Genomic DNA, 72,089 nt, shown 5'->3' with positions numbered 1-72,089 from the left:
GTTTATTATAGGAAATAATAGGAATAAAAGAAGCAAAATTCGATTATTTCAGAAACCGGCTATTTTGAGCGGTTTTAACGGTCAGGTTAACCTGGCGTCAAAGTAAACCGATATAACCGAAAACAGATTGTTTCAGTGGTAACCGCCACCTCTAACCTGGAGGCAGGATGCATGAACGGTAGAAGCGGCCTAACAATTGGCCAGGCAGTATGGTGTATATGGATATAGTTCCCGTGTCGATAGACTTCTGAAACTCGGCTGTCATTATCTTGCGTTCATTCCAGACTTCATCTACATCTACGTGATTACTCTGCTATTCACAACAAAGTGCCTGGCAGAGGGTTCAAAGGACCTCCTTCATGCTGTCTCTCTACCGTTCCACTCTCGAACGGCACGCGGGAAAAACGAGCACTTAAATTTTTCTGTGCGAGCCCTGATTTCTCTTATTTTATCGTGATGATCATTTCTTTCTATGTAGGTGGGTGCAAATCAGAATGTTTTCGCAAACGGAGGAGAAAACTGGTGATTGAATATTCATGAGAAGATCCCGTCGCAACGAAAAACGCCTTTGTTTTAATGATTGCCACTCCAATTCACGTATCATGTCTGTGACACTATCTCCCCTATTTCACGATAATACAAAACGAGCTGCCTTCTTTGTACTTTTTCGATGTCATCCGTCAGTCCCACCTGATGCGGATCCCACACGGGACACCAATACTCCAGAATAGGTCGGACAAGCGTAGTGTAAGCAGTCTCTTTGCTAGACCCGTTGCACCTTCTAAGTTTTCTGCCAATGGATCGCAGTCTTTGGTTTGCTCTGCCCACAATATTATCTATCTGATCGTTCCAATTTAGGTTATTTGTAATTGTAATCCCCAAGTATTTACTTGAATTTACAGTCCTCAGATTTGTGTGACTTATCGCGTAATCGAAATTTAGCTGATTTCTTGTAGTACTCATGTGAATAACTTCACACTTTTCTTTATTCAGTATCAATTGCCACTTTTCGCACCATACAGATATTTTATCTAAATCATTTTGCAAGTCGTTCTGATCATCTGATGACTTTACAAGACGGTAAATGACAGCATCATCTGCAAACAATCTAAGACCGCTACTCAGATTGTCTCCTATGTCGTTAATATAGATCAGGAACAATAGAGGGCCTATAACACTTCCTTGGTGAACGCCGTATATTACTTGCGTTTTACTCGATGACTTTCCGTCTACTTCTACAAACTGTGACCTTTCTGACAGGAAATAATGAACTCAGTCGCACAACTGAGGCGATACTCCGTAGGCACGCAGTTTGGTTAGAAGACGTTTGTGAGGAACGGTGTCGAAAGCCTTCTGGAAACCTAAAAATATGGAATCAATTTGACATCCCCTGTAGAAAGCACTTATTACCTCATGAGTATAAAGAGCTAGTTGTGTTTCACAAGAACGATATTTTCTGAATCCGTGCTGACTATATGTCAATAAATAGTTTTCTTCGAGGTACTTCATAATGTTCGAATACAGTATATATTCTAAAACCCTACTGCAAATCGACGTTAGTGATATAGGACTGTAATTTAGCGGATTACTCCTACTTCCCTTTCTGGTTATTGGTGTGACTTGAGCAATTTTCCAGTCTTTAGGTACGGATCTTTCTGTGAGCGAGTGGTTGTATATAACTGCTAAATATGGAGCTATTTTATCAGCATACTCTGAGAGGAACCTGACTGGTATATAATCTGGACCGGAGGCCTTGCCTTTATTAAGTGATTTAAGCTGCTTTGTTTCACCGAGGATATCTACTTATATGTTTCTCATCTTGGCAGTTGTTCTTGATTGCAATTCAGGAATATTTACTTCGTCTTCTTTGGTGAAGAAGTTTCGGAAAACCGTGTTTAATAACTCTGCTTTAGTGGCACTGTCATCAGTGACTTCCCCGTTGTTATCGCGCAGTGAAGGTATTGATTGCGTCTTACCACTGGTGTGCTTTATGTATTACGTCAATTCCTTTTCGTACCAGACCAGATGAATGGAATATATTGTTCTTTGAAGGAATACTTAGCTATCACTAGGCACAGTAATTGTAAATGTGTTTTCGGGATATACTAGAAATACTAGTGTTCAGTATAACAGTGTTTTCCTTTTTCGTGATATGAGGTGGTTTGAGTTACACTATAATGAATTTTTTCTCAGATGAGTGCAGTATAAGCTTTTCCTTTCATTTAATGAAAGGTTTGGAAAGTCTTAGTCAATCACTTTTATACGGAAATGTTTCTTCTTTTCATTTTTCCTATGACCGAGTGCTTACGTTCCTGACTGCGACTGATACTGCGATGCTGAATAAGATGCCCATGAAATCATAAACTTCGTATCCTGCACATTACGTGTCAGTCTTTGTGGGCTTCTCTCCATAAGTTTTTTAAAGTATATCCATTGGTATTTCACCGTCTTTGTTCTTATAAAATAATGTACTCAAATAACTACTCTTATGTTCCACTTTCTTACATGAATTTGAAAACTTTTTCTTAAAGATATTTTAATGCAGAGTTGAAAGTAACCACTTACTGCGAATATTTACAGTGACACTTTTGTGCACTTTCACTCGCACAGCACATGAAATGAAAGCAAACACTTTTGTTCCATTTAATATATGGCACAGTTCTACACACAAAGAAACTGTGCAAATACTTCATTTTATTGTCGATTCCAGAAGTCATACGTTTATTTTAGCTAGGTAAAAGAGATTTCATTTTCTAAATTATTTGGCACTTTGTATTACTGCTTAACAAAGCTGTGCCATTAAATTCCGTTTTTTGTTTTGTTTTGAAAGTTACTAGGTGCTTTTAGGAAATGCATACGAATTTCAAATTTTTCCAAAACATAAAGATTCTTATCCTTGGTTTTTGTGCATAACTTTTTTTGTTTCTCATGTGTCATTTACTTTGTGCCTCAGGTGTACATATGGCTAGAAATTGCTGAGTCGCCAAAATAATTCAGACGAAAAATACATCCAAGTGATATGTGTATGAAGGGTTCTGCCTGTCTGGCCAGTGCATTATGTAGTACGGCATCTATGTACCTATTCAGTAATTGCCATATTCTTGTTCTCTTCTATTTTTGTTATTGGATTCCTCCATAAGTTTTCTTCTAACACTAGAAAAATTGTTTTATGTGTAACAATACTGAGGTTATTGGCCATGTATCACTACAGTATTGTCCGTAGGATACCACGGGCCCTTCACTCTAGTTATATTCAGATTACTACCAGCAGACTGCTCGCACGTGCTACTATACCACTGCTCTACTCGTCTACATCTGTTAAGCCACAAAGAGAGTGGCTAGATCTCAGAGGATAGATCCGCCAATCAACCTTTTTGTGATGTCTCCTGTCCCAGCCTACCATGCTGTCTCTGCTGTCGTTATGGAAGCTGTTTTAGAGTGCATCGGGCATTCGATACTCTCTCATTCGACACAAGATCACGTTCTGACTCAGATCACATATATTTATGCAGTATCTCAAGGAGTGAGCATGGGATCATTGTGGGCGGCCTTGTTCACAATACAGAGGAGTGAATTATTTGCCCCACAACAACTTTGAGTCCTGCAATTCAGATCTTTGTTTACTTTTTCGCTGGGCTCATTACGACGGTTGAATGCAAATGTCGGGGTACCTGTCAGTCCTCTACAATGCGAAGTCGTGATCCGTGTCTAATGATATATTCACAGATGGGAAATGCAACATTCATTTTGCTCCCTCTATGGATTGGACACCAGAGTCTACACGTAGTCATCACAAACATTTACAGTGTAGACATATGGGATGTATAAGAGAAGTATGGAGGCAACACTATTCATTAACTGATAACATCATTGAATTAACTTTCGCAACGCTCTTATGTTTAATCGTACACGTGACTCAGTACTAGTTTGAACTACCGCTACTGCACGTTGGTAGCGTCTAAAGTAAAGTTGTATTTGAAGAATGATATGTACAAGAGCCGGCAAAACTATCACTTTAAAATTATGTGTGAAGTTTAGCGAAGCTGAGAACTATTAAGAGTTCCAAAGGGGTTATGGAGAAAGGAGGTGAACATTACGTGTACAGGGCAGCAGAGTTCATGTGGTGCAATTCCGTTTTAGCAGGTAGACAAGAATCTGAAGCCGAAGCTCGTGTTGGAAGGCCTTCAACAACATAGTGGATGGCAATGTGTAAAGAATGAAGTGTCTTGTGAGGTCAGATAATCGACTGACACTGAAAATTATCAGTAATGTTTAAATTCAAACATTTTAACAGAGGATTTGGACTTGCAAAATGTGTGCAAAGAAAGTTCCAAAGAACCTCATGACTGATGAGGAGTATAATTGGAAGGATGTGTGTTCTGCAGCTCTGCTGCAAGCACTGCACAACGTTTCACAGGGTATGACAACCAACCAGCTGTCAACCAGAATAAATGGCCCCTGCAGACTATTGCCAAAAAAAAAGGGTGACCACTCAGTGGCAGAACATGCAGCAGAACACAAGATGCGAGATTTCAATGGCTGCTTCACAACCCATGCCTTCTGTATCCTCCGCATCACCATCAGCTTTTCTGAGCTGTGCAGATGGGAGCTATCCTTCACTCGCGTAACCTCCCTGGCCTAAACCTAAGGAACCTCACTGTCCTCCCAGCCCACATGCAATAGTGTGTGTGTGTACACCAGCCTTTTCCCATTACCCCCACCCAACCACCCAATATTTGTCAGCTAGTTGTGTGCTGCCGTCTCATGCCCTAGTCTGTGAAATCTCGTGCTCAGCCGTTTAACACCTGCCTGTCTACCTGCACCCCTGGCTAGCCCATGGATGGCTTCCCCCCAACCCCTTCCCTGCTTCCCACCTCTATCCATTACTCACCCCACCCCACCCTGCACAACCACCTCACCCGAGTACACTAATTGTGGGCCAAGAAAGAGCTGGCAGCCGAATGAGCACAATGTAGGCAGAAAGGTGTGTGGTGCGTGTGTGTGTGTGTGTGTGTGTGTGTGTGTGTGTGTGTGTGTTTGCATATTTCTCCTACAGCTTAACAAATAAATTTCATTCCGAAAGCTAGCAGAGCAATGCTCTGTAATTTGGTGTTTATGTATCTGTCGACGACGAAGCACTTCTGCCTTTTAGTGAGCCATTTCTTTATTCCTAAATAATTTGTTATTCTCAACCAGAACTTTCTGTGCATTATTGGTCTTCCACTCTTATTATTTCTTCTTGGTTCTTACACATATTATATATTACCTGTGTTTCCCTATTTTCCTAAGAATTTCGAAGATCTTGTACCATTTTACATCGTCAGACTCTTTTTTTCAAGTCGGCAGACGCTATGAACGTGTCTTGATTTTTCTTTATTCTTGCTTCCATAATCAACTGCAACGTCAGAATTGCCTCTCTGGTGCCTTTACCTTTCCTAAGGCCAAAATGGTCGTCATCTAACATATCTTCAGTTCTGTTTTGTATTCTTGTCATAACTTGGATGCATGAGCTGTTAAGCTGATTTTGCGATAATTCTCGCATTTGTCGGAATTGTGTGGATGATGTGTTTCGAAAATTGAGATGGTACATCGTTACACTCTTACATTATATACGCTGACGTGAATACTTGTTTTGTTGCCACTTTCCCCAATGATCTTAGAAATTCTGATGGAATGTTACCTATTTCTTCTTCATCATTTGATTTTAAGTCTTCCATAGCTCTTTGAAATTCTGATTCTAATACTGGATCCCCTATCTCTTCTATATCGACTCCTGTGTCTTTTTCTACCATGTCAACAGACAAGTCCTCTCCCTCATAGGGGCCTTCAATGTATTCCTCTGCAATTAACAGTGGAATTCCAATTGTACTCTTAATGTTACCGCCCTTGCTTTTAGTTTCAGTGAAAGTTATTATACGCTGAGTCAGTGCTTCCAACAATCACTTCGTTTTCGATTTCTTCACATTTTTCATGCAGCAATTTCACATTAGGTTCTTCTTTATTTCATCCCTAAGTGACTTGTATTTGTGTATTCCTGAAATTCCTTTAATATTTTTGTAATTCCTTCTTTCGCCGATCAACTGAAGCATTTCTTCTGTTGCCCATGGTTTCTTTGCAGTTACCTTCTTTGTACCGACGGTTTTCTTTCCAACTTCTGTGATGGTCCTTTTTAGAAATGTCCATTCATCTTCAGCTGAAATGCCTACTGAACTCTCCCTTATCCCAGCATCCATAGCATCAGACAATTTCAAGTGTGCCTCTTCATTTCTTAGAACTTCCATATCCCACTTCTTTGCTCAACGATTCTTCCTGACTAGACTCTTAAACTTCAGTCTACTATTCATCAGAACTAAATTATTATCTGAGTCTTATATCTGCTCCTGGGTACGCCTTACAGTCCAGTATTTGATTTCGGAATCTCTTCCTGACCATGATGTAATCTAACTGAAATCTTCCTGTATCTGACAGCCTTTTCAAACCATGAGGATGCAGAACGCAATGGAAACCACTGCACTAAAGACACATAATGTGCATCCACAGAACATGTGGCTTGTAATTGGTAAGTATCATGGTGATCTCTCCATTGGCAAAAGATTCTGAACCAGTCCCCCATTCGAATCTCCGGGAGGGAACTGCCAAGGCGGAGGTGGTCATGAGAAAAAGATTGAATAACCGACGAAAGGATAACATTCTTCGAGTTTGGGCATCGAATGTTAGGAGTTTGAGCGCGCTAGGGAAGGTAGAAAATCTGAAAAGGGAAATCCTAAGGCTCATTCTGGCTATAGTGGGTGTCAGCAAAGTGTAATGGAAAGTAGACAAGGATTTCTGGTCAGATGAGTACATGGTAATATCAACAGCGTCAGACAATGGTATAACGGGAGTAACATTCATTGTGAATAGGAAGGTAGGGCAGACAGAGTTACTGTGAACAGTTCACTGATAGAGTGGTTCTCATAAGAATGGACAGCAAAGCAATACCGACAACGACAATTCAGGGTTCATTACAACGCTGCATCCCGAAGACGCAGAGATAGATAAAGTATATGCGGATATTGAACGGGTAATTCGGTACGTAAAGGGACATGAAAATGTAAAAGTCATGGGGGATTGGAATGTGGTTATAAGGGAGGGAGTAGAAGAAAGAGTTACATGAGACTATGGCCTGCTCCTATGTCAACAATAAACTTTGTGAAATACATCAAATCCGTGAAATATGCCCAAAGCAGTCTTACTGCTACGGGAAATCTATTCAGAGTTACACAATGGTCCAAACTTGCAACGTAGGTCTTAAACAAGAAGGCAGCCAAAGCATATGTTGTAAGCATGTCGACTGAATACGACACTGGCTTGCATTGCCTATTTTTTACTTGTAACTTGTAAAAAACTTATGTCACTAGTAAGATGGTAATATATAATGTTAATGATTAGCTAACAAATGTTAATTATAGGCCGGCCAGAGTGGCCGAGCGGTTCTAGGCGCTACAGTCTGGAACCGCGCGACCGCTACGGTCGCAGGTTCGAATCCTGCCTCGGGAATGGATGTGTGTGATGTCCTTAGGTTAGTTAGGTTTAAGTAGTTCTGAGTTCTAGGGGACTGATGACCTCAGCAGTTAAGTCCCATAGTGCTCGGAACCATTTTTTTGTTAATTATAGTCCAAAGACTGTATACAGGAAAAGTAAAAAGCAAATTTCTGTAAGAAAACTACATTTACTTTTTCTGAACAGGAACAAATAATTTAGGAAGGAAGCAGAGACTTCCTCTTCTAATGTTTCACTTCTCTATTAGCATTCGATGTACTAAGAGGTATGTTATCGAGATATTACTGTTGGAATACTAATAATTTTCATTCATAAATATCGGTGTATGCAGTTATTCCAGTAAACATAAAACTCAAAACAGCATTTTCTACCAAGGAATAAAACTGTATAATAAATTACCAAAACAGATAAAAGGAATTGCAAAAATACACTTATTTAAAAAGGTAGCTAAAAAGTACCTGTTATGCAATACATTTTATACATTGAAGGATTACTCAGATAAAACAGAGTAGTGGTTTGGTAAAAAAAAGTTAAACAAATAAATAACAATGATGATTATAAAACACCACACATTCAACATAACACCTTCACACTATGTTCTTTCTTTTTTCCTTTTCTAGAAAAACGTAACCCCAAGCCATGCAGTGCACAATACTAACACCTCTCCGTCTTTCTGAGCTCAACATCTCTCATTATAGAGGGATTATGACTCAGTTTTTCAGGATAGCGAATGGGAAGTTGTGGTACAGAAAATGGCTCAGAGATCACCAGTGTGTGTGTATCTGTGTGTGTGTGTGTGTGTGTGTGTGTGTGTGTGTGTGTAGTGAGTGAGTGAGTGAAGTGTTATGAAACAGTGTATCTATAGTGTGTGCAGTGACTGGTAGTGAGATATGAGTGAACAGTGTGGCATTACATTATTGAATAAGTTATTTGTAAAAAGAGTATTGTATACCAGGAGTAAATCTTATGATTGTCTCTAACTAGAAATCTGTAATTGTATTTGTTAACGAATTAGCTTATTTTAAATTGGTCTAAACTTGTAATTACTTTGACATGTCCTATATCTTTGTAAAAAGAGATCTACGGATGAATAAAGCTACTACTACTAAACATTTTCATGTCAGCCTGTTGAATTTATTTGGGGAGACTTGCGTGCCTCAGCGATACAGTTAGCCGCATTGTAGGTGCAACCACAACGGAGGGGTATCTGTTGAGAGGCCAGACAAACGTGTGGTTCCTGAAGAGGGGCAGCAACCATTTCAGTAGTTGCAGGGGCAACAGTATGGATGATTGACTGATCCGGCCTTGTAAGACTAACCAAAACAGCCTTGCTGCGCTGGTACTGCGAGCGGTTGAAAGCAAGGGGAAACTACAGCCATAATTTTTCCCGAGGGCATGCAGCTTTACTGTATGGTTACCAAAAAGAGAGTCTTGAAAGGAGGATATAAGATAAACATCAACAAAAGCGAAACGAGGATAATGGAATGTAGTCTAATTAAGTCGGGTGATGCTGAGGGAATTAGATTAGGAAATGAGAGGCTTAAAGTAGTAAATTAGTTTTGCTATTTGGGGAGCAAAATAACTGATGATGGTCGAAGTAGAGAGTGTATAAAATGTAGACTGACAATGGCAAGGAAAGCATCTCTGAAGAAGAGAAATTTGTTAACATCGAGTATAAATTTAAGTGTCAGGAAGTCGTTTCTGAAAGTATTAGTATGGAGTGTAGCCATGTATGGAATTGAAACGTGAACGATCAATAGTTTAGACAGGAAGAGAATAGAAGCTTTCGAAATGTGGTGCTACAGAAGAATGCTGAATATCAGATGTATAGATCGCATAACTAATGAGGAGGTATTGAATAGAATTGGGGAGAAGAGGAGTTTGTGGCACGACTTGACAAAAAGAAGGGACCGGTTGGTAGGACATGTTCTGAGGCATCAAGGGATGACCAACTTAGTACTGGAGGGCAGCGTGGAGGGTAAAAATCGTAGTGGGAGACCAAGAAATGAATACACTAAGCAGATTCAGAAGGATGTGGGTTGCACTAGGTACTGGGAGATGAAGAAGCTTGCACAGGATAGAGTAGCATGGAGAGCTGCATCAAACCAGTCTCAGGACTCAAGACCACAACAACAACATGTTTGAGGCAGATGTATTAGGAAACTGTGCTTACATTGTCTGAAGGCAAAGCGACCCTGGTTCTGATATGGAAACGCCAGAAACACATTACCATGCGAAATACGGTATAGGAACCGCGTTGGCATTCCAAACAACTTCCAGTCGTCTCGGAATGGAAAAATACAGGTCCTGTATCGACAGCAGGGGAATCATAAACTATGATCCTGAAAAATAGGATGAAGAAATGAAAGAAGACTGAGCGATTGCTTCACAGTCCCCGTTTTCCTGTTAAGGACATTTGGTTATGGAATTCCAGGTCGCCCAGGAATTACCTCGCTTCGTGCTGTTCTGGTGCTGACAGGGTTCGCGAGCGCGATATTCAATTGTACAGTGACTTCTGCAGCTATCACACTCCTGTTTTTGTTCGTCACAACCCTCTGCAATTACCGTCCGTTACGATCACGCTACCCGCAGTTGTGGCTCCCTAGAGCATATCCCTGTGAAAATTAAGGTACGACACGTCGTGTCCTCGATACGTAGAATACAATACGTATTCCTTCGTGGAACAGGCTACTCCGGCGGGACAAATTAAGCTATAAAACATTTTCGCTACAGTCAGCGTGTGACTAATAGCGCTTTAATGAAAGGCGACTACGGGAAGGCGTTATCCGAAGATAATTACCGTGCAGGAAAGGAAACGTGTCTTGTCGCTCCGAAGGCGTTCAGTGGAGATCCTTGGACGCGTGGAGGAAGAGCCGGCGGCGAGAAAAAAGGCGACTAGAGCGGAGCGGTCAGCGCGCTAACACGGCGGCACCTGTAGCGTGCTGAGCTGCGAAGTGCTGCGCTGCTTCCGGAAGGCCTTGGCCCAGTGCTGCTGCCCGCCGGCCTCCGTCGCCAGGTAGCGCCGCCTTGGCCCGTCTGTCCCGCGCCGTGCCAGAGGACGCACCACAAAAGCTGCAGCCGCCGTTGCTTTACGTTATTCCCCAGAGAACTCCGGGCGATCATATCCTCCTACATAGACTGAGGAATTTTAACTACACTACTGGCCATTAAAATTGCTACGCCAAGAAGAAATGCAGATAATGGTCATCCGAAAAAATTACGTTTTGCCATTCGTGCACCCAGGTTCGTCGTTGAGTACACCGTCGGAGGCGCTCCTGTCTCTGATGCAGCGTCAAGGTTAACCGCAGCCATGGTCTCCGACCTGATAGTCCATGCTGCTGCAAACGTCCTCGAACTGTTCGTGCAGATGATTGTTGCATTACAAAACAATTTGGACAAATATATTATACTAGATCTGACAAGTGATTACATTTTCACGAAATTTGGGTGCATAGATCGTGAGAAATCAGTGCCCAGAACAACCACCTCTGGCCGTAATAAGCGGCCTTGATATGCCTGGGCATTGAGCCAAACAGAGCTTGGATGGCGCGTAGAGGTACAGCTGCCCATGCAGCTTCAACACGATACCACAGTTCATCAAGAGTAGTGACTGGCGTATTGTGACGAGCCAGTTGCTCGGCCACCATTGACCAGAAGTTTTCAGTTGGTGAGACATCTGTAGAATGTGCTGGCCAGGGCAGCAGTCGAACATTTTCTGTATCCAGAAAGGCCCGTACAGGACCTGCCACATGCGGTCGTGCATTATCCTGCTGAAATGTAGGGTTTCGCAGGGATCGAATGAAGGGTAGAGCCACGGGTCGGAACACATCTGAAATGTAACGTCCACTGTTCAAAGTGCCGTCAATGCGAACAAGAGGTGACCGAGGCGTGTAACCAATGGCACTCGATACCATCACGCCGGGTGATAAGCCGGTATGGCGATGACGAATACACGCTTCCAATGTGCGTTCACCGCGATGTCACCAAACACGGATGCGACCATCATGATGCTGTAAACAGAACCTGGATTCATCCGAAAAAATTACGTTTTGCCATTCGTGCACCCAGGTTCGTCGTTGAGTACACCGTCGGAGGCGCTCCTGTCTCTGATGCAGCGTCAAGGGTAACCGCAACCATGGTCTCCGAGCTGATAGTCCATGCTGCTGCAAACGTCGTCGAACTGTTCGTGCAGATGATTGTTGTATTACAAACGATCCCCATCTGTTGACTCAGGTATCGAGACGTGGCTGCACGATCTGTTACACGTTACAGCCATGCGGATGCCTGTCATCTCGACTGCTAGTGATACGAGGCCGTTGGGATCTAGCACGGCGTTCTGTATTAACCTCCTGAACCCACCGATTCCATATTGCGCCAACAGTCATTGGATCTCCACCAACGCGAGCAGCAATGTCGCGATACGATAAACCGCAATCGCGATAGGCTACAATCCGACCTTTATCAAAGTCGGAAACGTGATGGTACGCATTTCTCCTCCATACATGAGGCATCACAACAACGTTTCACCAGGCAACGCCGGTCAACTTCTGTTTGTGTATGGGAAGTCGGATGGAAACTTTCCTCATGTCAGCACGTTGTAGGTGTCGCCACGGGCACCAACTTTGTGTGAATGCTCTGAAAAGCTAATCATTTGCATATCACAGGATCTTCTTCCTGTCGATGAAATTTCGCGTCTGTAGCACGTCATCTTCGTGGTGTAGCAATTTTAGTGGCCAGTAGTCTAGTTCTAACGTGATGTTCTGAATGGTGCTATAGCCCCTGAGGTTATACTCACACATGAAGACAGACATCGAAAAAATCCAAAAGAAAACAAAAACGAATATTAATCAGGATATGACTCACACAAAGGGCAAATGAAGAAACTGAAAAAAACGAAAAATATATCAATATTTATCCGGATATGAAATACCGCAGACTGAAATACTGTGGGCATAAGCTGTCCAGTCACATTGATGCGACCATGTGTCTAACTCGAATTTGCAGTGCGTACCGCTTTGAGACGTAGGGGAAGGGGTTCAAAGAGGTTCTGGAAGGATCCGACAGAGATGTGAAGCCATGATGACTCCACTGCCGTGGCCGCCTTGGCTAGTTTTTTCGGTTGAGAATCCGTGGCGCGAATAGCCCTATGGAGGTAGTCCCACGTTCTCGATTTGGTTTGCATCTGGCGACATTTCTGGCCGAGGGGGTACGGTAAACTCATCCTGGTGCTCTCCGAACCACACACGTACACTGAGAGTTGTTACACATTGCGTTGTCGCGCTGGTAAACGCCATCGTGTGGAGAGAAAACAAACTGCGTGTAAGAGTGGGTACGCTCCCGAAGGGTACATGATTACTTGTGTTGATCATTTGTGTCTTCCAGAAGTACGAGCGCGCTCAGGAAATGCCACGAAAACATTCCCTAGACCATAACACTCCCTGTCCAGTCTGGACCCTTCCACCAACTGTTGCAGGGTTTTTGCTTTCAGTCCGATGGATTCATCTCAGAAGGGCACCTGTCCCCACTCAGTGGACGTCAAGTTGCGCTATCAGCGTACCAACTGAAGCCTTCATCGCCGATGAGCAGCACTCAGCATTGGTGCAGCTACATCTGTACCTATATCTTCATATATACTCATCAGGTCACCTTCCATTAGGAAACTGGGTACACTCATCGACTGTGATATGATTTATAAATTATATAGCGGAGCAATCAGTAGTCCTCTTTTTTTTTTTTTTTGCAAGTTTTATTTGGCAAATCCAGATGTCGGCTAGGCAGTAGCCGAAAACTGGATTTTTCAGATAAAAGCTGCACAAAAAAAGAAAGGACGACTGATTGCTGTGCTCTATAATTTATAAAACACATATTCCGCAGGCGACCGTACTGTGCGTGGTGGAGGGTACTGTGTACCACTACTACTCATTTCCTTCCCTGTACCACTCGCACATTGAGCGAGGGAAAAACGACTGTCTATACGCCTCCGCATGAGTCCTAATTTCTGATATCTTATCTTCGTGCACCTAACGCGCAAATATGTTGACAGCTGTAGAATCGCTCGGCAGTTAGCTTCAGATGCCGGTTCTCTAAATTTTCTCAGTAGTGTTTCTCGAAAGGAACGTCGCCTTCCCTCCAGGGGTTCCCATTTGAGTTCCCGAAGCACCTCTGAAACGAGAGTTGTTCGAACCTACCGGTGACAAATCTAGCAGCCCGCCTCTGAAATGCTTTGATGTCTTCCTTCAGTCCGACCTGATACGGATCCCAAACACTCGAGCAGTACTCAAGAATTGGTCGCACCAGCGTCCTGTATGCGATCTCCTTTACAGGTGAACCATTGTGTCGTAAAGTTCTCCCAATAAACCGAAGTCGACCAGTCGACCATTTGCCTTCCCTACCACAGTTCTCACATGCTCGTTCCACTTACATCGCTTTGCAGCGTTGCACCCAGATATTGAAATGACTTAACTATGTCAAGCAGAGCACTTGTAATACTGTAGCCGAACATTACAGGTTTGTTCTTCCTACTCATCTGCATTAACTTACATTTTTCTACATTTATGGCTGGCTGTCATTCATCACACCAACTGGAAATTTTGTCTAAGTCGTCTTGTATCTTTCTACAGTCACTCAGCTTCGACACCTTACTGTACACCACAGCCTCATTAGCAAACAGCCGCAGATTGCTGCCCATCCTATCCACCAAGTCATGTATGTATACAGAGAACAACAGTGGTCCTATCACACTTTCTTGGCGATAACCTTGTCTCTGATGAAAACTCACCATCGAGGACAACATACTGGGTTCTATTAGTTAAGAATTCTTCGAGGCACTGACACATCCGAGAACATATTCCATATGCTCATACCTTTTGTTAACAGTCTGGAATGGGGCAACGTGTCAGACGTCTTATGGAAATCGAGAAATATGTCGTCTGCCTGTTGTCCTTCATTATTTTTTAGCAGTATATCATGTGAGAAGGGCCAAGCTGAGTTTCGTACGAGCGATGCTTTCTAAAACCATGTTTTTTCGTCGACATAAGCTTCTCAGTCTCAAGAAAGTTTATTATGTTTGAACTGAGAATACGTTCAAGGATTCTGCAGCACACCGAAGTTAGGGAAATTGGTCTGTAATTTTGTGGTACGTTCTTCTACCTTTCTTATATACTGAAGGGCCTGCTCTTCTTTGCTGTCGCTTGGGAATTTGTGCTGGACTACAGATTCGCGATATATGATGCCACGACGGAAGAAAAAAGATAAGTCCATTTAAGTTGAAAATGAGTTTATGGCAAATTCTAATGTACAGCCACTGGAAGTACAAGGCAGTTAAAATGACTTTCAAATAACGTGGAGAGGTACCGAGATACAAAGGGTTTTACTTTCTGTCGTAACGGAAAGAACGTTCTAAGTCGGTCTTCCCACGGGAAGAATGGAGCAAGTCCCACGTTTGCTTCGACTGTTTTCAATACACCTGGTAGGTCAGTTTAGTTGCGGCTGCAAACATGATCGGTTAGTTTCTTACTCCGTTTTCTTTCTTTACAGTAATACTAATGTGGTCCTCTTATTGATCATCACAAGATGACGTGAGAAGCCGTTTGTTAATCAGTCAGCTGAAAAGAGAAGAAGTTATGACAGAATGGGTAACGTTTAAGGGAGTTAGGCAGTGAGTGTAAATGCTCATTTTTTGAGCGTTTTAAACAAATTAAACCTCACGAAGGGAACGGCTTATTAAGAACTTTAATTTGTTAGGTGAGTGAAATGACAACTTTCCTACTTAATCAGCTTAATTTATGTGAAATTAAATGCTCGTAGAAGGCTTATATATGACAATTGCAATGCCAGAGACTGCTCATCATGTTAAGTTGTAAGAATTAAACGAAATTATGCCATGAGTGAAATACCTCTTTGCCAAAAGCTTTTCATTGCTTTGCATCGAATTATCTTTTTACTGTTCCAACATCCATCAAATGAACAACAGGGATGCAATATTTTATGCTTACACTGATGATTTAGGGAATAAAGGAGAGAATGAAGTTATTAGTTTTTGCGCTGTTATGTGAGTGAAATTGTTGATCCAAGAGTAAGAGTTCTTGTACTCTGTGATTCGTCCTCAGGATAGAGTAAGAAATGCAGTGTTCATATACCGTCACTATGTCGTTCACACCGTTAAGAGATTAGATAGTGTCAAAATAATACTTACAATCAAAGGGCACTCTTACATGGAATGTGATAAAAACTTTGGTTTGATAAAGAATAAAATTATTGTAGGGTTACGAAAAGAACGGGATTGATGCTTTTCAAACCGCAAGAATGAAGGCCTTAGAAAGTCCTTCTTATCCAACAAGAAAGTATATAAGACTGAACGGCATTTTTAAAAGCATGTTACAAACCCAAGTGCTCTTTCAAGACACGACTGCTCAGAAAAGCTCTGGTTGTGAAAGAAGATAAACTGTTCAAATTCAGGATTACTTACAATGGAGCCTGAACACCAGTACGTTTGGAAGACTCTGCTGGTCTACAAGTAGACGTTGAGCCTGAATATCAAATGCAGAGACCTGACAAAATGTTACGGCGTCATCAAGTATATAATGGTAAGGGTTTTGCAAAATGAAAGTTTTTAAAAGGTAAACCACGATTGTTTTGCAAATAAATAGTTCTGTGGGTATATTTCAGAGCTCCTGGTAGTACCTCGTGAAAAATATGCAAACTTTCAAGAACTGAAACAGTTTTTTTTTGGTCATGCTGCAGGAAATTTCTATTCCAGTTTACTACATAACGAAACAAAGCCCAAAACCAACAAGAAGAGACTTCCAATGCTAAACAACATGACGAAAGCTTAGTGATGAACTTACCACGTTCTTTTCACGATGAAGATATACTTCCTTTGCATCTATTGTCTTTTTATCAAACAATTTCAGTTGTAATTTTCTAATGTACATCTTCTACAATTGGTAAATTTGGCATCATAATTATATTATTTACACTATATTCGAGTGTTTTGTGTATTTTTTTGTAATCTTAAAAGTTTAAATTTCTTCTCCTGAGAAATATACAAAATGTGATTTACCCCGTTTTCTCCGTGGCCTCTTCAAATGCAGGCTAGGCAAGGGGCTAATTCCGTAGTGTACTCTTTGTAAAAGCGAACTGGAATTCTATCCGGACCTGGTGATTTATTTGATTTCAGTGAACCAAGGCCGCTGTTACGGAGGCCCACACGCAGCATCGTTCGCTGAACGGTGTTTGAGGAGACACTATTGGTAGCCCCTTGGTTCACCCGGACGGTGAGTTGCTCAACAGTTGTACGTCCGTTCGCCTATACTCATCCCCGTAGCCGTCTTTCATTCTGCGATCTATGGCCCATGGTGCACCACACTCAGTGACTACTCCAGCAGGTACCCCTACCCTCCCACATGCTATGCCACAGCAAAGGGTACTCATTTTGGCAAGACTCCTCTTATCACATGACGAGTCACTGTTCGATGACTGTAAGCGAACCCTCTATCATACATTTAATATATACCAGGCCACACCCATCACCCAGTCTCTGGGCTAAGGTAGCGCCTGACAGATTTGTGGGTAAACGCCGTGTGGTATGCCAAGGGACACCGCCGGTACCACTCAGGGTTCGGATCCTAGTTCACGCCACCACGTGAACCGACACCTGTGACGGCTATCCAAGCGTTTACCGCTTGTTCGCATGGTGTTTAACCACAACACTACTCGTGTCTGCGAGACTCCTCTCGTAGCGTGTGACGATTAACGGCCGAGGTCGGCGACGCGAGCCTGTACTGCATCGAAGGATCTACTGGGATCGTCCTACCACGAAAGCATGAGTAGGGATTGTATAGTGTCAGGACTGCTTTTGAGGGTAATCGCCTTGCAGTTGGCAGGGTTGCATCGTGACTATCCATGGCCTGTCCAGAGCTACCAATTCCATGTATTCAGTAGCAACCCCCCCCCCCACCCCCCCAAATACAAAAGGTCCCCATGCCATACTTTGGAACAAGGTGCTTCCTGTTCAGTGTATGCAGCGGAGGATCCCAGACAATTGGACAAAAACAGTGGCACTCAATCACTAGTAAATCTGTAAGTAGGCTGTTTAGGTTTTTATGCTGGTAACGCCACGTAGCGCTCTGTATGAAAATAACTGACTGTGCTGTGTGCAATCAGTGACTGTTAAGCATTGTTGGAATATTCGCTGTTGTAGTGTTGGGCAGTTGGATGTGAACAGCGGGTAGCCTTGAGCAGTAGGAGGTGAGCCGCCAGCAGTGGTGGATGTGGGGAGAGAGATGGCGGTGTTTTGAGAGCGGATGATCTGGACGTGTGTCCATCAGAGACAGTAAATTTGTAAGATTGGATGTCATGAACTTATATATATATATATATATATATATATATATATATATATATATATATATATATATATATATATAATGACTTTTGAACATTATTAAGGTAAATACATTGTTGGTTCTGTATCAAAATCTTTGATTTCCTAAATATGTCTATCAGTAGTTAGTGCCTTCAGTAGTTACAATCTTTCATTTAGCTGGCAGTATTGGCGCTCGCTGTATTGCAGTAGTTCGAGTAACGAAGATTTTTGTGAGGTAAGTGTTTCATGAAAGGTATAGGTTATTGTTAGTCAGGGCCATTCTTTTGTAGGGATTATTGAAAGTCAGATTGCGTTGCGCTAAAAATATTGTGTGTCAGTTTAGTGATGATCAGAATAAGTAAAGAGCGATATGTCTGAGTACGTTCAGTTCTGCTCAGCTGTTTGAAAATCAAATAACGTAAGAGGTTTATCAGCACAATCATTCATAAATTTTTCTAAGGGGGCGTTTCAAATCCCACGTTACGAAACGTGGCTCGACTCCTCCATCGATGGCCCTGGTCAGTTACCCTCAACCGTGGACCGCTCTGGGACTACCTATTCAGTACATTTGGAGCGGCATGGATACCTACACTTTCACCATCCAGTATTTGAGAATGAAAGCAGTTAGTGACTTGCAACGAACATTACACATAATTTCAACCCACTCCGAAACGTTTGCTCGTTGAGGACCCCGCAAAATGATGAAAAGAAAAATGTTTATCGCTTACTACAGTTTCGCTGTTCATCCAGCAAAGCTGCAGCTTGAAACATGTCGTTCCAGTTTAGCTTACTACTAACTGTATTCGCGACAGATTTTTTAAATGGTATTCACATATAACACTGAATGTACCAGCAAAATTGTATCACTGTACGTCACATCAAGAGATATAACGTTAAAAATATTAAGTTGCGTGAAAATGAAACTGCAGGTCGAAATTCTCTAGAGATGCAAGAGAAACATGTGCACGGATATGTGTGAAGTAATTTAAATATACATATGTGAAATACTTTCGACATGCGCGTATGAGAGAAAGTCCACAGGTAAAAAGCTCATCCTAAACCCCGGGAATGATTTAAGTCAAATTTGGTTTACACATTAGTTACACCTGGAAAGAAATATTGTGGGGATTAAGAATCACTAGAATCCTACGGGGTTGGAGGTGTTAAAGTCTAAAGAGAAGGGAGGACTAGGAGATAGAATTGGAGGGGAGAGGGGCAGAGGGGAAGGAGAGTTAGACCGCGGGGGAGGAGCAGACGGACAGCGTGTCGGGGGAGGGGAAGGAGTAGATGGACAGAGAGAGAAGAAAGAGGAGATGGACAGAATGAGGGGCAGCCGGAAATGAACAGAGAGTGAGTGGAGCAGGTGCACAGAGAGACCGGATAGGGGAGATAGACAGAGAGAGGGGAACGGGGAAATGAACAGAGAGAGGAGAAGGAGGAGTTTGACAAATAGAAGATTAGAGCAAAAACACACTCAACGAATTCCAGGTATTCAGCTAGCAATAATTTAAATTACACCAAAACTATACGAAGAAGCAGGAACGTTCCAGTAATCATTGGTCCACAAACGAGCCGTTTGCGAGATAATTGCGAATATGATATTTATGAACCGCTACAGACTTCACTGAGAAACATTGTTCCAGTTACTACAAATTTATTTAAACTGTAAATTTTTCGATTAACTCTCTAACTACTGTGGCTGAAATTTCATCCATGCCCGATCTTATTATGTAAGACAAACATTATTACGTTAGTAAGTTGTATGTTACAATTTACTGTACGCTCTTGCCGCTTTAAGGAGATATTCAACGTGTCGTCCTCTCATTTGATCGCAATGCTGAATTCTGCAGTGAGTTGAGAACTGTTTTAAACATCCCTAGAGCACCTCACAGTGCTTGACTAATTACTACAGAATACAGTTCACTGCTCCAATTCTTAAACACCATATGACGAACTTATGATAGCGGTGACAACGAGAAACAATTTTTCGTCGACGTACAGAAGCCCTCTGCTAGATGCGGTAATCAAGACAATATATGGAAAACTGAAAGTTACTGAATTCTGTAAGCACGTCCGATATTACCTGAATGACACCATTCCAGGACACTGGATTGGAAGAGGAGCAGCAGAAGATGAACTTCATCGTTGGTGGCCTGCAAGGTCTCCCGACTTCACACCTTGTGACTTTCATTTGTGAGGTTACGTAAAAGACAACGTTTTTATCCCCCTTGTGCCTGACGTTCTTTAAAGCCTACGGCATCGCACTGATGAAGCTGTGTATCCGATAACGAGAGACCAGCTGCTTCGTGTGTGGCAGGAAATGAGCCACCGGTTTGATATTTGTCGTGTAACTCATGGTGCTCTCATAAAATGTATAAAAATTTGCACTTTTCTCTTGGAACGTTGGAATTGTGTTCGTATTTATTGTAATTTGGAAGCAATTAATGTTTGAAATCTGTTTTTTCTTTTTGTATTGACCTGTACATGCTTGTATCATATTCCTGTTTTCTCATCTCCGTCAGCCTCGTCTCGATCTTAAGTTACGATATATGGCTTATAAACTTTAATTGTAATTGTTGGTATATGACCAGTCCTGTGCTTTCTGATCTCTTGAGGCAGTATTTGACTCGCACTGTAGGCGTCAACCCACTACGTGTTCATATTGATCGCGACAGCAAGGCTGCAACATTTTCTGGCCTCTTGGGTGTTCAATATTCGAGAATCTGGTAGCAGTACTGCACGTGGCACCCACCCTTTTCAGCATACAGAGACCCAATCACCAGACTCCATTTCCCCATCATGTTTAATTTATCTTTAATGGCTGCACGGGATGACTGTATCATCCAAGGCTTCCGTCAGTCAAATCGGTGGCCTCAAACCAGAAATACGTCTCTAGCGATATTCTTAGATTAGCAGACGATTTCGAATCTATTGTAAGTATGCAAGTAGCTAACATTCAACTTTTGCTAACTGTTAAATAAAACACTAGCTTCAAAAATAGCTCCTAGAACAATCAAGCTTACATCACATTACAAGAAAGGTTTTTCCTTAACATTCAGTTACACATGAAGCAACAGCAAAATTATTTAAAATGTATACACTAACTGAGGTAGCAAAAACATTCACAGCACACACACACACACACACACACACACAAACCAGATGGCGCTACGGTTGTAGATGGCGCTGCCACAGGTCAAACGGATATCAGCTGCGTTTTTTAAAAATAGGAACCCCTACTTTTTATTACAAATTCGTGTAATACGTAAAGAAATATGAATGTTTTAGTTCGACCACTTCCTCCGCTTTATGATAGATGGCGCTGTAATAGTCACAAACGTATAAGTACGTGGTATCACGTAACATTCCGCCAGTGCGGACGGTATTTGCTTCGTGATAAATTACCCGTGTTATACTGGACCGTTTACCAATTGCGAAAAAGGTCGATATCGTGTTGATGTATGGCTATTGTGATCAAAATGCCCAACGGGCGTGTGCTATGTATGCTGCTCGGTATCCTGGACGACTTCATCCTAGTGTCCGGACCGTTCGCCGGATAGTTACGTTATTTAAGGAGACAGGAAGTGTTCAGCCACATGTGAAACGTCAACCACGACCTGCAACAAATGATGATGCCAAAGTAGGTGTTTTAGCTGCTGTCGCGGCTAATCTGCATATCAGCAGCAGACAAGATGCGCTAGAATCGGGAATCTCAAAAACGTCGGTGTTGAGATTGCTACATCAACATCTGTTGCACCCGTACCATATTTCTATGCACCAGGAATTGTATGGCGACGGCTTTGAACGGCGTGTACAGTTCTGCCTCAAGGCACAAGAGAAATTACAGGACTATGACAGATTTTTTGCACGCATTCTATTTAGCGACGAAGCGTCATTCACCAACAGCGGTAACGTAAACCGGCATAATATGCACTACTGGGCAACGGAAAATCCACGATGGCTGCGACAAGTGGAACATCAGCGACCTTGGCGGGTTAATGTATGATGCGGCATTATGAGAGGAAGGATAACTGGCCCCCATTTTATCGATGGCAATCTAAATGGTGCAATGTATGCTGATTTCCTACGTAATGTTCTACCGATGTTACTATGTTTCACTGCATGACAGAATGGCTATGTACTTCCAACATGATGGATGTCCGGCACATAGCTCGCATGCGGTTGAAGCGGTACTGAATAGCATATTTCATGACAGGTGGATTGGTCGTAGAAGCACCATACCATGCCCCGCACGTTCACCGGATCTGACGTCCCCGGATTTCTTTCTGTTGGGAAAGTTGAAGGATATTTGCTATCGTGATCCACCGACAACGCCTGACAACATGCGTCAGCGCTTTGCCAATGCATGTGCGAAGATTACGGAAGGCGAACTACTCGCTGTTGAGAGGAATGTCGTTACACGTGTTGCCAAATGCATTGAGGTTAACGGACATAATTTTGAGCATTTTTTGCATTAATGTGGTATTTACAGGTAATCAGGCTGTAACAGCACGCGTTCTCAGAAATGATAAGTTCACAAAGGTACATGTATCACATTGGATCAACCGAAATAAAATGTTCAAACGTACCTACGTTCCGTTTTTTTTTAATTTAAAAACCTCGCTGTTACCAACTGTTCGTCTAAAATTGTGAGCCATATGTTTGTGACTATTGCAGCGCCACCTATCACAAAGCGAAAAAAGTGGTCCAACTAAAACATTCATATTTCTTTACGTACCGGTACTACACGAATGTGTAATAAGAAAACGGGGGTTCCTAATTTAAAAAAAAAACGCAGTTGGTATCCGTTTGACCTATGGCAGCGCCATCTAGCCGGCCAACCATAGCGCCTTCAAGCTAGACAAGTTTCGCTCTTTGTAGTTTTTTCGTTTGACTCCTATTTCGTGAGATATTTGTCTCGGCCACGATCAATGGACCACCCTGTATATATATGTGTGTGTGTATGTGTGTGTGTGTGTTACAATAAAATCGTGTCGTAAAGTATGTAATGAATGTCTGTAATATGGAATCTGAAGCTGAATTGCGGTTTTAAATTATTTATAATAGGATTCGATTTAATTAAATGTTCTTCTGGGTGTGGTTAAGATGAAGTTTCATAGATGCTGCCCTCGCTTGACGTAATGTTGAGGTAGTAGTCCTTGGCATCTGAGGTGCTACAGTAGAACTCCGGGACTTCTTTTAGTAAGAAGTTTTACGTGTAAGCTGATATGTCAACAAATACTAGTCCCTATAGATGCTATACTACAATATTATTAATAAGAAATATGAGAAATTGAAATATTCCAAAAATTAAAAGATGTTTCTCAATACAGTATCCTGTTTATCCCGGTCCTCCAAATCTTTTGTACGCACAGTCCGCCGCCTTCCTATACGTCTTTCTGCCCTAATTGAACCATTATCACACGAATGCCTAAAAAGGTCTTAAAATGTTGTGAGACGTGGTTGGTGTCTGTGAGGGTACTTGTTTCGGTACCGTATACGTATACGTATACGTATACGTATACGTATACGTATACGTATACGTTTCTATCTGCCTGGCCGTACACAAACAACCATCTCGGCTTGTTCCCGGTATGAATAACGGACTCTTCTGCTGCTTACAGTACTCTGCGTCGGTCACACCGCGTGTAACAAGCAAGGAACACACGGAACGTGGTCAGAGGGACTGCCATTCGTCAGCGTCATCTGCCGTGGCAACGAAGAATTTCCGGACACATGTTCACAGGACTCGTTTTGCTCCATTTCGAGCCATGAATTCCTTCCTGCAGTTGGTGGGTTTTATTAATGTTCGCCCAGTATTCCCTGGAGTTGCAATTTTAATGGCTAACAGTGCTGTTTTAATGAAGTTGGTCTCCACAGATCAATAAGTGACAGACCTAAAACGAGGATAATATAACTGAAGGAAACTACCCGTTATTGTGAGATATGAATCGATTGGGCAACAATGGTTCTTAGTTGTTTTAATTACGATAATCGACTGTATTATTGAAGACACAATGACGTGTGCCACAGTTATGGGAACAAGATTGTAGATTACGCATCCTGTAAGCATTTAATAATCCACTGTTAGTTAATCGTCGGTCCGTTTTACGCTTGCTGCTGCAGCCACTATCGGTACACGAAACTGTTTTCCCGAGACGTGCGCCGACTTGTTATTGAGTGGAGGTCCGTTGTTTGTTGCGCTAGCTGCCAGTTCAGTGAAACGGCATGCAGGACTTGGCAAGTGGCTTTGTTTTGAACGGAGCCTGTGAGTATTTTGGCAGACCAGGGGTGTCCACATTCCGCCGGTAAAATAGTCCATGCGGCCCTGTCGGGGACGCCTCTCTCACTTTTCATTACCTTTAATCGTACAGCGACTTGGGCTCTCACTCCTTCAGCTGTACTGAACCTAGCTACCTCACTAGAAAACTAATTTCGCCCAAAATGATAATGAAAGAAAATGAAAACAAACAGCACGTCATATAGTACGAAAAGGCGAGTATAAAGCAGACACATGAAAATTCAAATGTTGCTTGGTTGCGATCTCAGTAGGACTTAGAAAATATAGTCCAACATCTCACACCAGGCATCGTGTTTTATGGAGTGGAGCTTCCTAGTTGTACTATTTTTCACCAGTTGGGAGCCAGAGAGCTTCACAGAACTAACAAATCGGCTCTACGCTTGTGGAAAATACAAGTGGCAAAAGGCATGATAATATAAGCGAAGAAGACAACCGAAGTATCTGAGATGTGTTGCTATAGAAGAACATTTAAAATTAGGTACACGGACAATATAAGAAATGATGAATTCCTCCGCGAGGAGACGAACAAGTGAAAAATATTGAGGAGAAGAATAGACAGCACGATAGGGCGTGATTAAGATATGAAGAAAGAATTTTCATGGTACTCGATGGATCTGTAGAAGATAAAAATTGTAGAGGAAGATAGAGACTGGATTATGAACAACAAAAAGCCTGAGAACGCAGGGCGCAAGTGCTACCTCTCAAATGAAGGGGTTGACACAGGAGAGGATCCATCAAACTAGTAACAGTTGGATTTTAGGAACTACCAAAGCCACCTACCTTCACAAGGAGAGCGAATCAACGACATTAGATGGTAGCTGACTACGGGGTGTCAAGCCTGGATTCTGTAACTGACTACACCATCTAACCTCTTCTAGCCACGGATTTAGATAACAGTACACACTACATAGGGCATTCTACGGAGTTATTACACTCTTCCTGCTTGTTCAATTCAGTTTCATAATATTCACGATATTCTAATTGATACTTCGTCTACTACACTACGGTGTGTGGTGTGATATACTTCAGGTACCACAATCATTCACCTTCCTTTCTTTGTGCTTCGTGAATACTGAGCAGCAAGAGCGACCGTCGGAAGACTTCGTGTTAGCTCTAATTTCTCTGAATTTTACATCAGGTTCACTTCAACAGATATTTGAAGTAAATCGCTGCGTGATATACACTGATCAACCGGAACTCTATGACCACCTGTGTAATAGCCGGTATATATACCTTTTTCATGGATGACAGCGGCGACACATCGTCGCATGGAAGCACTGAGGCCTGCGTTGGTCGCTGAAGGAAGCTGGGACCACACCTGTACACCCAAGTCACCTAATTCCCGTTAATTCTGGCGAAGGAAGCGATGAATTCTGATACCAAGTTCAATCGCATCTCAGATGTGTTCTATCGGGTTCAGATCTGGCGACCTGGAGTATCAGCACATCAATTGGAACTCGCAACTGTGTTCCTCGAACCACTCCATCACACGTTTGACCTTGTGACATGTTGACGCATTATCTTCTTGAAAAATGCCACTGAGGTCGGGAAACGATCGTCATGGCGGTGTACGTGGTCTGCAACCGGTGTACGACTTTTCTTGGCCGTCTTGGTGCCTAGCACGAGCTCCGGGGACTCGTGGATATCCACATTGAATGTTACCGAGAGCATAATGGAACCGGCGCTAGCTTTTCTCCGTCCTGTAGTGCAGTGCCAAGGAGCTGTTGCCCTGGAAAATGAGGGATTCGCGCCCTCACATCGGCACGGTGAAGAAGGTATCGGGATTCATCACACCATGCAACGCTCTGCTGCAGCGGCAGCGTCCAGTGCCGATGGTCACGTGTCCATTTCAGTCGTAGTTGCCGATGTCGTGGTGTTAACTTTGGCACATGCCGTTGGCTGCGGAGGCCCAATGTTAGGAGAGTTCGGTGCACTGTGTGTTCAGACACATTTGTACTTTGCCCAACACTGAAGTCTGATGTTAGTTCCACCACAGTTCGCCACCTGTACTGTTTTACCAGTCTGCCCAGCCCACCTTCGACAACTGTAATGAGGATTGGCCGCCAAACCCCACAACGTCTGGATGTGGTTTTACCTTGGTTTTGTCACGTGTTGAAGACACTCACCACAGCACTCCTGGAACACCCAACAAGTTGTGCAGTTTCCAAACTGCCGGTGTCGAGTCTGCGGGCCTTCACAGTCTGCCCTGGATCAAACTCACATAGATAGCGCACCTTCCCTGTTCTACACAAGGACGGCATGCTGATACTACATGCAGCGTGCGTGTGTCTGACTAGCGGTCATTCCTCGCCAGGTGATGCTGCTATCGCCTAGACGGATTTATACTGAAAGTAGGTCGGTGATCATAATGTCCTGGCTGATCAGTGTACAACGCTTCTCTTATAGCGTATGACAGTGGGGTTGATCCGTCAAGGATCAGTTTTAGTGTCCGATGCTCTAGGAGAAGCTCTCGCAGTTATTAAACGACCTCATGAAGAAAGTTGTTCCTATTATTTGAATATGCTTTATCTCCTCCCTTAAGCCTACCTCGTAAGGGCCCCAGACTAATGAGAAATAATAATCTGTCGAACGGGTATTTTCTTACCTATATTGTTTCTTGATGGATACCGTTTTCATATGATTCTTCGAAACAAGGTCAGTCTTTCATCTAATGTTCGTACGAGTAGTACCATGTGGTCATTTCATTGCAGATCCCTCCAGACATCTGCTGTGAGATTGATAATTTTTTCAGGCCGGCTAGTGTGGCCATGCGGTTCTAGGCGCTTCAGTCTAGAACCGCGTGACCGCTACGGTCGCAGGTTCGAATCCTGCCTCGGGCATGGATGTGTGTGATGTCCTTAGGTTACTTAGGTTGAAGTAGTTCTAAGTTCTAGGGGGCTGATGACCACAGATGTTAAGTCCCATAGTGCTCACAGCCATTTCTGAATTTTTTCAGTGATTGATAGACAGTCGTGCATTCTAACAATAACTGCATTTGTTTGTTGAGGTTAAAAAAATGGCTCTGTGCACTATGGGACTTAACATCTGAGGTCATCAGTCCCCTAGAACTTAGAACTACTTAAACCTAACTAACCTAAGGACATCACACACATCCATGCCCGGGGCAGGATTTGAACCTGCGACCGTAGCAGTCGCGCGGTTCCGGACTAAAGCGCCTAGAACCGATCGGCCACAGCCGCCGGCCTGTTGAGTTTCAATTACCACCCGCAATACCAAGCGTCGGTCCTCTGCTGATCTTTCTGCATTTCATTACAATTCTGGCTTTGCATATTTTCTATGTATGTCTACAAGGTGAATCGCGTAATACGTAACGTCCCTTTTATTTCGTGAACGTTATACACATCGAAACGAGGTTTTTGGCAAATGTTAGAGCGTCAAGGGACAGGTACTTTTTTTTGTTTGGTTAACGTTTTTAGCGCTGGTATCAACGGAGAAACTGAAGCAAGATTTTTTTTTTTTTAATGGAACTGTACACTTTTTATAACTGTATTCGACAGCTCTTGAGAAGGCAATGACAGTGATATAGGGTTTGTTAACGTTGACTTGAAATCTGCCGTAAAGAAATTTGTGAAATGTCCTAAAATTTGGGGGCACTGTGCCCGGAATCGGCATTAGCTGCGTAAACACCGTCAAGCAGAGCTCTAATGATTCGCTATGTCAGAACGAATACACATTTGCCCGTTTACTTATCTGCACTGCAAGCCGTTTATTTCTGCTTCAACATTCGCTGCGAGCAGACATGTACACCAATGAGGAGAAATTCGATACGCTATTTTTGTATGGTGAATGTGAAAGAAATGCCGTAAAAACAGTACAGCGGTATTGGGCTATCTATCAGGATCGCCAATTCCCGACACGCCAGACAATTGTACGAATTATTAACAAGCTAGTGCGCACAGGCTGCTTGAACGTCAAAAAGAGGACAACAAAGAAGACTGCTGCTGACACAGAAGACGAAGAACCTGTTCTCGCTACGACGGTAATGAATCCGCACAATGGTACGAGACATATGGCCAGGGATTGTGGAATCAGCCAGACGAGTGTCATTCGCATCCTGAATCAACAGAATTTCCATGCCTGTCATCTGTCACATACAACAGGCACTCGACGCCTGATTTAGAACGTCATACAGAACTTTGTCGGATTACCCTTCAGTAACTGATCTTAGAGACGACCCTTGTTTTTCCAACGTGTGCTCTTTACCAATGAAGCAACGTTTACGAACCTTGCTAGTGTAAAGTGGCGTAACACGCACTACTGGACAGCCGAAAATCCCTACTGGGTCCATCGGGTGCAGCATCAACGTATGGTGCGGCGTCGTAGGAAACTACATTACCGGCCGAAGTGGGCGAGTGGTTCTAGGCGCTACAGTCTGGAACCGCGCTACCGCTACGGTCGCAGGTTCGAATCTTGCCTAGGGCATGGATGTGTGTAATGTCCTTAGGTTAGTTAGGTTTAAGTAGTTCTAAGTTCTAGGGGACTGATGACCCAAGAAGTTAAGTCCCATAGTGCTCAGAGCCATCTGAACCATTTTTAAACTACATTGTGGGACCTTACTTCATGTAAATGAAAATTAGTACGCACACTATCTGACGAACATTCTTTCGTTTCTTCTAGAAGAGATACTCGTGGATGATGCTGTTGTATACAGGGTGAGCCTCGTAAGATGTAACACCCCTTTTATTTCGTGAACGGTTTCACACACCGAAACGCGGTTTTTGGCAAATGTTAGAGCATCGAGGGGCACGTAAGTGTTTGTTTGGTTACTGTTTTTAGCACTGGTGTCAGCTGAGATACTAAAGCAAGTACCTTATCCTTAAATGGAACCGTATACTTTTTAGAACTGCATTCGATAGCCCTAGAGAAGACAATTACAGTGATACAGCATTTGTTAATGTTGACGTTGAAACCTGTCGAACAAAAAAATCGAGAAATGCCCGGGAAGAGAGCACTGAGGCCGGAAGCGGTGTTTGCGGTGGTGATACTGCCAAGCAGGCGCCTCGGAACTGCTTGCATAGTGAGAGAATAAAGCTTTATTTCCCCTTGAATCAACTTACGACCTAGATGCAGGTTCACCTACAAACGTTGCATATGGAAACACGACGTAGGCTAGAATCTAGCGTATTACAAAGGGCTTAGGAAAACTATTTCATATTTGTGTGGGGAGATTTCCCTATCTACCAGTCTATTTATTTTTATCGTGAACAATAACGGCTCTAAAAGCTACTCCCGAAATTATCTTCACATTCATCGACTCATTTGCGTTGAAAACAAGGTGTTGGTATAAATCTGCTAGAAAGTCTGGATCCAATCACATTGATGTATCGATGTTCTATGAACTTGTTTTTCGTTCACTACACGATAGTACAGAACCGTATTAACGGTCGTGTCTACTGCTTTCTCGAACTTATGGACGATTAGAGAGAGCCGAATCACTGCTTGCAAAATCCATGATAATTCCTGGAGATGAGATTTACCGGTCTCCAAATGTGTGAACGTCAAACGTATGCCTTAATTCTTCAACAAATTCAGCTCAGCAGTCTGGGTCTTTAATTGTACGCGTGTGTGTCTGATGATTCTTCTTCAAAATGAAAATGATCTTCGTCTTTCTCAAACCACTTGGAACACTTTAGAAGCCAACGATAAACTGTTGTTACATATGGGCCAAGTACTTTCACTTAGTCTATATAGGATCGTAAAGATATCCCTTAAGTCCATTAGCTTTTCCACTGTTGAGTGATTTTAGTCGATTTTCTGTGCGCGATGCTTATTTCAGTATCTACCATTTCGGTATTTATGTGGCTATTGAACGTAGGAATTGTGAAATAATGGCAGGAGGAATTAAGTGTTTTGGTCTTCTCTATGTCTTCTTTCGACTGAGTGAGAGCATGGTCACTTGTAGACGATTTCTCTCTAAAGCTTCACGCACTAGCGACAGCGACCCGAGCATGTGATGAATTTTGGCCAGTAAGACTACTACGGAGAGACGTACATGAGCAACATTTTCAAAATTTCTCCATAATTGAAAGAATAATAGCAAGAGGAAATTTATACACTTTTGTGATTGAGTATATATTCATTGACGAAGGTCTGCACACTTCCTCGGGACATTATGATGCTGAACTCTATTTCGATGGTGAACTTAAGAAGTTGGTCTGTTTAAAAATTAGCGAAAGGTCAGTCGTAAGCTGCCAAAGAACCCTCATAAAAATGGACCTCCACTGTCTTAATGTAGTGCGCTGTTGTTCTTCTTCCGTCGGTCGTCGAACGGTCAGCGCCAACGCACACCGTAGAGAAACGCTATGAATAGCGGTGAGGAGGCGCGAGGAGACGGTAGCCAGGCCCAAGGCAAATGCCACTGATCTGCTGCTGGCGTGTCACGTGTGGTGTGTGTGTGTGTGTGTGTGTGTGTGTGTGTGTGTATGTGTGTCAGCCACAACACTGACTCGCTCAACAGAACGGTTTCATTTGTCAATAGTGAGAAGAATGGGTGACCTTTATTTTGATGCCTAATATGTAGCAATAGTAATATGTATAGGATTAAAGGAACTTTGCCACTAACTGATCTTGGTAGCAAGTCTGTAAACGTACCCTAATACCTAAGAACTCAGTCTGTGTAAGTGGAGAGTTTCACAACATTTAGGTTGGTAACATGCTCTGAGCAAAGTAAACACGAGGATAGAGAAGTTAGATGTTCGCTGTTGACTTGACTTGGACGAGAATAGATGAAATTCACAGATTAATCCTGCATCCACCTGTAGAACTACGGAAGACAGCTTACAAGACGTCAAGAACCGATTTACTTCTAAAGGTGAAGATAGTATTATACAATATTGTATTTTTTATGGAGCCTGTAATATGTGTGTTGTAGGTGGTAGATGAATCAGTTTACAGATTTAAAGTTATTAGTGTTGACTTGGTATAGAATTTTCGTAATCCAGTGGTTTGTGCATGCCCCAATATCGTTAGTCACTGTCATCTGGAATGCCAAATGTGTAGGTGGAAGATGCAAGCTGCACAATCAAAGAACTGGCTGTGGATAACGCGAAAATTAATGGATGATTGTATTTGTCGTCTCTTATTTTTCATGTCATCTGATATAAAAGCTCTACTGTATAGCAATCAGACAATAAAACGATCGAATGAATTTTCCCATTCGCCATGCCAGTTTCAAAATAAAGGTGTGAAAAGATTGAAGTTTATTATTTCGTAAAGAAAAACCTGCTTTACTCGACCTTTTTGAGTAAGACGTTCAGGCAACGTAATGTGTTTGCTGTTGAATCCCGAGATATGCCCGACTGTAGGAGAAATTTAGCATACCTTTACTTTCTGTCGCAAATAAAGGCCAGTTCTTGACAACTGCGTTTTTGGTGCAGAAAAAAACCGTTCCTATGAGTGAACAATTGTGTGAGTAGATGATGAATCTTGGATACCTCTAACGTTACGAGAACTTTTTAAATGGAGATGGCAAGCATAGTATGTGATGAGGATAATGGGAATGAATTTTATCGTCATTTTTCGGAGACACAGAGAGATCGAAATATTGGTACGCGGGGTGTGGGAGCATCATATCGGCACATGGCATTGTCAGTTGGCAGTAGTACAAAGAATGTAAAGCGTGTGGTGATAACATTCCCCATCAAACGCCCTGGCATTGCGCGTCATGTCCATCATGGGCTCGAGTGTCATGCAGACAGCCCAAGATCGAATGACGTCCCAGTTGCGTGATACATCATCTGTTCCACTCGTCTAGCGAATAGGGAGCTTTCTCTCCAACGCACCAGCTATCTCATTTCGTCATGTGTTTACAACCTGTATACTTACAGCAACCGTGGAAAGGGAGAAGCCATCTCATGAGAAAAACTATCGACGAATGTGCAAGATTTGCTCTCATTGTATGACCAGGGAAATAACTTTGAGGGATTTTGCACAACTCTAGTCTCGTCAGTACAGTGACACATTAAAGATGGCGGTCCATCACCTTTCGGGCGTCCATCTGGAACTTGACCTTCGGGTATTTCGACTGCTAATCGTAAAACCACTTTCAAAGCTATGAATGGTCGAATTTGAGAAGCGGCTCAGTAGGCACATTACGATGTGGATACGAGTGATTCCCTATGAAACACTCTCGCCAAACCACCATTCCTTCTTCCCTTTCATTAAAAAACCTGTAACTTTAAAAATTGTTAAACATTTTAAAAACGGTTAAAAATCGTGACACGTTACTCTAATGGATGTAACTATAAAATACGACGAAGTAAATACCTGTTTGCGAATATATAAACTGACGAAAAAAAATCTCAACATCAAGAAGGAGTTGTGGGACATAAACGAGTTGGTAGGCGTGCTTCTGCATCTGAAAGATGATGTCCATTTAGTTTTAACGCCAGTCGTATAAAAATGGCGCTAGCAGCGCCACTATGAGCACGCAACGGTTCTAGGCGCTTCAGTCTGGAACCGCGCGTCCGCTGCTACGGTCGCAGGTTCGAATCCTGCCTCGGGCATGGATGTGTGTGATGTCCTTAGGTTAGTTAGGTTTAAGTAGCTCTAAGTTCTAGGGGACTGATGACCTCAGATGTTAAGTCCCATAGTGCTCAGAGCCATTTTAACTATTTTTTTTTAGAGCTCGCAAATCAGGTGTTTTTTTCAATACGAGCTCTAACTGCAGTGAGCGTTTTTTTACCTTTGAGATTGGACGCGGTGAACTTATGTTAGTCAAGAATGTCTGTAAGGCGACAAAGACGTCATTAGCGACAACTTACTGAGTTTAAACGAGGAACTGGATGTTCCTTCTGCGATATTGCAGAAAGACTTGGCAGGAACGTAACAACTGTACATGATTGCTGGCAGCAGTGCAGCGTTGGTCACGAGAACGTACGGTCAGAAGACGACCAGGCTCCGTACGGCCACGTTGCACTACCCAGAGGGAAGCCATAATGTTCGGTGTATGGCTATGGCACATCGTACAGCATTTGCTGCAGCAGTTGGCGCCACAGTTACACAAAGAATTGTTACGAACAGATTATAGGTAACTTCAAGGACAATTTAGAGCCAGACGCTCTGTAGCGCCCGTTTCAATAACCCCAAACTACCACCATTTACGACGTCAGTGGTGTCAAGCGAGATCTCATTGGACATGCAACCAACCTGTCTACGTGATAGACACACTGGGCCTACTCTTGGAATTATTGTCTGGAGTGCGGTTTCATGTGACAGCAGGAGCACTCTCGTGTTATCCCACGCACATGAACAGCATTACACGGGGTGTTTTCCAACAGGATAACGCTCGCCCACATACCGCTGTTGCAAAGCTTTACAGTGGGTCGACATGTCGTCTTGGCCTGCTCTACACTAGATCTGTCTCCAATTGAGCGCATATGGGGCATCATCGGAGGACTACTGCAGCATCGTCCACAACCATCATTAACTGCCTCTGTACTGACCGACCAAGTGCTATAGGCATGTAACTCCATCCTATAAACAGACAACTAGCACCTCTGCAACACAATACATGCACGTTTGCATGCTTAAAATCAAAATTCTGGCTGTTACACCGATTATTAATGTACCAGCTTTTCACATTTCCAATGGCTTATTTCGCGCTTACATTAACCTGTGATATTGCAATATTAATCAATTTAATATATTACCCAGACAAATTAATTTGTAAAATTTCATTACGCTACATCAATTATTTTTGGTGTTGCGATTCTTTTCCGTTAGTAGATGTACAAGAATAGACAGAGAATTTTACTCCGCCTACAAAATCTCGATATTTGCCTATCAGGCTTTAGTATTGTTGACAACGCAAAGGCTCCGCTTGAGGTATATTTATTTCGGTACAGTTTTATTCTTTTTAATCACTTCATTGTAGTTACTTGGCAGATTCTGCAGTTTCTGTAATGATTTTTTTCGTCTCCTCTTTCTGTCTGTTGACAGCCTGAAGAGTCCACTAGATGGTGGGAACCGTTTATGGCTGGGCGTAACGCTCATGTCATTGTGTCGTAACATCATTTAAAGAAAAGTATAAAAATAAAAGGACATAATCAATCACCATAGACAGTACGTTTAGTTTTCCAATATGTAAAACTTAAAGTGAAGCTTTTGTCCGCAGTGTTCTAAAATAAACTAAGTGGCAACCGATTGTCAACCAGACAGTGTTTGGTTTGTGTTGGTGGGTGCCCCTGCGTGTAGACCTCACCACGAGATGAGGAAGACGTGCCTGAAGGATATACAACTTTGTGCTGCCTGCCGTTACCCGAGTCTTCGTTACAGTCCTGACTGCTCCGTATCCTCAGACTGTACTCATTTCTGGCAGTTATCCGCGCTAGGAGCCAAATTTTTTCCCTCTACATAGTCACAAATATCGTGGCACTTTTTAAGGGCTGATATTTGCAAATCACTCCCAGAATATGCGTGTTTGGTGATCCTGATGCAAAACTTCCGGATAGTTAAAAATTCACGGAGCATTCCCTTTGAAAAACGCTGCATGCGTGGTGAGATCATTAAATGTGGGCAAAGTCCATTTATCTTCCAATCGAATTTGTTACAATAAATCAATAGTGCCGTAATATATCAGCGATGATGAGCAGTTTCGTCGAGTCTGGTGGTCTGGTTCAAATGGCTCTAAGCATATGGGACTTAACATAGGAGGTCAGCAGTCCCCTAGACTTAGAACTACTTACACCTAACTAAGGACATCACACCCAACCATGCCCGAGGCAGGATTCGAACCTGCGACCGTAGCAGCCGCGTGGTTCCGGACTGAGGTGCCTAGAACCGCTCGACCACAGCGGCCGGCCCTGGTGGTCTCCTGGTAAAGTACTTGACTGTAAAACAAGAAGTCGCTTCATGGAATCATGGTCGAACGTGAGCCGTCACTAGAAACGGCAAGTTGCCTAGTTTCTACGTTATACAATGTATTGCCTTTCCCATGTTGAATAGGTGGGGTAGACTAGGGACATACGCAAGTCGCCGAAGTGACGCCCAGGCGAATTGCACCAGGCCAATTAGTCACACTAAACTATGATTATGGGAAGCATCTGCCACATGCGATGCATCTAGCAAGACATTAGGTTGCGGTATCTGAGCAGGGGATTACTGTCTTAAGTTCAATACTACTTACAAAGTTATACTAGTGTCCCTGAGTGGAGCGAGTGCTGGGACAAGAAGTAGTAACCGAGGAAGGTGGTGCAATGGTTAGCAAACTGGATTCACATTCGGGAGGTCGATGTTTCCGACGCTCCAGATTTAGGTTTTCCGTCATATCTCTCAATCGCTTAAGGCAAGTGATGAAACGGTTCCTATGAAAAAGGCCTGGCCGATTTCACTCACCATCTTTCCGTTATCCGAGCTCTGAAGACCTCGTTGTCGATGGGGCGTTAAACACTAATCTACCTACCTACCCACTACGAGAAGAAGTACCAACAGTGTGAACAATGTTGGAAATGTTACCATCGACGGAACACTAGGAAACTAAAATAATAATTACGACTTCTCCAAATATTGACATCCGTTTCCACCAATTGTATTGTGTATTAAACCGGGGACCTAGAAACGACGGAGAGGCTTCGTCCCGCCGTAGCCCTCAGTGGTTTACAGCCCCACAGCAGGCCACAGCAGTCCACCCACCCCACCGCCACGTCACACCGAACCCAGGGTTATTGTGCTGTTGGGCCACTAGTGGACCTCCCCAGTAACGTCTCACACCGGACGAGTGTAACCCCTATGTCTGCGTGGTAGAGTAATGGTGGTGTATGTGGTGTCACCGCCAGACACCACACTTGCTAGGTGGTAGCCTTTAAATCGGGCGCGGTCCGGTAGTATACGTCGGACCCGCGTGTCGCCACTGTCAGTGATTGCAGACCGAGCGCCACCACACGGCAGGTCTAGAGAGACTTCCTAGCACTCGCCCCAGTTGTACAACCGACTTTGCTAGCGAAGCTACACTCACAAATACGCTCTCATTTGCCGAGACGATAGTTAGCATAGCCTTCAGCTACGTCATTTGCTACGACCTAGCAAGGCGCCATTACCAGTTATATTGTGAAGCATGTACAGTCAAGAGCGATGTACACCAATTATAGATTAAAGTTAAGTATTCCAAGAACTACGTTCTTTTCTTTATAGGATAATTACTTTACCTTGTTCCAGACCTCACGCCAATCTGCGTGAGCTTAACGCGTGCCTTTCGGCTACCTCCGAGTGGCTTGGCTGTCTTGCCACGCCACTACAGTGTACGTGTACGTGGAGAACTTGTTTGCGCAGCAATCGCCGACATAGTGTAGCTGAGGCGGAATAAGTGGAACCAAACATCATTGACCGAGGCAGATGGAAAACCGCCTTAAAACGCATCCACAGGCCGGCCAGCACACCGGACCTGAACACTAATCCGCCAGGCGGTTCTTGCTGGAGACCGGCACGCCTTCCCGCTCGGGAAGCAGCGCGATAGACCGCGCCGCTAGCCGGGCGGTCATTTTCCCCAGTCACTTGCCTTTTCTTTCTTTCTTTCTTTCTAAATGACTTAAGCGAGATGGTTGGGTGGTTCCTCAAGAACAAAAGCAGAAAAAGAGCACCCTTCTGTGCCTTTGGAGATTGAATATTCTTGCAGATATTTATATTATTAAACCTACAGCTGGACGTCGAAGGATGGCAACAGTACCCAAAGTATTTTTGAATACTAATTATGTCTCCAAGAATAACTACATAAAGAGCTCAGTGAGAAGATATCAGTCTGTGGAAGCCAAGATGATGAGCCTATGGATGTGTGCCAGTATAGTAAGCAGGAGTAACATTTTATACACACAATTCCCGTTGCAGTTGTAGAAAACTTAGCTGGATTGCGTTTTTGCGTAATCTTTTCTAAATGAATGGGTTAACTGAAATTTACTTCATTGTAGAAACAAATCCTGTTTCCATAGATACGAAGAAGTTGATGTCACAGAATACCAGCACGGAAAGTTAAAAGCATGGCTGACGAAGATCCGAAGTTGCTCTTTTGTGTTAAGAAACGAAATTCGAGTACCCTCAATTAGAAAACAGCACCATATAACATAGATAACACTTTAGTCTATCTCATACCGATTACTACATTACCTAGATATCACACACTACTGGCCATTAAAATTGCTACACCAAGAAGAAGTGCAGATGATAAACGGGTATTCATTGGTCAAATATATTATACTGGAACTGACATGTGATTACATTTTAACGCAGTTTGGGTGCGTAGATTCTGAGAAATCAGTACCCAGAACAACCACATCTGGTCGCAATAACGGCCTTGATACGCCTGGGCATTGAGTCAAACAGAGCTTGGATGGCGTGTACAGGTACAGCTGCCCATGAAGCTTCAACACTATACCACAGTTCATCAAGAGTAGTGACTGGCGTATTGTGACGAGCCAGTTGCTTGGCCACCATTGACCAGACGTTTTCAATTGGTGAGAGATCTGGAGAATGTGCTGGCCGAGCAGCAGTCGAACATTTTTTGTGTCCAGAAAGGCCCCTACAGGACCTTTAACATGCGGTCGTGCATTATCCTGCTGAAATGTAGGGTTTTGCAGGGATCGAATGAAGGGTAGAGACACCGGTCGTAACGCATCTGAAATGTAACGTCCACTGTTCAAAGTGCCGTCAATGTGAACAAGAGGTGACCGAGACGTGTAACCAATGGCACCCCATGCCATCACGCCGGGTGATACACCAGTATGGCGAAGACGAATACACCCTTCCAATGTGCTTTCACCGCGATGTCGCCAAACACGGATGCGACCATCATGATGCTGGAAACAGAACCTGGATTCATCCGAAAAAATGACGTTTTGCCATTCGTGAACCCAGGTTCGTCGTTGGGTACACCATCACAGGCGCTCCTGTCTGTGATGCAGCGTCAAGGGTAACCGCAGCCATGGTCACCGAGCTGATAGCCCATGCTGCTGCAGACGTCGTCGAACTGTTCGTGCAGATGGTTGTTGTCTTGCGAACGTCCCCATCTGTTGACTCAGGGTTCGAGACGTGGCTGCACGACCCGTTACAGCCATGCGGATGAGATGCCTGTCATCCCGACTGCTAGTGATACAAGGCCGTTGGGATCCAGCACGGCGTTCCGTACTACCCTCCTGAAACCACCGATTCCATATTCTGCTAACAGTCATTGGATCTCTACGAACCCGAGCAGCAATGTCGCGATACGATAAACCGCAATCGCGGTAGGCTACAATCCGGCATTTATCAAAGTCCGAAACGTGATGGTACGCATTTCTCCTCCTTACACGAGGCATCACAACAACGTTTCACCAGGAAACGCCGGTCAACTGCTGTTTGTGTATGAGATATTGGTTGGAAACTTTCCTCATGTCAGCACGTTGTAGGCGTCGCCACCGGCGCCAACCTTGTGTGAATGCTCTGAAAAGCTAATCATTTACATATCACAGCATCTTCTTCCTGTCGGTTAAATTTCGCGTCTGTAGCACGTCGTCTTGGTGGAGCAGCAATTTTAATGGCCAGTTGTGTATGTTGAATGGCTGAACATGGAGCGCATAGACTATGAAAATGTACCTTCACAGGTGAGAAACCTTTAAAGAATGAGGCAGAGAAAGAAGAGCAGCGCTTGTGTCTAGTCGACAGGTCGGTTAGTTGAGACCTAGAACTAATTCAGTTTGACACGTGTGCGATTTTATCGGAAGAACGACCCAAATACTTCTCTAAAGTGGTTTAGGCAGACCATGAAAAGCCTAAATCAGGTTGGCCAGGCAAAGACTGAATCCTGTCTCTTTTAAAAAGATATCCAGCGTCTTAGCCCACAAGCCAACTCGTCGTCTGTGAAAATAAAGTAGTATCATCATATCATATCCACGATGAAAAGAGAAGTAAGTTTACGTTTTTTTGTGAAAAAGCTATGTTATTTCTCTTACGAGACAGCGATTTGCTTTTCAATTTTAACCTCGCATACAGTCAGTGAGAAGCATGAAGGGAATAAGAGTGTGTAAAATTGTCTGTAAGCCGTTGAGTATTACATGAATAACAAGCTGCATTTACTGTATTCCATTCTGAAAAGCGGCCGAATTTTTGTACTTTGACGTGTAGGTTTTCAACAGCGGTTTCTTGTGTAAGTTCCCTCCCGCACGCTTCTTCCACTAGACGGAATGTATCACTTTTCGAGGAGAGTTGATTATCTACGTAAGGAAAATGTTGAGCAATTCTCACAAAGCACGGCCAACCACATCAAGAGGGAGGGCAACTTATTAGTTTCGTTTTTAATGAAAAAAATACACTACTGGCCATTAAAATTGCTACACCACGAAAATGACGTGCTACAGACGCGAAATTTAACCGAAAGGAAGAAGATGCTGTGATATGCACATGATTGACTTTTCAGAGCATTCACACAAGGTTGGCGCCGGTGGCGACACCTACAACCTGCTGAGATCAGGAAAGTTTCCAACCGATTTCTCATACACAAACAGCAGTTGGTCGGCGTTGCCTGGTGAAACGTTGTTGTGATGCCTCGTGTAAGGAGGAGAAATGCCTTACATCACGTTTCCGACTTTGATAAGGTCGGATTGTAGCCTATCACCATTGCGGTTTATCGTATCGCGACATTGCTGCTCGCGTTGCTCGATATTCAATGACTGTTAGCAGAATATGGAATCGGTGGGTTCAGGATGGTAATACGGAACGCCGTGCTGGATCCCAACGGCCTCGTATCACTAGCAGTTGAGATGACAGGCATCTTATCCGCATGGCTGTAATGGATCGTGCAGCCACGTATCGATCCCTGAGTCAACAGATGGGGACGTTTGCAAGACAACAACCATCTGCACGAACAGTTCGACGACGTTTGCAGCAGCATGGACTATCAGCTCGGTGACCATGGCTGCGGTTACCCTTGACGCTGCATCACAGACAGGAGCGCCTGCGATGGTGTACCCAACGACGAACCTTGGTGCACGAATGGCAAAAAGTCATTTTTTAGGATGAATCCAGGAGCATCATGATGGTCGCATCCGTGTTTGGCTACATCGCGGTGAACGCACATTGAAATCGTGTGTTCGTCTTCGCCATACTGGGGTATCACGCGGAGTGATGGTAATGGGTGCCATTGGTTACACGTCTCGGTCACCTCTTGTTCGCATTGACGGCACTTTGAACAGTGTGCGTTATATTTCAGATGTGCTCCGACCCGTGGCTCTACCCTTCATTCGATCCCTGCGAAACCCTACATTTCAACAGGATAATGCACGATCGCATGTTGCAGGTCCTGTACGGGCCTTTCTGGATACAGAAAATGTTCGCCTGCTGCCCTGGCCAGGACTTTCTCCAGTTCTCTCACCAATTGAAAACGTCTGGTCAATGGTGGCCGAGTAGCTGGCTCGTCACAATACGCCAGTCACTACTCTTGTGGAACTGTAGTATCGTGTTGAAGCTGCATAGGCAGCTGTACCTGTACACACCATCCAAGCTCTGTTTGACTCATGCCTAGGCGTATCAAGGCCGTTATTACGACCAGAGGTGGTTGTTCTGAGTACTGATTTCTCAGGATCTATGCACCCAAATTGCGTGAAAATGTAATCACATATCAGTTCTAGTATAATATATTTGTCCAATGAATACCCGTTTATCATCTGCATTTCTTCTTGGTGTAGCAATTTTAATGGCCAGTAGTGTAGTTTCGAGATTTCACAACAGATGGTTGTGCGTATACTTGCCACGGGTCAATATGTTCCACCTTTTTTCGAACTAGTAAAAGATATGTGTGTTTGAGGTGCCTCGCGATTTGCACCCCTGCTCCTCCGCCTTTCCCCCCTCCCCGTCCCTCTCCCCCTCCTCCTCCCCCGATCAGTACATCCCCTGCCTGCATTGAGTGCGCCTTGCACTTGACAAATTTCACTTATTCTCTCATCACCTGCTTATGTCACTCAGCCGTCAAATGTTTACAGAGCCACGTGCAGCATGAAGACCGTTTCGTCCCGCTCGCACACCCAATGACTGGAGGGACAACAAAGCCGGTAGCGTCAAAGGCTGAGTCAGCGCGGAAGACGCGAGGCAGTCGCCAGTTGGAAGGAATGGCTTTTGGGCGCGTTCCAACAGCGACGCCCCGGTGTAATAACCGACAGCTGACTGGATGGGACAGGCCACGCTAACAGACCAGCCGCCCACTCGGACACAAAAGCATCTCTTACTGCAGAATAGAAGTTTCTATTGCAAAGGCATATCACATAACCAGGAATCACAAATAAGTACCGATACCGTTTAAATCAGTCGTAATTCTGTCTGTCTTCTCTCATTACGTTAGCCGCCCGCGGTGGTCTCGCGTTTCTAGGCGCGCAGTCCGGAACCGCGCGACTGCTACGGTCGCAGGTTCGAATCCTGTCTCGGGCATGGATGTGTGTGATGTCCTTAGGTTAGTTAGATTTAAGTAGTTCTAAGTTCTAGGGGACTGATGACCACAGCTGTTAAGTCCAATAGTGCTCAGAGCCATTTGAACCATTTGAATCTCATTACGTTATTCTAATCTTTTTTTTTTTTTTGTCTGTTGGCATTTTTCTATCGCCCTACATCCATTCATCTACTCTCACAACGTGATCCTTCCTTCAAAATTTTATTAGTTGTTTACGGTCGGTTTCGATTACCTGAAGCTGCTAATATTGGGTAGTTGCGTAAGTTCGTAGCGCTTTTCCGGAGTTTAGTAAACACAACAGATTCACATAACAGAGACTTTAGGCATCAATAATACACTATTGGCCATTAAAATTGCTACACCAAGAAGAAATGCAGATGATAAACGGGTATTCATTGGACAAATATATTATACTAGAACTGACTTGTGATTACATTTTCACGCAATTTCGATGCATAGATCCTGAGAAATCAGTACCCAGAACAACCATCTCTGGCCGTTATAACGTCCTTGATACGCCTGGGCATTGACTCAAACAGAGCTTGGATAGCGTGTACAGGTACAGATGCCCATGCAGCTTCAACACGATACCACAGTTCATCAACAGTAGTGACTGGCGTATTGTGACGAGCCAGTTGCTCGGCCGCCATTGACCAGACGTTTTAAATTGGTGAGAGGTCTGGAGGATGTGCTGGCCAGGGCAGCAATCGAACATTTTCTCTATCCAGAAAGGCCCGTACAGGATGTGCAACATGCGGTCGTGCGTTATCCTGCTGAAATGTAGGTATTCGCAGGGATCGAATGAAGGGCAGAGCCACGGGTCGTAACACATCTGAAATGTAACGTCCACTGTTCAAAGTACCGTCAATGCGAACAAGATGTGACCGAGACGTGTAACCAATGGCTCCCCATACCATCTCGCCGGGTGATACGCCAGTATGACGATGACGAATACACGCTTCCAATGTGTGTTCACCGCGATGTCGCCAAAGACGGATGCGACCATCATGACGCTGTAAACAGAACCTGGATTCATCCGAAAAAAAAATGACGTTTTGCCATTCGTGCATCCAGGTTCGTTGTTGAGTACACCATCGCAGGCGCTCCTGTCTGTGATGCAGTGTCAAGGGTAACCGCAGCCATGGTGTCCGAGGTGATAGTCCATGCTGCTGCAAACGTCATCGAACTGTTCGTGCAGATGGTTGTTGTCTTGCAAACGTCCCCATCTGTTGACTCAGGGATCGAGACGTGGCTGCACGATCCGTTACAGCCATGCGGATAAGATGCCTGTCATCTCGACTGTTAGTAATACGAGGCCGTTGGGATCCAGCGCGGCGTTCCGTACTACCCTCCTGAACCCACCGATTCCATATTCTGCTAACAGTCATCGGATCTCGACCAACTCGAGCAGCAATGTCGCGATACGATAAACCGCAATCGCGATAGGCTACAATCCGGCCTTTATCAAAGTCGGAAACGTGATGGTACGCATTTGTCCTCCTTACACGAGGCATCGCAACAACGTTTCACCAGGCAACGCCGATCAACTGCTGTTTGTGTATGAGAAATCGGTTGGAAACTTTCCTGATGTCAGCAGGTTGTAGGTGTCGCCACCAGCGCCATCCTTGTGTGAAAGCTCTGAAAAGCTAATCATTTGCATATCACAGCATCTTCTTCCTGTCGGTTTAATGTCGCGTCTGTAGCACTACAGCTTCGTGGTGTAGCAGTTTTAATGGGCAGTAGTATATATGATCCTTCACTATTTACAACAGTCTGCTAACGCTGGGGTAAGTTTCAGATTCCGATACCGTTGAAATCAGATGGTTTTTGAGGCCAAGTACTCGTCGAGCCATGTTCTGAGCGCATTTCCATCCGGAAAGGAAATTCATTGAAGGTTGTTCGAATGCGAGGATAAGAGGTGAAAATCTGAGGGCAGAAGATCAGGTGAATAAGATGGATGCGGAATGACTCCCCATACCAAATCCTGTATAGTGTTTCTTATCAGTCAAGCAGAAAGCGGACTGGTATTGTCGTGGAGTAGCATGAATTCACGCTGTCTCCCCTGTCGTTGTTCTTGGACTGAGTCTGCAAGACGTCTCAGTTGTTCAAAAATATTCAAATGTGTGTGAAATCTTATGGGACTTAACTGCTAAGGTCATCAGTACCTAAGTTTACACAGTACTTAACCTAAGTGATCCTAACGACAAAGACACACACCCATGCCCGAGGGAAGTTTCGAAACTCCACCGGGACCAGCCGCACAGTCGATGACTGCAGCGCCCCAGACCGCTCGGCTAATCCCGCTGGGCGTCTCAGTTGTTGACTACAAACGTTAGCAGTGGTGGTTATACCTCGGGGAAGCAGTTCGTAGAAATAGACACTGTCGCTGTTCCACCAAATGGATAACATTATCTTTTGTGGATGTGCGCAGGTCTTCGTACGGGGAGTTGCTGCTTTGTTTGGGATCAATCATTCCTTTTTTTTTTTACTTATGTTAGCATAAAGACACGATTTCTCGTCACCAGTAGCGATAGGGTGTAGGAATGTCGGTGTTGTTCACGAACCAATTGATGACGAACTAGCAGAGATGCAGTCATTTCTGTGACTTTGCCTTATAACACGCCAGTTGTGTATTGAATACTGTGCCGGCTGAAATTTGCGCCCAGTGAAATTTGCACCCAGAAACGGCCGAGGAAGACTCCACTAATCCCTTTGACCGGCTGGTACTGTAGCTGAGGCACGCTACCTGGAAGCTTCCGAGCTCGTATTTTCAAACCAAACTATACAGAACGCTGCGAACTGAGAAGGTCAATGTTAACAGTGCACCGGCAGCTTTCTACAAGGAATCGATGCACGCTGCAAAACCATGGAACGTATGTCACATCCTGTTTCAGATCCTAGTCATTTGACTGCAACTTCAGAGACGTAACTTCCCACAGTTATACAAGTCAGTTGATAGTTACCATGAGATTCCTGAAGACGGCATCCGTGCAAAAATTCGTATGGATATAAGATCCTTGTACTTTGGCTGTCGGTAGTACAATTTCAATCGCTGAAATCTCTGCTGATTCCAGATACACGGTCACGTCTGCAGGTTTTCATTCTGGAATATTTTCCACCAAACTTCGGAAAATACGGTGCAATGTTTCTTTTCTTTTGTTTGGCAATAATGCTAAGGCAACTGGATAGATGTTTGTCTCACTGTTTGTACTCCCAAAGTCGGGGTGAATGGTGTGTATTTGTTAAAACTGCTACAGCACTTGAAACTACAATCCATAAGAGAGTCTTATTTACTTCTTACAGCCTCTCTCCCTGCTCTTCCGCTAAAAACTGTTATCCTTTCTGCTGATTTGTCGCCGCTTAACAGAAAACTGCTCCCATCATTAGTTGTTAGTCATTCTACTTTGAAGTCAAATCCTTCTCTAGTTTTCGGATCTCTCTCATTTCCCTGTGATTTTGCCCGCTGGTAGTGTAAAGTTCTCTTCGTTGCTTCCTGCTCTGGCATTTCAGTGACTAAATCATACCCTCGATTATGCAGGCAACCCAGCTCCTATGGATATATTTTGGAAATAGAAATGTCTTCCTCCCGTGTCCTGTCCTTTCCTTTCAACCGAGCGTCGTTCGGAGCTCTACCTTGATCCTAGAGTGAAAAGAGCACCGGTTGAATGCTTGATTTTAAGCATTTCTCGGCCGAGGTTTACTTTCTGCCTTTAACAGCGCTACGTCACAGTCCCGTCTTTTTTCGTTCTCTTCGCTATGTGAGAATAACCCCTCTCCCGCCGGAGGTTCGAGTCCTCCCTCGGGCATGGGTGTGAGTGTTGTCCTTAGCTTTAAGTTAGTTTAAGTAGTGTATAAGTCTAGGGACCCATGACCTCAGCAGTTTGATCCCTTAGGAATTCACACACATTTGAACATTTTTGAGAATAACCTTCTTAGTGGCAACATGGCTTACCGCGAATGGTCGTTGAAACTTCCATATCGGAACTATTGAGTCAGAAATACACAAGTCTCGTGGTGTCAACTGTACGACAGCTAGAGAGGTAGTAAGGCTGTTTATGAAGACAATCGGAAACTGTGGTAGAGGAGGTCTATCGGGGCGCATTTCGGTCATGTCTGTGGAGCAGGCAGTTTAGAGTAATAAATGAAAAGTACTAGTTTGCTTTTCTTCTACAGTACTGTAGTACAAAAGCAAGCTAGTGATTTTCATGTATTACAATGCTGTTGTACCAAGATTCAGTTAACAGTTTAGAGTAATTACGACGTCCGGGATGTAGGTAAGCCGTTACACAAAGGGAGTAGGTACTGGACGCAGATTTCACAGATTTCTCGTTGGGCGCCAATTTCACTGGGCGCATTTTTCATGGATTCGGTACCGATACGCCGGATTTTTTAACCTTCCCCACTGCACGCAAATACCTCACGATGGCGGAATGACCACAGTGTATTACACATGCCAGTTCCCGAGTACGCTGACATGAATCATTGTGGATTATTGCGCTTAAGCGATCCTCATCAATCCCCGAAGGTCTTCCTGAAGATGGAGTCACCAATGTAAATACGATATTCCTTAAAACGAGAAAAACATTTTCTTGCCGTGCTCTGTCCAGTGACATTATCCCCATACACGGCGCAAATATTCCTGGCTGCCTCCGATGCTGTCACCCCTTTATTGAACTGAAACTGAAGAATATGTCGCAAATGTTCCGATTTCTCGATTTGACACTCCATTTTCTAGCGCCCACAGCTCCACTCACTATCACAATATGTACACTATAGCAGGAAAAGAAAAACTACAAATAAAAAAATGACAGTCCATAAATAAACCCATAGCACCCGAAATACCAACATACAATACACAAACACTACGAACTTACGTACCAACCTAATAGTTTTCGTTGCACGAGGATCCATACTCACCGTGAAAGTTTTGGAAGGTTTATTCCTCCACAAATGGTTGAGAATGCAACTTCGTTCTCTTCCTTGTCACTATAAATCTACAACAAAACAGTAACGAGAAAGTAACGTCGCACAGAGGGGCATTGGAAATTCAGAGAGCTGTATGACAATGTTCTCTTTAATTGTTTTAAAGTTTTGAAAACGACTTTAGCCATGCATGACAATTTCGTTGTCCATACGCCACAGATTTACCACGGAAACACAATGTGTCTTTTGTTTAGCCGACCGGAGTGGCCGAGCGGTTCTAGGCGCTACAGTCTGGAACCGTGCGACCGCTACGTTGGCAGGTTCGAATCCTGCCTCGGGCATGGATGTGTGTGATGTCCTTAGGTTAGTTAGGTTTAAGTAGTTCTAAGTTCTAGGGGACTGATGACCTCAGAAGTTGAGTCCCATAGTGCTCAGAGACATTTGAACAATTTGAATTTGTCTTTTGTTTATGTGTCATACACTGACGCAAACTTCACAGATCACCGCTGCGAACCAGATATCGTGTGGCTACCAAGACGGAAACTGAGCCGATGGCCGAAAATACAATAAAGAACGAATCTTACCACTGCAAGTAACGTGAGATCGGGTCAATAGGGTAAAGAGGCCACGGCGGGCAAATGGCTATTGGGCTCCAGGGAGCTATGAGTTGCTGGCGTCGTGCCAGAAATGCTTTAACAAATTCCGCTGGAAGGCCCGGTCACCGTATGTAACTTAAGCTGTCTGCTGTGCCACTCCTCTGAGCTGCAACAAATTCTGTTGGTTTCAATTCAAAAATGGTTCAAATGGCTTTAAGCACTATGAGACTTAACATCTGAGGTCATCAGCCCCCTAGACTTAGAACTTCTTAAACCTAAACAACCGGAGGATGTCACACACGTTCATGCCCGAGGCAGGATTCGAAGTTGCGACCGAAGCAGCAGCGCTGTTCCGCACTGAAGCGCCTAGAACCGCTCGGTCACAGTGGCCGACGGTTTCAATTATCCTGATGTAAGGTAAGTAGCCACTCCGTGAATTTATTATGAAAAGGGAATGTGACTTATGTCTTTTTAGTGAAATTTTGTTCAAAGCGTCATATCTTGGACTCTATAATCCTACCTCAGTTATTGAAAGTTGTGTCGTGCTATTAGAAGGTATGCAGCTTTTGTGTACAGGCGTCAATGCGGGAAAAGTGTCCATCTCGTCGGTGGCGTCTGGCCATTCTATGTTAGGGGAAAACGTAAAGGTAGCGGCCGAAAGAAGCGCTCCGAGACGATACTTACAGTAAGTAGTTATAACAGTCACCTAGAAGTGGAAGATAAAGAAAAAAAACAGAAGAAAAAGAAAGCAAAATGAAGAAAAAACTGAAAAGAGCCGAAGAGAAGAAAGGCAGTAAAATGAAGATTGCAAAGAGCAGGAAATCCAACGCTAGGAGAGCTCTTTCTGACGACAACGATGAAAACGAGGCATTCACTGCTAAGAGATATTTTGAAAATCAGAACAAGCAAGAACAGTGGATTAAGTACCAATTGTGCTCCTTCTGAGAACACGATCTCTGTGCAGGGGTTGAGCAACACACTTCGAATTTTATTTGTGAAAAGTGTAAATAATTATATTCGCACCATGTTTACAATAAAATATATTTAGTTCTTTGTTAAAGCATTATTATACCTGATTTTTTTTTACTTTAAAACTAAGTACGTCGTTATTTGACATTGTCAAATCGGGAGACAGGTGATCTCTTACGTTAAAATGGGTGCATACAAATTCGTAGGTTAATATTTATAAAATTCCTTTGTTGCTTACTGGTTTCAGTTGATTGACGAGCCATCTTCGGATGTGAAATAAAGAATATTGCTATTGCATGTTTCTTTTATGGAATTTTCTGTATTTTAGATTTTAAGATGGCCCGTCAATGAACTGAAGCTAGTAATCAATAAAGGAATTTTAACAGTCTTGATCTAGAACTTCTAGCCACGCATTAAATGTAGGTGGCCACTTTGCCCACTCAGCCATTTTGCCGCTTTGTGAAAACAGAATTGTTTAAAGTACATAAATTGATCCTAATCTGATTAAACTATTCGATTTACACTAAAATAGTTGTAGATTATGATCATTTATTTATTTGCATTTTACTCTATTGCTACTGATCAAATGGAATTATATGGTTCCATAGATTTATTCAGGTCTCAAATGTCTATTGTGTATATATGCAGACTGATGCGACTAATAAAAATTTGTACCAACACCAGTACTCGAACCTGGGTCTCTTGCTAACCACTACGCCAGACTGGCACAGTGGCATCGTACGTCTACACACACTACCCAGGCACACCTCCCTCTTTGATCCAAATTACCATTCACGCCTCACCACACCTGATATTCCCCTAAACTCTAACAATATTGTAGAGGATCTCCAAGTGTGTTGGAATAGCACCACAGCATCGAACAAAACGGGGGATCCTGCCAGAAACTCAGCTGTAAGTGCTTTAATCAAATGTGGCTTGGATGGAACTTTGGACTGGGGAGGGAGGGGTGCTAGTTAGGCGTAGTGGTTAGCGCTTATGCATATTGAACAGGAGATCCTGGTTTATTCTTCGCTTCAGACTGCGTATATAAGTCATCATTTCTAATGAGCTTAAAAAAGTAGGAATGCGTTAGCCTGACCGCTTTTTCCCTTCTATACCCTACTGATGAGCAATGCCAGAACCGTCTTAAACAACAACAAAAGCAAACAGAATTACAAATTAGAGTCTAGGTACAGAAAAGCGTAATGAGGTATTTATTGGCGAGATAAGAGTACCCGATCTAGCAGTCGTGTAAGGTACGCGTATTTGCATTACAGTTCATGAGCGTCTATGGAAAATAGTTGAACGACGATAAAATCACGAGTAGGCGACTGACTGTTCGAAGTCTATGCCTTATCACAGAATATGCAAGTCGGAGTCTTATCCGCGCTTTAGAGCAGGATAGCCGGTGAGCAAGATGTAAGAGACAGGCGAAATACCCTCAGAATTCAAGAAGAATATAATAATTCCAATCCCAAAGAAAGCAGGTGTTGACAGATGTGAAAATTACCGAACTATCAGTTTAATAAGTCACAGCTGCAAAATACTAACGCGAATTCTTTACAGACGAATGGAAAAACTGGTAGAAGCTGACCTCGGGGAAGGTCAGTTTGGATTCCGTAGAAATATTGGAACACGAGAGGCAATACTGACCCTAAGACTTATCTCAGAAGCTAGATTAAGGAAAGGCAAACCTACATTTCTAGTATTTGTAGACTTAGAGAAAGCTTTTGACAATGTTGACTGGAATACTCTCATCCAAATTCTGGGGGTGGCAGGGGTAAAATACAGGGAGCGAAAGGCTATTTACAATTTGTACAGAAACTAGATGGCAGTTATAAGAGTCGAGGGACATAAAAGGGAAGCAGTGGTTGGTAAAGGAGTGAGACAGGGTTGTAGCCTCTCCCCTATGTTATTCAACCTTTATATTGAGCAAGCAGTGAGGAAACAAAAGAAAAATTCGAAGTAGGTATTACAATCCATGTAGAAGAAATAAAAACTTTGAGGTTCGCCGATGACATTGTAATTCCGTCAGAGACAGCAAAGGACTTGGAAGAGCGGTTGAACGGAATGGATAATGTCTTGAAAGGAGTATATAAGAGGAACATCAACAAAAGCAAGACGAGGATAATGGAATGTACTCGAATTAAGTCGGGTGATGCTGAGGGAATGAGATTAGGAAATGAGACACTTAAAGTAGTAAAGGAGTTTTGCTATTTGGGGAGCAAAATAACTGATGATGGTCGAAGTAGAGAAGATATAAAATGTAGACTGGCAATGGCAAGGAAAGGGTTTCTGAAGAAGAGAAATTGGTTAACACCGAGTATAGATTTGAGTGTCAGGAAGTCGTTTCTGAAGGTATTTGTATGGAGTATGGCCATGTATGGAAGTGAAACATGGACGATAAATAGTTCGGACAAGAAGAGAATAGAAGCTTCCGAAATGTGGTGCTACAGAAGAATGCTGAAGATTAGATGGGTAGATCACATAACTAATGAGGAGGTATTGAATAGGATTGAGGAGAAGAGAAGTTTGTGGCACAACTTGACTAGAAGAAGGGATCGGTTGGTAGGGTAAAAATCGTAGAGGGAGACCAAGAGATGAATACACTAAGCAGATTCAGAAGGATGTAGGTTGCAGTAGGTACTGAGAGATGAAGAAGCTTGCACAGGATAGAGTAGCATGGAGAGCTGCATCAAACCAGTCTCAGGACTGAAGACCACAACAACAACAACAGCCAGTGATCTGTAGCACACCTGGCGACAGAGTCCATTCTTGTGCAGGTACAAATATATCGGTCCACACCATTCAGCGCACATCATGGAACATAGAGCTCCGCAGCAGACGACCACAATGCGTTTCCACTTTGACCCAACATCATCGTTAATTATGACTACAATTACCACGTGATCATCTGGAATAGACCATGGGTGAATGGTGACGTTTTTTCCATTCATTCGTATAACCTAGCAGGATGAAACACATTTTTTGTCATTTTACTCTAGGTCGGTGGCACTGTCCGGATATGCCTTCGTCCAGGCGAACGCCTGCTCTAATTGTGCACCGCGCCACGGTCACAGGCCGGTGGCGGCAATATTATGCCATGAGGACATTCATCTGCGCTTCCACGGTAGACCAATGGTAGTAATTCAAGGCATCATGACAGCTGTCTCGACTACGTCAATGTTATTGCGAACCACTTCCGTCCTTTCATTCTTAATCCTCCCCCCCCCCCCCCCTCACACACACACACACAAACATGGCGATGGAATATTCCAGCAGGATAACTGACCGTGTCACAAGGCCAGAATCATGACGTAGTGGTTTCAGGAGCATTGGGGTGAACTCATGTTGATGCCTTGGTCAGTAAATTCGCCTGATCTGAACCCAATGGAGAGAACGCGGGCGCTACTCGGAACTGGCTCTGCTCCCACAAACCACTGGCCCGTAGTTTATAGGAATTGCATGACTTGTCCGTAGATATCTAGGGTGCGCAGATATCTTTCCATTCATCTGCGTGAATCATGTTACATTTTCTCATTGCTAACGTCATAAGTCAGTGTTCTTGGATCTTGAAAACTTTCTAGTTGCCACAACATACCTGAAAATAGCGTTGTAAAATGCCAAGGAATTTTCACTTATCTTTAACAGTAATGATACATCAGGCTACTAAAGTTTCAGTTTCGAGCTTTATACGTATATAGAAATATGGCAAAAGGATATAGTTTTCTAGTCTTATTTCCTGATTACTTACATTCACGATCCTGCATTATTTTAGAAATGACATTTTCCGCCTAGATTATTATTAAACGTAGAGTATTACAAAAAAATGGCTCTGAGCACTATGGGACTCAACTGCTGAGGTCATTAGTCCCCTAGAACTTAGAACTAGTTAAACCTAACTAACCTAAGGACATCACAAACAACCATGCCCGAGGCAGGATTCGAACCTGCGACCGTAGCGGTCTTGCGGCTCCAGACTGCAGCGCCTTTAACCGCACAGCCACTTCGGCCGGCGTAGAGTATTACAGTCAAGATTTCGGCTATTGTTGCATTCTCAAGAAACAGCTCGAATACCACAAACATCTAAAACGCCATTTCAGTTTTAGAGATGAAAGCCAAATTATTTTTATACGTTATACCGCTTTCCACTTTACTACGCAATGTGTCGATACATACACTCCTTACTCTTAAGATAACATCGTCCTCGTTTCAACTATCTTTACGAATCTTGCATGCATATAAAGGTTGCTGTAGGTTTTACTTATTTTTTCGCGGGTATTTATCGTTACTGGGGCAAAACTCCTGCTTAAACTAACGTAATTTTTAGTGCAATCTCATAACACACAGTGGTCTTTAAAAGTTAAATTTTATATTTACTGCCTCCGCTTCGTTTGCAGCACTTCCGATCTATTCGCCTTCTAGAAGCAGCCAAGATGATGGCAACACACTGAAGTATTGCAACGTTTATTGAGAAGTACAGCCGGCCGCGCTGGCTGAGCGGTTCTAGGCGCTTCAGTCCGGAACCGCGCGACTGCTACGGTCGCAGGTTCGAATCCTGTCTCGGGTGTGGATGTATGTGATGTCCTTAGGTTAGTTCTAAGTTCTAGGGGACTGATGACCTCTGATGTTAAGTCCCATAGTGCTCAGAGCCATTTTTTGAGAAGTACAAAATACAGAACTTCAAAGAAATTTAAATCATCTGACGCTTTAACATTACACGATTAATGGAATGACATTTAGCAGTGAAATCAGGGATAGGATGAACCTGAAGGACAATGCCCAATTATTGCCTAAAAATTACTCAAAGTATTTGTAAAACGAGTTTCCATAGAGTATTGCGAAGCTACCTACGTATTACGTTCGTCATCCAGAATAACGAATTACATCAATTTTAACGCGTTTGGAGACACATAAGCACGAATACTGTCAAGTTTCGTTGGTATCTATAACAGTAAATAACAGGAGTAAGCTAAATGAAAGGTTCATGTTTCCTGCGATATTCACAATTATTTAGGATGTATGAATACAGATAAATGAACACTTCTCATTTTAAGAATATTCCGTTCATACAGAAATACGCGGCTGAAAACTTCTAAGTCAACAACGGCACGCGTTGTGTTGATAAGTGTAACGCAGTCAATTTTTGAATATTCTTCACGAAAATAGAGATAACACTGTCATGAGTACCTTGACAAATAACTGATTAGGGAAGAAGGAAATCGTGATAGAAGTCATCAGGAAGGATAATATAGAACAGAAATAGTCAAAAGTTATGGAAAAACAAAATGTGTATTACTGCGAGACAACCGTAGAGAAAATTTTGCAGAACAAACAGCTGAGAAGCCCTAGTTTTCTATCCTAAGGGAAGGAATTCCCAAAGAGCGTGAAAGAAAAAAAAGTACGAAAGAAATGCGTTATTCAATGATTCTTTCCCTCCTCGTCCCCCTCTCACTCTTTCTCTCTCTCTCTCTCTCTCTCTCTCACACACACACACACACATACATACACAGAAACACACACATACACACACACAAGCGCGCGCGCGCGTGCAAAACAGACACATAGCGTATTTAGTATTCTCTGGGACAATGTGGGCCAGAAATAAATAAGAAATAGTTCCAGTGGAGGTTTTTCGCGTGGTATTTCTCGTTTTTCAGTCAGGTACTAGTACTGCTAATCCATTCTCAAAAATTCCCGATTGGCCTGTAGGCTGAGAAGAACCGAAAGCAGTACAAGACCTGTACACTTGGAAGCTTCGACAAGGACAGCTCGTAGACATCCCATTGAGATCCTTTAAATCAACGGAGAGTCCAGAAAACTTAAAATTAAACAATATGCTGTCAATAAACTATGAAACAGGAGGCGTATTATAACATTTTCAAAATATTATGTTGTTACATGATTAGATTACATCGGAAGGAATATTGGCTATTCTTCAGTCAAGATTACACCTTTGTAGAACAGTTCGCTAGCTATCAAAATTCGGTTAGTACAGAAAAATTACATCACCATCGTCTGATTTGTGTCCTGGGCTAAGCCTGTACATCACTGCATTGCATGATGATGTGACGGAATGTGCAACTTTTGAAGACAATCCGTCTTTCGACATTGTTGACGGTGATCCAGCCCTTGGAGGGAAGTGGAGAGTTTGGCGTCGGGATGAGAACTAATCGAGATTAGTAAGCTAAGTACCAATACTGAGTTTCAGTAGCTTTCTTTCCATCATTCCCATAGTCATTCACAGCGATTCAAGGTCAATACTATACAAATGCTGCCTGATATAAGAGTAGGCAATACACCTTAACATCCTAGTAATGTTCTTTGAAAACGGAGAAAAACTGACATGAACGTTGAGAAACGAACGAATTGGAAGGGGTGATTATTAACAGAAGAAATTATCAGAAATGATAAGCTCTGTAGTTAGCCTGTGATCTCAGAGGAGAAGGGTCGTTGTGCAGTCAAACAAAATCAGTCGACTATATCCCAAAGAAAGAGGTGATGACAAGAACCAGAAACTCTTGTCGAATATTATGTGAGTCAGAGCAATCATCTGGCACAGCTTCTAGGTAATTCATATGGATATGTCAAAATGACGGGAGAGGAAGCTGAAAGTTAGCAGATAAAAGTAAGAACGTAGTTCTCCTGGTATGGTGAGCATGGAATAGAATTTTGATTAACCATAAAAAGAACAAAAATAAAAAGTTAATTACAAGAACTGAAGCCGCAATTAACGAACAACTAGACATCATGAACATCGAAATTACAGAGTGACTAGATGAGCAGACTGTGCTATTCCAACATGAAAATTATTGAAATAGTCAAAACAAAAAAGTGAGATGGAACTGAAGAATATATTATGCAACAACAGGAAAATTGATCTTGAAGTCAGAAAGAAAGCATATGTTGTTCTGTTGCAAAATCAGAAAAGAAAGAAGTGTAGATTACAGAGATATTAGGCTACCGAAGAATAATGAAAAGTAAAGGAGGGTACGGTATGTTCAAACAGTCTCTCCGCAGTGCCGTATGATTGTTAGCCCCACGTGCCGTATGGCGCAGTGAATATACCGAACTGAAACTCATTGCAATATCGTTGTGCGTTTATTGTTTCGTTGAAACATAAGTGACCCACAATCCGACGACTAGAAATTGCAATCCAAACTCCTATTTTCACAGAATGAAGTGGTTCCTCATGAATACACAATGGATTTGCAGTACTCCACATACGAGAATTTTGCGAGTTCATGTACCCGGATAAACGAATCCACGCCTCATCAATGAAAAACGTTTCATTAAGAATATCCCTTCCATTTTGCGAGTTCATGTACCCGGATAAACGAATCCACGCCTCATCAATGAAAAACGTTTCATTAAGAATATCCCTTCCATTTTGTTGAACGAAATTTTTGAGCCATTGACAGTTTCTTGCCATGATCAGTATTTGTCAGTTCTTACACGACTGTCTCTTTGAATGGGAAAAGTTCTAATTTTTTTCCTTACAGCTGTGTGGGCCGTTCCGATACTAACATTGATTTCCTGGGCGAGATTTCTTATTCACTTGTTCCGACTCATGGACATTTTATCGGAAATATAGAGTAGTTTATCCTCAGACAAAAAGCTGGGACGACAACATCTCAGTGCATCTGTCACTGAATCCGTACTTCGAAATTTGTTAATCAAATCTCACACAGTATTCTTGATGCGGGAGTGTTGTCTCCGGGAAAACAGAATTAAATGTTTGACAAAATGAAACTGTATATTTACCACCAGCTATGAACACTTGTTCGACTAGAAACACACGTTCTTCAATGGTTAGCATTTTAACACTGACAAAAACGAAACAAACGAACAAAGGACCTAAAATTAAACGTTCACGTCAACACGTAACGACACACACCAACGATACTACTGACGCTGGCTGAGATAAACGAAACAGTGGAATGTTGGGAGAGTCCACTTGAAGGGAAGTAACCCAGGCAGGCGAAGAACCATACGACAAGCGCGGCTAACAATCATAAGGCACTGCGGAGAGACTTTTTGAATACCCCGTATAATGTACTAAATGATGATTTATTAAATAGAATAGGCGAGGTGCGAACATTGCAGAAATTTCAATCCTTAAGATGGCCACTGTGATGAGACATGCAGATATGGTTGGTATTAGCGTTTTGGTCATAGAGGATTTGAAGTTGGGAGAAATGGCAAGAGGAAGTCAAACAATGCAATATGCAGGACTGTCGGCGTAGCAGGGTGTATCAGTGGAAGTATGCAACCAAACGATGACAGTTTAATCACTATAGCGCCCTTGCGTGTATTCTTTGATCAGTAGTCAGATGCGCAGTCTAGGGTAGCGGCCCGTACTCACCATGTGGCATGGCGGCGCGGAGGAGCACAGAACGGGGAGTCTAGCGGCGGTCTCCGTCGTGCCGATCCACTATGCACGCACTCTGGACCAGGGCTGCGAACGCACTGACAGCCGGCCCGGCACGATCCGCTATTTCTGACGCCGTCTTCGCGTCAGTCTCTCTGCTGCTCGGCCCTTTATCGCCAAATATTCCGCCTCTCGGCCGCTCTTCCTCGCCCATCCTCCGTCCCATCGCGATTCCCCCTCGCGCCCCTCTGCTATCTAAAATTAAGGGAGTGGCCACGCGTGCGGCCCGTGGTGGTGTCTTCGCGACGCTCCGTCGATTGGCGCGGCCTGCAACTATTCTCAGCTTTTCCTGGGGGTCACTCGGGTCCACCGCCGTGGCCGGCCAGGTGCCGATAGTGGCTACTAGGCGGCATCCGAAACGCCAACACCATTGTTGCTTGCAGACTGAAAGGTCTCCAAAGCTAACGTAGAAATCAGTCTATATCCCCCAACCTAAAAAAAAAAAAAAAAAAAACAAAAAAAAAAAAAATAAAAAAAAAAAAACTTCTGAAAATCTCGATTATAGTGTCAGACTTAAAGAGTAAGGAAAGTAATTGCCTGTTGTTTACCTTTTTACTGATTGTAAAATACCTGTTATGGTCATAATTCTCTGCAGCAACATCACCTGCCGTCTTCCATATTTTGTCACATTCACTACCTGAAAAAAATATCCGGACATCACCGTGTACTATAGAACTGACCACTAAACGTTACAAGACGCGAACTCGACAGTATAAATGGAGGCGGGGGTATTGTGGTGTCAGCAAAGAAGCAATAACAGAGGAATAGGTCTATCAGGAAATCTCAGTGACTAGTCATTGGATCGTCAACTGAGTTATAAATCCGTCAGGAATATTTCAACCTTCTAAAGCTGCCCAAGTGGCCAGTTGGTGGTGTAACTGTCAAGTGGAAACGTGAAGGAACGTCCAGGCGGATGTCTCGTACTGACGGACAGTGTCCATCGAGCTTTGCGGAGGATTATTACAAAAAAAAAAAAAAAATCCACGAAATTGACGGAAGGAATTGCTCGTGTTACTAGCACTCGAGCTAGCACAGTAACTGTGCATAGTGGGTTAAAAAGGATGGGTGCAATGGTCGAGCAGCTCCTCATAAGCCTCACATTTCCTGTAGTCAGCGCTAAGCGATGCTTGAGGTGGTGTAAAAAGCTACGCCACTGGACTGGAAACAACTGATTTGAAGTAATGGATCTTGCTATACCTTGTGCCAATTCAGTGGTAGGATTTCGGTTTGGTGAATTCCCAGATAACATTGCCTGTCATCATGTGCAGTGCCAACACTGAAGTACAGAGGAACTGGTATTACGGTGTATAGGTGTTTTCCGTAGTTAGGGTTTGGTCCTCTCATACCGCTTAAGAAAACACCAAAGGCGTAAGCCAGAGGAACGGTTCAACGGTGATGATTGGGTTATCAGAATGGCAATGCATTCTGTCAAAAAACAGCATCTGTGAGGCAATGGTTTGTGGATAATAACATTTCTCAAAAGGACTGGCCTGTCCAGAAACCCGATCTGAACCCGGGGACGAGTTAGAACGTCAGTTTTGATAATAGATACCAGCGACTTATATCTTCATTATATTAATGTGTGGTGTCTGTTCTTTTGCTCATGTCCGAAAGAACAGACACTACTCAGAGTCCGAAACTGTTATACACTACATGTAAATTGAAGGTGGAGAGGAGAAGAAAGGAAAGAAAAGGAGAGGACATGTCCAAAAGAGCAGACACCACCCATTCATAGAATTTGGTACGCCTAGCTGGGCAATGAATCCTCCCTCTTCAGTGGAGACGCACAAACACTACCGACCTCCAGTGGGAATCTCGGAAGAGTGAATATGGAGGAAATGAACAGGGTTTGCAGACAGGTGGCGCTCGATCGAAGTGTGGATCGGCCTTGAGACGAGGCGAGACAGTCCGTGCAGTTGCGATGACACTGCGTCCTGGATGGCGCAGTGGTTGCCCCACCTGCCTAGTAAGCAGGATCCCGGGTTCGAATCCCGGTCCAACACACATTTTCACTCGTAGCCACCGATTCTGCGTAATGTCCCAATGCTGCTGACACGAGTGATCCTTGCCGGCCGCGGTGGTCGAGAGTTCTAGGAGCTTCAGTCCGGAACTGCGCGACTGCTACGGTCGCAGGCCTCGGGCATGGATGTGTGCGATGTCCTTAGGTTAGTTAGGTTTAAGTAGTTCTAACTTCTAGGGGACTGATGACCTCAGATGTTAAGTCACATAGTGCTCAGAGCCATTTGAACCAGTGATCCTCCCCTTTCCTTTCCTCTCTTCCCCTTTCCTCCTTCAATTTACATATTACTATCTTCTCTGGTTTCGCGTCTTGAGGAAGAATGGGCTACCATTTCACTGTAAACATTCACTCACTGATAGGTTCTCAGCATAATTGAAGCAGTTATAAAGGCGAATGGTGCGCACTAATGGTGTCTGGACACTTTAGATCTTCAGTTTCAACCTATCTTAAGCGCTGTTTTTTTCTACATCTCCCACTAGGTCGTCAATTAGATTGTTTACTACCGCGAATCTCTGACAATATTATACCGCACTCCTTCTTGCTACAAGCTTCGCCTATAACTGTTTAATTTTCGTAACTGTTTCTGTATCATCAACCGTTGTGCAACGTAAAATTGATTGTGAGTGGGAACACTCCCAGATGTTCAAATGGTTCAAATGGCTATGGGACTTAACATCTGTGGTCATCAGTTCCCTAGAACTTAGAACTACTTAAACCTAAATAACCTAAGGACATCACACACATCCATGCCCGAGGCAGGATTCGAACCTGCGACCGTAGCAGTCGCGCGGTTCCGGACTCAGCGCCTAGAACCGCGAGACCACCGCGGCCGGCCAACTCCCTGATGTCATGATTCTTCTTCCTGTTACATTTTTTCCATTATTGGGTTCTTTTTTCAGCCGGCACGAACTTGGTTAATAGTAGTTTGAGTTATCAGAGTTTTCATACCGGCTGTATAGTGTACATTGGCGATCGCCAGTGCTAGTTTGCTACCTGTGAAGCGCACCTGCAGCAGGCTGTTAACTATCTCTCCTCCAGTGCGCCTGTAGTTATCTACATTAGCACTTCAGTGATTTTTTTACCAGTTATCAATTTGAGAGAAGGCTTTTTTTACAATTAATTTTACTTTGTGAATATTTTTAATCTAGAATTTGCGATTTAAGAATTACCAACTACGTATTGTTACGTATACCTGGATCAAAACAACAAACTGACTGACACTGGAGCGTGGGAGGGGGCGACGACTTGGATTCACGTTTCTATGCGCACATAATACGCCTGCTGCAGCAATTCCTAGGTGTTTCCACTCTGCAAGCATTCACACGCTGTCCGTCAATGTGCAGCACTAGATTTGCTTAGCAGGGTGGAAATAGCCTTATCCCTTTTCTGCGCACTTTCGCAATTAATTTAGAACATTGTGTAGCGTGAAGTAAACACACTGCACAGAAAGACAATGCAAACTACGAAAACGAATCACCATGGTTAGTTACTAACGGCAAGCATAGTCTGCGGTTGACTGGAAACCGGCTCTGCAGGTAGTAGAGCTGAATAAAATAGGAGCCATGACAAAGATCACTCTCTGGTTGGCTGTTGCTATGGCAGCTGCCCTGTAAACAACTGCCTGTTAATCACTTTGTTGTTCTGCCCCAGGTATAGTCAGCTGCAGCGTTCAGTTCCAACAATCAGCGTGCAGATAAATTTACATTGTGAGTACCTCTCCGAACATCTTCAATTGAGTTACTGTCCAATGTACTTCGGGATTAGTATGTAACGTATTCAGGCATGTGTGGTTCTGTACAGTACTTAATCGTTTTATTATTTAGTTTCCTAGTATTTAGTATCCCTTCTTTCTCTGGATCATCTCCATGTTGTAATAGTAAACAGGGTGTGTTATTAGCTGGTTTAGTGCTTGCGGAAACAAAACGCAAAGTATGTAGAACGTTCTCAAATGGGATGCTTGATACAAGTAACATGAACAGTGACGCAATTAGCAGTCATGGCAAAGGTCGAAGCAGGGCTTGATAGCTTGTGTACCAAACCAGTTAATCCTGTTGTAAAAACAAGTGAGCATTTGACATCCATTACCACAAGTGCATCTGTTATAACTTTAAAAATAGCGCTTGGTCACTGCACACAACGAAAACTCATCAAAATGAAGCAAATATCATAGAAATGAAGCTGTTTATAGTTTTGTTTAAGGATCACCCAAACATAGGGAAGTTGTGGGACATAAGGGATCTCAAAATGTAAGTCAGCTGGAGAATACAAAACTTTTATTTAGTCTAATCGAGTGAATAACTGACAAAGAGTTATACTGAAAAATGTTCTGAAAATGTAGTGAACTAAAATAAAAAGACTCTAAACTCTGTGGGATACGTATTTAGTTGGAAGACCACAGGAAACAAGTGTATAAGGCTTCCACATCTCTACAGTTCGCAAAAGCAAGATGAAATGAGACAAATATTTAATATAGGTAACTCAGCATTCCAAGATGCATAACAAAATGAGTGAAATACAAGCTGCTTAGAAGACGGATTGCACTAATGTCCGAGAGAACTTACATTCATCAAGTACAGTGAGAGGGCACTGGTCAACAGCAGAAAGAGCCGAGAAGGGAATATACGTTAAAAACCATGATCTCTCCAGAACCCTCGCAATCCCCAAGCTCAACTTGTCGAGGTGACTGAGTGCTGCCGCCAATACGACGAACGAATATGTTCCCTTTTCTGCGTTAGAGCAGGGAGGGGAAATCAACAGAAACTTTCCACTCAGACCTTTCAAAAAGCATCGTTACGCCTCACGACGTTGGTACTGGTTTAAAACAGTCCTTTTCCATTAATCAGCACCAACTGCACGACTTCTAGCAGCAGGAGTGTTACTTTGGATCGAATGGTCTATAATTCTGTAGGGAAGCAGCGAACTTTCTCACACAGGGAAAGGCCAGTAGATGGCCACCTCTTGATCTGCGGACAGAAAGACAAATTACACTCTGACGCACGCTTAGGAGAAAGAATTTTAGGAAAGGGGACGATTTCCGCGAAAACTGGCTGCCACCCAGGAGGTGCTCTCTCCCTGTTATTGAGACTTCGTGAAACGCCTTTTTCCAACCTTAAAGGACTGCTGAGACCTACGAACCCACACCTTGTAGTGAGAAATCGAATATTTGCCACTCCCAGCAAAACTGGACAAGTACCAGACTCACACAATTAGGTTCAAAAATGGTTCAAATAGCTCTGAGCACTATGGGACTTAACATCTGTGGTCATCAGTCCCCTAGAACTTAGAACTACTTAAACCTAACTAACCTAAGGACATCACGCACATTGATGCCCGAGGCAGGATTCGAATCTGCGACCGTAGCGGTCACACGGTTCCAGACTGAAGCGCCTAGAACCGCACGACCACACCGGCCGGCACACAATTAGGGTAAAACAAGTGTGGATGACCATGATTTTTTCAGACCCCAATATCAAACCCTATTTAAAAAATCTGGGGAATTTAAGTATATAGCCTTACATATTCACAAAAATATGACTTTCTTCAGGAAGTTAGACCGAATTTCAAATTTTTTTTAATTATGTAACACTTTGACATTTCACATGTGTATCAGTGTTAGGTGGCCGTATACGCAAGGGATAAATGTCCACATTGCAAAAACGAAGAGGATAACGTATTAAAAGCTTTTATTAAACTACTTGTCACGGGTCAGTTTTCTGGAAAAAATCATACGAAATCACACGAGTCGTTCCCCTCTGGCTAGATCCAAACAGAAATCTGGCCCAGTTGCAGCTTTGAATCATAAACGGTTTTTTATATCTTGCTTCAGGGTTTTCCTTGAATATTAAACTCTATAGAACCTTTTCCGACTGAGTAACAATTTTTTTTCTCTCAATCTGCCTTTAGTAGAACCGATCTTTTGAACGTACTTAGTTGGCATCTGTAAAAAATGGATTCGCGTCGAAACTAAAAAATAAACACAGTTTTGCGGGGTCGCTAACTATCCCAAAGACGGTATGGCCATCTCTCCCAATCGGCAGAGGGAGATGGCGCCGCGCATCATCATTATGGAGCACGAGAAACCAAAGAGAAACAAATATGATGTTATGCAGTTATACTTATACAGCCCTGAAATGTAAGGTTCCGTATCTACTCATAGTCTAACTTACGGAAAAATGGAAAAGTTATGTCATGCCGCATAATATTAAGGCGCATTAAAAAATGAAATTGTGAAAAATACTCACTTGTTGAAATAAAGACTCGAGGGAAGCATCAACGTGTCACTCGAGACAAAGGCTCACTACAAACTGACCGGCAACGCTGAAAAGCTGGTAGCTGGAGAACCACAGCGGTTGGCCATCTTCCTCGTATGGCAGTCTGTCCCTGTTTCACCCTAATTATAGCAGAGTAGTGAACTACCTGAAACAAAATTGCTAAGTGATACGTGGCAGTCATGTCTCAATGTGATGATGGTTTGTTAATGGGTCGAAATCAATTAATGATATATATGTATATATATGGAATACATAATAAAAATTTTACAAAACGGGCACTATGTATTGCCCTAAGGGAATATACCTAGTCTATGTACATTACTTTCAAGTTTTTGCTATTCGTGAGAGTGGCATAGTGCCAAATTAATATCTTCAGTTAGGTAACGTACAATTCGTAATGTCCTCACAGAGTAATCTTAATAGTCAAGTATGTAGGTGGTCTTACATTTAACGTCGCGTCGATGATGAATTTGTTAGTGACAGAGCATGAGATCAGACCGGACAATGACAGTGCTGAAAAATCGGCCGTGTCCTTTTCAAAGGAACTGTCACAGCATTTACCATCAGCAAGTTAGAGATACGGCGGAGAAACAGTTATGACTTCCAGAAGAAAGTTTGGGTTTAATATCCCGTCGATGACGAGGTCTGTAGAGATGGAGAATGGTCCAATAGGGAACTAAGCCTCGCCGTGCCCAAATGTGAGTGCTGCTTCTTAACCAGTGCACCATTTCGCAACCTATCACGAATAAATAACAACAAACAGCAGAGTGCATTTCCCTTACTTTTAGAAAAAAAGTATCTAACGCGTAACATTCTGCAGAACTGTGATGCGGTTGTAGTGTTGTGACATATTATAAAACGAGGCTGTCAATATGAATAAGTCTACAGAAAATTTCTCAATATATCACGTTCCGAAGCAAATAGTAACAACATAATAGACATCACCCAATACGGCGAAGTCCAAAGGGCTGGTGTTCATTGAGGTAGTGAGACCTTGCTGAACTCAGAACTGAATGGGAAACAACTAAGAAGAATTAGTTTCAGAAAATAAAAAAAAAAAATCAGATTTCATTCATGATACCAAGGAAACAAAGTAATGTTAACATCGAAGGAGACTCAAAACCTGACATGAGCGTCTTGAACTAGGCTGTTCACAAGTTCCTTTAAATTAATGACGTGTTTGCTCCCTCTAGAAGTCTTTTCCATTCGCCGTACTACGAATGTGCTCAGTTTCTCACCGTTACTGCCACGTGTCTCACTGTATCAAACTTTGAGAACTTCTAATTAAGTAACGATTGAGATACTTATGAGGGTTGGAACTTTGATAGTGGGAACTATTTATTTACAGCTCGTACAAAATAGATACGTGTCTCAAAGTTTTCATGACCTTCAAAGTAGTCACCAGCTTTGTGTATAACCGTTGCCAGCGATGTGGAAGTCGTAGGATACTCTTAGCAGTGCCAGTTGTGTTGACGGTTCGAGCGGCGCGGTCTATTGCCCGACGAATTTGTAGCAGTTCTGAAGCGAATGCCGTGAAGTGTTTCCTTCAGTTTAGAAACTGAGTTGAACTTATGAGGGCTTAAGTCAGGGGAGTGCAGTAGGTGGTATAGCACTTAGCAGCCCCATCAGTCAAATCAATAACAGCTTGCACTGTACGTGCTTGAGAATTGTCCTACAAAATGATGGTCAGGTCCAACAGACAACGTCATCACTGAAAGTTCTACTTTTAAATTTAAGTAGTTTGTCGTATTTGAACATAAGCCTAAAATTAATTATCACTCACAAGATATGAAAATTTGTTTGACATCTTCCTCGCAATGGAAAGCCTAATGCTGATTACGTAGCTGTAATATCTTTAGTGTATTGCAAATATAAATCTCTGGATTTTACTCTGGCTTCATTACGTAGCATAGTGTTTTTTCAGTGTTTAAAAACAATGTAAAAATGTTATGTTCAGGTATTCGTGATTCATTAGTATAAAATATATTTTAGAAAAAAGCTGTTGCAGTTTAGAATTGTCGAAAAACATTGCTTATGAGAGCAGTCAAATGGTTCGAGCACTATGGGACTTAACATCTATGGTCATCAGTTCCCTAGAACTTAGAACTACTTAAACCTAACTAACCTAAGGACATCACACAACACCCAGTCATCACGAGGCAGAGAAAATCCCTGACACCGCCGGGAATCGAACCCGGGAACCCGGGCGCGGGAAGCGAGAACGCTACCGCACGACCACGAGCTGCGGACTGAGAGGAGTCGTATTAATACTGAACGCCCATGTGGTTTTATCAGTCTGTGACTGTTGCACGTTTCACAACAAATCTCACAGATAGGTTTCATAAAATTAAAGTCTATCTTTCATTCCTACTGATAAACTATCCTTTAACGAATAGCTTTATAAATAATTTCAGATTTATAAGTAAATTGATGTACCTCTCTCTTCAGTCAACAAAAACGCCATTGATAATCGGTAATAGCATTCTGTTATAAAATTTGTAATTAATTAGAACCGTCAAAAGATGCACAAACACATCTCTTCACTATAATGGCTGATGAAACAGCAATTAATATTGCCAATCTTTATTCTTTTTATAAGCTTTGAGGTTAATGGGTAACTACTTGCTGGTCTTTATTACAATTACTGATGAGAAATTACAACCTAAAAGATTCGAAAAACTTTCGATTAACAACATATTATATTATTTTGATATGATATAGACGAAGCTGTCGTGTTGCATCATATCGAAAAAATATTCAACTGAGGAACGATAAAAATGCTTTTCTGCACTTACTTCACTTCGGTTCCCTGAGGATATTGTTGTGTATGCAAATCTAGGCCCATAACAAGCACAACCATTTGTTTTATGCGAAATAAAGTTGCCCGAAGATAGGGTAACGTCTGAGCCATTTGCCGATGTATGAGAATTTTGTCGTGTTTTCCGAGGATATATAAAGCCAATGGACAAGCGAACAGCAGTTGACGAGTACACACAGTTCTCTTGTGACTCGGTCTCCGGCATTTGTTTGTTTCTCATATGGAGGCGATACGTGAGACTTTAGCACAAGCAACCGCGGAGCCAGATGCGCGTCTGTGAATAATCCTGAAAGACCAAGCAGCCTGCATTTTTAAGCTTTCTAGGTTTCCTAGCTGTAATACAACTATTTCTGTATTTGGGATAGAGGCAGGATCTAAGAGGCATTTACCTCTGACACAAATGTCACGTTCAGAAATATCCTTCTTACCTAGTTTCCTGCTGTAGGATTTCCGTAATTTAGCTTCGGAACTAGGCCGGATCTGCAGATGTCTCTTGCTCTGCGTACGTTCCAAAATGACTTAGCCAACACAAACAGGTACACACACACACACACACACACACACACACACACACACACACACACATATGCCCTCTAGGAGTATCAACTGTCGCCATATATTCAGTGACTGCAGTTATATTTCTGGCAGGATTCTTAAGGAGAAGCCAACAAATAGCTGCCCGAAGGTCGTTAAATTAATTTTATTTTCAGACTAGCATTTATCTCCTATATTGCTCCAGTGAAACGTTTTCAAAAACGTAGCATCAGCAAGGGGAAATAAGTCAACATTGATTTAGACGATTTCCATTTACGTCAGTTTAGTCTCATTTTTACAAACGAAAACTTCTGATCTGAGTTGTTAGGTTGACATTTACATAAACGGATTAAGAATGATTAACGTATTTTACGTGCTGATTTAGATTTTATACGTCGTTTGTTGTACTAACCAAGTCAATTTCAGAATAGGTTTTCGAGGAAATAATTTGAACATTTTACACGTTTTACGATTTTTAATCTTCTTTCGTAACTTTTTGGCAGAACTACTTCTTTGTTTTGATTAGCAGATAGAGAAGCCGTATAAAAGTTATAAATTTACACAAGAACTAAGTGTGTCTCACGAGTAATCTGCACCTACTGTTCTGAACAGAGGACATACTATAGAAATTAATAATTACACATTCATATAAGCGGGTGTTAATCCAGCTGTTAATGCTGTTTGTGAATGACGTATTTTCAAGGACGTTATACAACGATCTTTGGTTACTGAAGCAGATTTGTAATATCTATGAAGTGAACATTCACACATGCAAACAAAATGTTTATCACCAACATACACCAAGTCCAGAAGTCATAAAACAACGGTGCAGCGGAAGATTTCCCCCTAACCTTTCTCCACGTTTTGAATGTCGTTACATTGTTATGACAGCAAGATTCCATTCAGGAGGACCGTAGAGTTTGTATACACGTTTCGTAGGCATACAAACAATTGGTATTTGATATTTGGAATGTGCATAGCTTTAAGTTCTGAAGAGACAAATCCAAGGACATTTCGATTCTTATTAACAAATATCAAAGCTCGTATATCACTAATCTCTTATATAGGAAAAAGAAGGAATAGCCTCTGTTAATTTAGATTTTGTACTGCATTTGACCATACTGTCTTTGTTTTAATAAATTAGGCTGTTGTGGCACTGTGAAATTGCTTTCAAGTACACCAGAGAGAAAGTGTCACGAAAAACCTCGAATTTGAAGCTGACATGCAGCAAATTAGCGATTATTCACGTACTGAAATATTTTTAGGGGAGAATTTTTTTCGGTTTTACTTTCTGGTCCAATATTCGTTTATCTTTAGAAGAACTTAACACATTAGTAGCATGCATTCATTCGTCACGTCTTAGTAACTTAACGACTATTGTAAAATAACCTCAATGTTTTGGAAAACTGAATGACACGAAGGAAATGATTCAGTCAGTCATATATACACCTTATCTGCAGGAGAACATGGTTCGAAACGCGTATGCATTCAACGGATATATTATTCTCTTACTCCTACACTAAAGACTGCATAAATTTGCCGTATGATTTTACGCCTTCATCACAGTGTCTAAAATGAACCGAGGCTGGCCATCTTAACGCGTTGATCACTTCATGCACAGTATTCTTGACTGTTTCTCTTTATTTCTGTTAACCATGGAACAAAAAAGGAATTTATTATAGTGTGTGTTATGTAAATTTTAGCAATTTTATCAAACCAGCTATCCCATATACCGCGTGATTCAAAAAGGGAGAACAGATTTCAGTTGTTTCTTACAGACAAACTACTAAAGGCTGAAATGATTACACACGTCATTGGATAGAGGAAGGTTCAATGGTTTGACAAAGCTACACCGTTATTTGTTTGTAGCACCATACGAGAAATAATTTCGTGTGTTGGAATATGAGCGAAGTCAGTCCATTGCTCAGGAGGAACGTGCATTCCGCCGTCGACTCAGCAAGAAACCGCCTCTGCACAAGAAGAGTGGCATACAAAACTCATGGAAGTTGGTTGCATATACAAAGGGGAAAACACTAGTCGGTCACGCAGTAGATGACAAAATCGAGAGTATCCCAGATGTGTTCGCAAAGAACCCTCGGAAGTCCACAAGACGTACAGCCCAGGAACTTTAAAGCTCTCAAACAACGGTGTGGCATGTTCTGAAATGACGTCTGCATATGTAGCCTTACGAGTTGCAGTTACTGCAGCAAATGCATCCCGGCTACCACAACAGAAAGTACGAATTTAGCGTTTCATTTCTCCAGGATACAGCAGAGGACACTTTTTCCGACCGACTCATCTCTTCGGACGAATCGACGTTTCATCTATTTCTGTTGGTTCTTTCCTCAACTTCATCAAGATTCCAATGTTTTAATTTTTATGCATGACGGAACCCTGCCTCACATTCACCTTGATGTTCGGCGTTATCTTAACAACACCATTCCACAAAGCTGGATTGGAAGAGGTGGACAACAAAATCTTGTTCATTGCTTTTGGCCTCCTACGACACCAGACCTTAGACCTTGCCCCCCCCCCCCCCCCCCCCCCCTATGGAAACTACTATTCAAGAGTTGAGGAATGGAATTGTTTAGGAGCTGTCGATTCAACAAACAGGGACCTGTTGATTCGCGTGTGGAATAAAATGGACTACTGTTTCCATGTTTCTCGAGTAACGCATGGTGCTCATTTTGAGAATATGGTACACTGTCTGTGCGATCATAAAACATTGAATCATCCTCTGTCCAGTGACATGCCCAATGTGTTTCTATCTTTCATTGTTTGTCAATAATAAACAACTGAAATCTGTTCTTTCTTCTTGAATCACCCTCTAGATACTAGCTTTTACTCTTTGTAACACCCATGATTGTTCTATGTTGTAGTAATTAGAAGATCGTTTTCGCTTTTGTTCTTGTCTTTCACATTATAATCGCTTGAATTGACTGAAATGAAACTAATTTTACGTAGATTGTATCCGAAACGAGTAAGTATCGAGTCTGTTACTCCATTATTTGCTATCTTTATTTGCTGGAATCAACAACTGCCCTCGTTCAACACTACACATGTTATGAATAAAACTGAAGAATTATCAAAGTAAATCATTTTACTACCAACCGATAATTATTTCCGACATTTGCGATAAGAGTTTTCTCATTTTTTATGTCTAGTGGCAACGAATTAATATTTACATGACCATTAATAGACACGTAAGGCGCGATGTCGCATATCTCCATATTAACCAACACATAAAGGAACTCTTAATAGTGTGATAACTATAATTAGGCAGGTGTGATACTTACCTAAGGAAAGTAGCATGTACTGCTTTGAGGAATTTTGATTTGCGTCCATATCAGCATCAATTGTTCAACACAATAAATAAAAACGCAGAGCTTTGTAAATACAAATCACGTGACAATTTTTGCTTGATTTTCGCGACGTGATTACCCCATATATATCGCTACTCTGTGGTTATTCAAGCTAAGAAACTTAAACTAAAGAAAGTACAGTTGTGCTGATGAAAAATTTTGCTTCACATTTACTACAGACTCAATTACACGTAGCTGACATTGTAAATATAACGCTGGCGAGCATACCCACTGAAAAGTACACAATACGGAATTCAACAATACTGGTTTCAATGAAAGGACGAGAGGACGAAAAAACGGAACTTAAATTTTAACGTCAATCCATGTGGAGGTCTTCTATTGCGTCTGGTGGACTAGAATGGGTGCGGAGATGAGCTGTAGCGTTACTGAAGAAAATATCCTGTCTACAGCGTGAAGCGCATTTGAGAAATTCCAGAAAACCTAAATGAGAATACAGTATGGCGATTTCAGTCTCGCTCCTCACAGACATGATTCCTGTTTCTTAATTACTGTGCCAATACATGATGCGTGTTTCGAATTTCCTCATTACACACGCAGAGCACAAATGCACTTAAGAGCAATAACTGTCATTTTACATTTGCGGAGAGCCCTTTGGATATGAACCAAAGACCAATAGATATAAACTGTGATCTGAAAATTCTTAAGCTCAGCAGCATGCCTCCACAGAAACCTATAATAGAAGAAAATTGCTACACTACTGGCCATTAAAAATGCTCCACCAAGGAGAAATGCAGATGATAACCGGATATTCATTGGACAAATATATTATACTAGATCTGACATGTGATTACATTTTCACGCAATTTCGATGCATAGATCCTGAGAAATCAGTACCCAGAACAACCACCTCCGGCCGTAATAATGGCCTTGATACGCCTGGGCATTGAGTCAAACAGAGCTTGGGTGGAGTGTACAGGTACAGCTGCCCATGCAGCTTCAACACGATACTACAGTTCAACAAGAGTAGTGACTGGCGTATTGTGACGAGCCAGCTGCTCGGCCACCATTGACCAGACGTTTTCAATTGGTGAGAGATCTGGAGAACGTGCTGGCCAGGGCAGCAGTCGAACATTTTCTGTATCCAGAAAGTCCCGTACATGATGTGCAACATGCGGTCGTGCATTATCCTGCTGAAATGTTTCGCAGGGATCGAATGAAGGGTAGAGCCACGGGTCGTAACACATCTGAAATGTAACGTCCACTGTTCAAAGCGCCGTCAATGCGAACAAGAAGTGACCGAGACGTGTAACCAACGGCATCCCATACCATCACGCCTGATGATACACCAGTATGGCGATGACGAATACACGCTTCCAATGTGCGTTCACCGCGATGTCGCCAAACACGGATGCTACCATCATGACGCTGTAAACAGAACCTGGATTCATCCGAAAAAATGACGTTTTGCCATTCGTACACCCAGGTTCGTCGTTGAGTACACCATCGCAGGTACTCCGTCTGTGATGCAGCGTCAAGGGTAACCGCAGCCATGGTCTCCGAGCAGATAGTCCATGCTGCTGCAAACATCGTCGAACTGTTCGTGCAGATGGTTGTTGTCTTGCAAACGTCCCCATCTGTTGACTCAGGGATCGAGACGTGGCTGCACGATCCGATACACCAATGCGGATAAGATGCCTGTCATCTCGACTACTAGTGATACGAGGCCGTTGGGATCCAGCACGCCGCTCCGTATTACCCTCCTGAAACCACCGATTCCATATTCTGCTAACAGTCATTGGACCTCGACCAACGCGAGCAGTAATGTCGCGATACGATAAACCGCAATCGCGATAGGCTACAATCCGATCTTTATCAAAGTCGGGAACGTGTTGGTACGCATTTCTCCTTACACGAGGCATCACAACAACGTTTCACTAGGCAACTCCGGTCAACTGCTGTTTGTGTAAGAGAACTCGGCTGGAAACTTTCTTCATGTCAGCACGTTGTAGGTGTCGCCACCGGCGCTAACGTTGTGTGAATGCTCTGAAAAGCTAATCATTTACATATCTCAGCATCTTCTTCTTGTCGGTTAAATTTTGCGTCTGTAGCACGTCATCCTCGTGGTGTAGTAATTTTAATGCCAGTAGTGGATATACAAAAAGCCACAGCTGAAGAAAAATAAATAGTGCATACCCAGACCTCTGCAGTATTATCTGCTCTGAAGCAACTATCAGAAGATCCAAAGAAATAACGTTAGGGAACGCGCCCACGCACGCACGTACACATCCATGCAAGTGCGCGCACGCGCGCGCACACACCCACACACACCCACACACACAAGCACACGCGCGCGCGCACACACACACACACACACTGGCCTTAGAACCACCTGTTAATGCAAAGTTTGAAATTCCCGCCCAAAGCAAAGAAAACAAAGTGGTGCAACAGATGAATATTTCGTGAACAGAGCCCCAAACAAATTACATACATCTCCCCCCCCCCCCCCCCCGTCTCCACCTTTCCTTCTTCACCCACTCACCCCAACACACACACTATCACACACACACACACACACA

Source organism: Schistocerca nitens, chromosome 5, assembly GCF_023898315.1.
Source record: "Schistocerca nitens isolate TAMUIC-IGC-003100 chromosome 5, iqSchNite1.1, whole genome shotgun sequence".
Classification (NCBI taxonomy): Eukaryota; Metazoa; Arthropoda; class Insecta; order Orthoptera; family Acrididae; genus Schistocerca; species Schistocerca nitens.
The sequence above is the reverse complement of the archived record's forward strand: the minus strand, read 5'-3'. Positions refer to the sequence as shown.